The 69455-nt window shown below is 47.8% G+C and overlaps 5 protein-coding genes and 1 non-coding gene across 11 annotated transcripts; 3 read left to right on the top strand and 3 right to left on the bottom strand.

The window, feature by feature from the left end:
• Nucleotides 1–21022: 21022 nt before the first annotated feature.
• Nucleotides 21023–24668, top strand: LOC100274359 (uncharacterized). 3 transcript variants are annotated; one of them, XM_008669388.3, is made up of 3 exons: nt 21023–21200; nt 21874–22286; nt 23962–24668. In XM_008669388.3, the coding sequence occupies exons 1-3, from the start codon at nt 21194–21196 to the stop codon at nt 24274–24276; spliced, it is 735 nt and encodes a 244-aa protein (XP_008667610.1). In that variant the 5' UTR covers nt 21023–21193; the 3' UTR covers nt 24277–24668.
• A 304-nt stretch (nt 24669–24972) lies between these two features.
• LOC100273655 (protein SUR2) lies at nt 24973–28221 on the bottom strand. The gene is made up of 2 exons (NM_001148069.1): nt 27581–28221; nt 24973–25738 (listed from the first exon to the last, which is right to left on the bottom strand). The coding sequence occupies exons 1-2, from the start codon at nt 27818–27820 to the stop codon at nt 25202–25204; spliced, it is 777 nt and encodes a 258-aa protein (NP_001141541.1). The 5' UTR covers nt 27821–28221; the 3' UTR covers nt 24973–25201.
• A 3007-nt stretch (nt 28222–31228) lies between these two features.
• TRNAW-CCA (transfer RNA tryptophan (anticodon CCA)) lies at nt 31229–31300 on the bottom strand. Its single transcript has one exon. It is a non-coding gene; the product is annotated as a tRNA-Trp (tRNA).
• Nucleotides 31301–31872: 572 nt separating this feature from the next.
• LOC541950 (uncharacterized) lies at nt 31873–36803 on the top strand. Of its 2 annotated transcripts, XR_002267002.2 has the most exons (10): nt 31873–32269; nt 32566–32654; nt 32843–32902; nt 33067–33279; nt 33756–33824; nt 34420–34581; nt 34729–34822; nt 34942–35084; nt 35159–35227; nt 36409–36803. XR_002267002.2 is itself a non-coding variant. In NM_001111604.2 (9 exons), the coding sequence occupies exons 1-9, from the start codon at nt 31969–31971 to the stop codon at nt 36610–36612; spliced, it is 1335 nt and encodes a 444-aa protein (NP_001105074.1). In that variant the 5' UTR covers nt 31902–31968; the 3' UTR covers nt 36613–36763. The 2 variants fall into 2 exon arrangements, 1 of the variants encoding a protein (NP_001105074.1); NM_001111604.2 differs by lacking the exon at nt 35159–35227 and having other exon boundaries at nt 31902–32269; nt 36409–36763.
• Nucleotides 36804–39246: 2443 nt separating this feature from the next.
• On the top strand, nt 39247–45301 carry LOC100191746 (putative leucine-rich repeat protein kinase family protein). 2 transcript variants are annotated; one of them, XM_035964475.1, is made up of 4 exons: nt 39247–39464; nt 39558–41786; nt 42637–44307; nt 44536–45301. In XM_035964475.1, the coding sequence occupies exons 2-4, from the start codon at nt 40859–40861 to the stop codon at nt 45114–45116; spliced, it is 3180 nt and encodes a 1059-aa protein (XP_035820368.1). In that variant the 5' UTR covers nt 39247–39464; nt 39558–40858; the 3' UTR covers nt 45117–45301. The 2 variants fall into 2 exon arrangements, with proteins under 2 accessions (XP_035820368.1, NP_001347088.1); NM_001360159.1 differs by lacking the exon at nt 39247–39464 and having other exon boundaries at nt 40768–41786; nt 44536–45297.
• A 777-nt stretch (nt 45302–46078) lies between these two features.
• Nucleotides 46079–56530, bottom strand: LOC100191410 (DNA-directed RNA polymerase II protein). 2 transcript variants are annotated; one of them, XM_008668807.4, is made up of 12 exons: nt 56183–56530; nt 55983–56070; nt 55401–55500; nt 49685–49758; nt 49534–49602; nt 49326–49403; nt 48370–48494; nt 47893–47965; nt 47514–47572; nt 47045–47422; nt 46830–46932; nt 46079–46755 (listed from the first exon to the last, which is right to left on the bottom strand). In XM_008668807.4, the coding sequence occupies exons 1-12, from the start codon at nt 56266–56268 to the stop codon at nt 46552–46554; spliced, it is 1437 nt and encodes a 478-aa protein (XP_008667029.1). In that variant the 5' UTR covers nt 56269–56530; the 3' UTR covers nt 46079–46551. The 2 variants fall into 2 exon arrangements, with proteins under 2 accessions (XP_008667029.1, NP_001130316.1); NM_001136844.1 differs by having other exon boundaries at nt 46336–46750; nt 56183–56474.
• Between the last annotated feature and the right edge of the window lie 12925 nt (nt 56531–69455).

Genomic DNA, 69455 nt, shown 5'->3' with positions numbered 1-69455 from the left:
ACGTACCCAGAGTCATCCCTCACTCTGCGTGTTCTGGGGTGGCTGTCGAACCCTTCGAGAGGCCAGCCTGCGAACCCCTCATCAGTAGTGGGCGCGGAGCCCGAGTGGCCTGAGGCGGCTGTCGAACCCTTCCGAGGGGACAGCCTTCGAACCTCTAATCAGTAGGAGGGCTCGGGGCCCGAGTGCTCTGAGGCGGCTGTCGAACCCTTCCAAGGGGCCAGCCTTCGAACCTCTGATTAGTAGGAGGGCTCGGGGCCCGCTTCCTTCGCGGAGAAGGATCCCTTTCGGAGTATCCCTTTCCTGGTCCCTGTAGCAAGAGAGAGAAAGGGGAAGCGGAAAAGGATACAAAATTGAACGACGTGGCGCACCTTTTTTGACGCGGTCATTATGGCGGAGGTGAAGCGTCGCCCGCTTCGTGTGCCAAAGGTGTCGCCTGCCCTGCCGCAGAGTTAATGCGACAGGACGAGTGGTTCGCGGGGTAGTCGTTGTGGATGCGCGAGCCGTTCGAGGAACGGAACACGGGCGCGTCGTCTTCACGCCGTGGGAGAGGGCTCTCTCGCTGTTCCGGGAGAGGACGTGAGCCTGCAGACGATTTGACCGCCGCTTCCGCTCACCTGCTGCCGCCATTACTGTCGGCCCACTTCTAGCCATATCGGTCGTCACGCCTTCTCCCGCGGCTGACTGACCCGTGACCGGCGTGCTTGGTTGGCACTGCTGGGCCGTGCGCAGGGTTGCCTCGAGTCGCGGCACCGATTCCGCGGTCGAGGATGTGCGGCACTGGCGCAAGTGGCGGTGCAGTTTCTCGCACGTAGTAACTAGCGCGCCGATTACATGACATGTGGGCCTGGGCCTCCATGCTGGACGCGTCGAAGTCGAAAGGGTGCGCCCCCTTGGTGCAGTTGTATGTCGTCTGCATGGCGGTCCGCCCTTTCACCCGCTAGTTTGGGCGAAAGTGGAGGAGTGCTTGTAACCGCTGGGCAGTTACGCGCTCCGTGCGTGGCAGTTTGGCTTCTTCTGTCCTAAGCCAGCTCGCATGACACGCGGGACCCAGCCCCCGTGTCGTAGGGGGAGGACCTTGGAGCGTGTTGGTGAAGACTTAGTCCACGACGGCTAAGGACGCAAGTGGGGAGAGTCGCCTTTAAAAAGGGATCGACCTCCTGGGTGGTATCCATGCCTTCGCACTTTCCTCATGCATCGCGTCCTTCCGGCTTCCGAGCCCCCGGATGGGGAGCGCCCGCGTTGTCTTTGTCTTGTTGTGGAAGGAGCGCAACCTTGTGGAGGTTGGTACCTTTCAGCCATCGCTCGGCTTCAAGGATTTTCGTCGTGCAGCCTGGCTGCATCCCCTCGCCGATGGTCACCCAAGATGGTGACCACCAGTTTGATGGTGGGGAGAAGCAAACCGGGCTGCAGCCTCCACCCCGCCCTTAGCTTCAAGGATTTTCGTCATCCGGGCTGAGGCGGAGGAGCGCACCGAGTGGGGGTTGCCTCCACGTGGGTCGGTAACCCTTTTCTTCCCCCAGCGTTTGGGGGAGAAAGGCATCCTCCGGCCCTACGGAGGCTTCCTTCAGCCATGCGGGGGAAGGCGAACTGCTGCTTCCTAGATAGGGTGCAGCGTTCCGCCCTTCGCCCGGGCGGCGGTCGCGTCGCGTACGGGCCGGCCATGTCCAGGTCTTCCTCGCACCGACAGCCACGCCAGAGGGTTGCCCAGAACGTCGTACACCGCGAGGGCGGTGCTCATGTTCTGGGGCGGCCTCGGCGAGAGCGGGGGTGAGGACCTGCCGGTGCGCTTTGGGGCAGCCGGCGCTTGCTGATGCAGTGTTGGCGGACAGGTGGACGTCGCCGTCGGTGCTGTGGTGGCAGCAGCCGGAGAAGGTTTCTCCGCCGACGAGATCGCCGACTCCGCCCGCACCCCTGGACCTCTGTCTCCCTGGCTTGAATGGCTGGTTCTCATCCTTTGTGGGCGAGAGCTTTTCCACCGCAGCGTTTGCCCCGAAGCCGTTGCTGCAGCTGTCTTGCCGCCCAGGACGGAGGTCGTTGTTGCTGCTGCAGGAGTGGGCGGCGGTGTGCCGCTTGGAGTTCGTCGTCCCGCGGGCCTCCTGGTACGGAGGTTGTTCATACCCGCGGGAACGGAACCGGAGTCCCGTTTGTAATGGCACCTTGAGTGCTGGCGTATGTTCATTACGGCTGTCGGGGCCTGAACATCTGTGTATTTGGGCGTAAAGCAGTGTTTCTTCCCCATTTCGAGCACCAGGACTCGCCTGTCGGCTAGCTGGATCGCTTAACCAAGTGTGAGTTGCCCTGTGCGGAAGGTGACGAGTGAGGTATCCGTATCCCAGAGGCGTAGGAGTCCCTTGGCTCGGTCGGCCTTGCCGCTCAAGGCTTCTCTTGCTCAGTGAAGGAACCCTCGGCTGCTCTGCGATGAGCCGAAGCCGGAGGCAGCGGTGTCAACACGGACAGAGGCGGAGTTGGCTGGAGAAAAAACTTCGTCGGCCCAGGAGTAGGGGACTTCCCAGGCCGAGGAGGCATAGCAGCGGCGGCTGGGACCTGGCTAGGTCGTCCACTGGCGGGACCAACCCTGGAGTCAGGCTGCCGAGGCCATGAGCTGGGCTGGTGTCCTCGGGGGACAGCTGGCTGAGGCTACGGAGCGGCCGGTCCGGCCATCTGCTTGGGCCGGGTTCCTGGAGGAGACTCTAGCGGCAATGGCCCAGGTGCGGTGCTGACATCTTCCTTCGAGGTGGAGATCCTTCGATCGTGACGCCGTCCAAGGCCGGGTCGGATTCCGCCGAAGGTGGAGTCGATGCCGAGGGTGCTGCTGCTCCCCCTACTGACGTCTGAACCTGCAGGAACAGTTTGTCTGTAGTGTGCGTATGTTTTTTGTGGCCGTCAAGGCCCAAACATACCGTCGTCGTGTTGTAAAGCTGCGTTTCTTTTCCCCTTGTTTCGAGTATCAGGACTTGTTCGTCGGTAACAGAATCGTTTATCCGAGCGAGAGTTACTTATCGCAGAAGGTGATGAGTGAGGTATCCGTATCCCAGAGGCATAGGAATCCCTCGGCTCGGTCGGCCTTGCCGCTTACGTGTACTCTTACTCGTCCGTAGGATTCTGTTATCGATATAGTCGAGATGGCACGAAAAATCGTTTCAGCCGAAAAAAATCCGAGCGCTAAGACTTGTTCGAACAGCGGAATCGCTTATCCGAGCGTGAGTTACTTATCGCAGAAGGTGATGAGTGAGGTATCCATATCCCGGAGGCGTAGGAGTCCCTTGGCTCGGTCGGCCTTGCCGCTTACATGTACTCCGTCGTTTTCAGGATTCCACTATCGAAGTAGTCGAAGAGCACGAAAGATGTTTTGGCCGAAAGACTTTTTCAGAGGAAAATTTTGACGCAGAGGGGGTTCCCCCCTTCTAGCCCCCGAGGGAGGGTCGGGCTTTGCCGAGGCAAAGTTGACCCTTCCTTGATGGTTAGACTTTATTTGCGTAAGTGAACGAGGTATATGAACGACTTGAAAACATCTTAAGGGTAGAAGCGACGTAGCTGTCGGATGTTCCAAGCGTTGCTGTAGACCTCGCCTTAATTGTTGGCCAGCTTGTATGTTCCGGGCTTCAGAATCTTGGCGATGATGAACGATGAAAGGGAAATAGGCTTTAAACCTTTTCCTAAATGATTTTGGTGATTGAATGTCCAACACAAACAATTGGACTAATTAGTTTGCTCTAGATTATATGTTCTACAGGTGCCAAAGATTCAACATAAAACCAATAAAAAGAATAAGACAAGAGTCAAAATAAAGGAGCAAAGGGGCAACCGAAGGCACCCCTGGTCTGGCGCACCGGACTGTCCGGTGTGCCACCGGACAGTGAACAGTACCTGTCCGGTGCACCAGGAAACGCAGACTCAAACTCGCCACCTTCGGGAAAGTCCAGGGCCGGCGCGCTATAATTCACCAGACTGTCCGGTGTACACCGGACAGTGTCCGGTGCTCCAACGGAACGCGGCCTCAGGAACTCGGCAGCCTCGGGATTTCACGAAGACTGCTCCGCTAAAATTCACCGGACTGTCCGGTGTGCACCGGACTGTCCGGTGTGCCAGCGGAGCAACGGTCATCTTCATGCCAACGGTCGACTCTGACAGTAAACAGTGCAGAACAGTACACGCGGCAGAAGTCAGAGCAGAGGATCAGAGAGGCACCGGACTGTCCGGTGTGCACCGGACTGTCCGATGCCACATGAGGACAAAAGCCTCCAACGGTCGACCAGCTCCAACCCAACGGATAGGATGACGTGGCTGGCGCACCGGACATGTCCGGTGTGCACCGGACTGTCCGGTACGCCCATCGCCAGCAGCTTCTCCAACGGCTACAAAATTGGATGGTGGCTATAAATACCACCCCAACCGGCCACTTCAAGGGTGTGGGAGTCCAAGCAACATTCCAAGTCATCTAGTTGACATACTCAAGCCCTCCCAACCACCTATATTCATTGATCCATCCTATACACAAGATTTAGTCCACTACAACCAACACAAGTGCCACAAAAGAGAGAGCAAGCAATTGAGAGCTACTCAATTGAGTTTAGCCCTAGCGCCTTGTGAGATTCATTGAGAGATAGTGTGTGCTACATCTTTGTGTTCATTCGCGCGTGGAGTTTTTGACTCCCATTCGAACTTCCTCCAAAGTTTTGGAGGCTTGTAAAAGCTAGCAAGAGACACCAAAGATTGTGGTGGTCCTTGTGGGATCGAGAGTGATCCTTGAGAAGAAGAAGAGCTCGCCGATCCTTGTGTGATTGGGAGAGAGGGAAAGGGTTGAAAAAGACCCGTCCTTAAGTGGACTCCTCAACGGGGACTAGGCCTTCGAGGGCCGAACCTCGGTAAAACAAATCACCCGTGTTCATTGTGCTTTTGCTTGTGATTTGTTTGCTTTCCCTTACTCTAAGTTCTCTTGCACTATTCTTTGCTCATATCATTTGGTGTTGCTTCAAGTTAAAATCTCATTTAAGTGAAGCAACACTCCGCAAGAAAAGAACTTGAGTTAGCGCTCTTTTTCATCTAAGCTTTCTTGCTTTGTTATCATAAATTATTAGTTGTATTGATTTATCACTTCCGCATTATTTGAACGCTATACTCTTTACTAAGCAAGAACTTAGTTTTCATACTCCGATAATTGTTCATCTAGTTCTAACCACTAATCAAAGGATCTAGTTGGGGGATAAAGTTTTAATTTTCAGGTTTCGCCTATCCACCCCCCCCCCCCTCTAGGCGACTTTCAATTGGTATCGGAGGTAGGCACTTCATCTTGAGTCTAACAACTCGAAGTGATGGCTCATAGAAGATCCCAAAAGAACAAGAAGACTCCTCCATCGAGCACAACTCAAAAGGAGGTAACTCTTGAAATATTATCTGATGATTGTTCTAATTATGACTCATGGTCCTCTAGTGTGATAAATGCTTTTAGAACCATAGATCCACGATTAGAACAAATTATAGACAAGAGTATTTTTCCCTCTAATTTCAATGGAAAAATTAATACCGAGGACGATCAAAGATGTTATCGCTTAAACTATCTAGCTTTTGACATCTTAACTAATTCTCTTAGTAAAGAAGATTATCGTGCCTTCATATCAAATTATGACGAATCAATCCATGATGCGCATGATATTTGGACTAGAATTAGAAGCAAATTTGATGAGTCCTATTATGATAGTCCATTGTGTGCCTCTACTTCCTTTAGTATTTGTGATACTAACCCTTGCAAGGAAGAAGAAGAAAATGATCGATGGAGACCAAACGATGAATCCACCTCTCCAAAAGGTTTGTCTTCCCATTTCGATTCCCACATGTGTTGCGTGGCTAATGCAAATGATAGCGGAAGCACAAATGAGGATGAGGAGGAAGAAAGAAGCTTTGTGCAACTCTACGCTCGCCTAAGCCAAGAAGATAAGGCGGTCATGCTCAAACTTCTAGAAAGAGCGAGAGAGCAAGGCGAAGCTCGTCAAAGGCTAGAAAGTATTCTCTCCATGAAGATGCAATGCTTTGACGAGTTGACTAAAGAACATGAGGAGCTAAAGTGCTCTCATGTTGATTTGGTCCAAAGGTATGAAACTATTTCAATTGAGCAAGATAACGCTTTACATTGTATAGCTCAATTAGTAAATAAGAATACCTTGCTTAAGGACCAAGTAGAAAAGCTAAAAATTGAAAATCTAGCTTTTCAAGAAAAATATGATATGCTCCTATGCTCTCATGAAAATCTTAGAGATGATCATATCATATTAGACATTGCTCATGAGGTTGTGATAGAAAATTTAAAATCCCAACAACCTCACTCATGCACATGTATTCAAATTGATACTATATTACCATGTGCTAATGCTTGTTGTCCGTCGACAAGCAAATCTTCCTTTGAGCTAGAATTTGCAGGAACAAACGATGATTCATATCAAAAGCTCAAGGAAGAAAGCGAGAGGCTAAAAATGAGCTTGGCACAACTAAAAGGAAAGAGCATTGCTCAACCTTCTCAAGATAACCGTGATCACATGGTGAAGGAGCTTGAGACGGGAACAACCGTGGCATGCACTACATCCCTTGAAGAAAATGTCAAGGATTTGAGGATTGCCATGAGGAGGAAACAAAATATGAAATTCAACACCTCCTCCAAAAGCCTCAACCACGCCTCCACAAAAGGTAACATCCAAGGTAATGATCAAGCCACACTTCACATTAAGAGGTGTAGTGAATGCTTTAAAGAGGGGCACTTGATTAGGTCATGTCCCTACATTAAAAATGGCTTGATTATTAACAAGGATGATAGACTTTGTTTTAAATGCTCCAAGAAGGGACACTTGCTTAGATCTTGTCCCCATTTAAAACAAAAGGCATAGGGTTAGAAAAGAAAATTTTTACTAACCATGTAGCAAGCAATAAACAAGGAAAGAGGAAATCTTCAAAATTTGGAAAACGCCTATGCTACACATGCCGAAAGAAGGGACATCAATGCAAAGATTGTCCCATTGGTAAAAATCTCACTCCTAACTTGTCATTTGATTCATATATAACTAGGCAACCCAAGATTGCAACTTGTGCTAGAAAGGTAACAAGTTTACCAAGCGCTAGCACAAAGGACACTTGGGTTCCTAGATCTTTGTTTACTAACCTTAACGGACCCATCAAGCGATGGGTACCAAAATGTGCTTGACAAGATTTGTAGGAGAAGGAGATGGTATGAACCTTTGGGGTGCTTGAGGGAGTTAATTCAATTCTTATCAACTCAAGCTATCAATCTTCAAATGATCTACATATTCAAGATTGACCCAAGGTTACTTCAGTTTATTATATTCAAAACTCATATCATCTCGGGAAGATATTAATGTTGTAGGAAATAAAGAATCATCATGTGCGGAATATCAAAGCCTACAACATGGAGGAAAGTCAAGGGATGGTAACATTTATAATCTTAAGTGCAATTATCTTAATTTGTCATGTGTCTTGTGTAATCACATAGGAATAGAAAAGCACTTAAGGATGTTTTAAAATTATGTCATCATTCTTTGAAGAAATTCCTCTCATATGGTAGATTGTGTATTTATCAAATTCTATATTATGACAATCTACATGTTTTTAAATTGTTGCAAGTTCACATGGCATGTCTTTACATTAATTATTCTATTATTGCCATGTTCTAGTTATAGAGAGATATTTCATGTTCTTAAAAGAATAAGGTGTCATGTAAGAAATTCAAATACTTAGGACACTTATAAAAGGAAAATTCTCTCTATAGCTAGAAAAGTGAGACTAATGTTTTTATCTAAGTAATTTAAGTAGTCTCACTTGTAGAGAATAAGTTTCTCTATGGAAATGCGTATCTCATCATGTCTAGGAAATTCTATCCAATAATTCATGTTGTATGTTTTATTGCTTAAATTGGATATGATTCTTCTACATTTATCGCTCTCCATGTTATGAATTAGATTTATTCCCTTAAGTCTCAAGAATTTAACCATGCTTGTTTTATGAGTTTAAAACTAGGCATACTTCATGGAATAATCTAGTTCATATTATAAAGTTTCCATGTTTTAGTAATTCACCTTTTCATTCCCTATCAAAATGATTACTAAATGGAAACTAGTGCTTGTGTTGCTAACGTATCTCTTGAGCTTACTTATAAATATGCATAGAAGGGAAAGTACACAAGCCTCATGGGTTGATCTTCACCCAAAAGAAGAAAGGTAAAAGCAAAGGTATGGGAACTCATCTTCTTAATTAAGTTTAGTTCCCATCTCAATGACTATTTAATCTAAATTATCATATTCTACCCATGTGAGAAATAGATTCTTTATTGGACTCAATTCAACTAGATGTGCATTCAATCTCAAAGCTCATGTCCATTAGAATCTATTTAATGCCTTTGCGATATTTATATATATGTTATCATATTGATTTGCTTCCAAGTGATGATTAACTAACTTCAATATGATAAAGTAAAATCTCCAATGATTATTAAAATGCTTAAAAGGTGCTCACTCATTTTTCTCAAATGAAATGCACTAATGTTAAGGATTTTACTTCATGTCTGTGTGACTTGTGGATGATGAATTTTGTATGCTAATTATCTAAAGTAATCATCCTTCATCATATACTCCCTTGCGCTATTAACATGTCTCTTGAGTATTTTCAATAAGCTTGGAAGGAAAAAGAGACAAATATAAAGGGAGGACACTCAAATGAAAAAGAAAGAACATCAAGGACAACAACACCTACTTGGACAAATAAGGTTTTCACAACAATCAATGGTGTGGTTGTGAGCATTCTAAATCCTTTTTCATTATGAGGTTACCAGGCTTAAGTTATTTGTTGCAAAATTTATGAGCCTTGATCAAAATGTATAATGCTTCCCCCTTTATGTCCTTAAAATGAATGCATCGAAATCATTTCTTTAAATTACTTGATGCATATCTTTAAGGGGAGTCCATTATTATATTTTGATTATGTTGAGACTATTGCTTTATCTTAGTAATTTCATATAGTCTCTTGCATGAGAATAATGTTTCTCATATAGTATGCTACTTCACATCAATCAAACTTGTTAAAGTAATATCGCTTTTATCAAGAATTGTTGCTTTCATTTCCAAAAGTAGCATGCTTATTAGATTCTCCTATTTTTAAGCTTGATTGAAAATTTAATGCCTTTGTTGTTCTCTTGATCGCATATTGGTTGATCATTGAACAACTTCAATTATCACTTATGCTTCTTAGTGCCTCATGTAATTTGAATTTGATTTCAATTGGTATGCACTAAGGAAAAAGGAGAATTCATGATTCATTTATGCAACTTGTGATCCATTTGATATATGCTAACAATAACTTGAAAAAGATCACTAGTTGTAGAACTCTCTCTTGTGCAAAGTATTTCCATATATTGTCATTGAGTATAGGTCTTAAGCAACTAAGACTAAGGACAAAGCACAATGAAGAGAGCGTCTCTATGAGAAGGTACAAAAGGGTAAAATCACTTCCTTTCATTTAAACTTGTACCTAAATCTTCCTCTTATAAGCATTCTTTGCATATCTTATATATAAGGAAGAGAAAGCATGTCCTTTGCATTTATCCCTGCTTCATACCTAGTTTAACCTCTTAAAATTTCACTCATGCATTATTGCATCTTTGCTAAAACTAGATGAAGTGATTCTATTGTCAAAAAGCTTAAAGCTTAACCTTGTAACGAGGATAAGCTACCTTTGTTCCAAAGGTGGATGGTCCTTAAGTCTCTTTGAAATCCTTAAAGGAAAATGCTTAAAATGTTTGCAACATGCTTTCATAAGTGCATAAACTGTCTTGAGCATCACTCATATACTATGACACAATGCACTTCACTTTCTCTATGATATAGACTTGTTCTCATTAACCTAATTATGTGCACTTGGCATTTAAGGCCAAAATATGTATTCCTCTCAAGGCACATATTTAGGGGGAGAAATCTATATTATATAGAACTATGATCATGCTTAATTGACATATCTCTTGATCATATCTCTTTCATTTTGGTACAAATGCATATATCCTATTATTCCCGTACCATGACTACGACTAATATGTTTCCAAGTATATTACTATGCTAAGTCGTAGATTGAAAGGGAAATGGAGTCTTCGGCGAAAACAAAGGCTTCCACTCCGTATATCACACTTCGCCATCACTCCAAACAACTCTCTATTCTTTGGGGGAGAAATGAGCATCAAAGAAAAGGACTTCGTCTCTGGAAGAGAGTAAGAGCCCACAGCTAAAAGACCGGACTTCGCCTTTGGTATAATCTTAACTCATTTATTCATGCCCAAAGGGGAAGATAGCACTTCAAGGGCTCTAATGATTCCGTTTTTGGCGATTCATGCCAAAAAGGGGGAGAAATGAGCCCAAAGCAAAAGGACTGCACCACCACCACCAAATTCAAAAACTTAGTGCCTTCCAAAAGTATTTATCATTTGGTATCCTATTGTGTTCAAAAGGGGGAGAAAGTAGTATTTCAAAAATGGTATATCAAAACCCTCTTGAACACTAAGAGGTGGATCTCTTTTAGGGGGAGTTTTGTTAAGTCAAAAGAAAAGCATTTGAAACAGGGGGAGAAAATTTCAAATCTTGAAAATGCTTTACAAACTCTTATTCATTTACCTTTGACTATTTGCAAAAGATCTTTGAAATGGATTTACAAAAAGAATTTGCAAAAACAAAACATGTGGTGTAAGCGTGGTCCAAAATACTAAATAAAGAAAGAAAGCATCCGTGCATATTTTATGAAATGAATATTGGTTTAATTCCAAGTAATCTTTGCACCTATTCTATGCAAACTAGTTCAATTATTCTCTTATATATTTGCTTTGGTTTGTGTTGGCATCAATCACCAAAAAGGGGGAGATTGAAAGGGAAATAGGCTTTAAACCTTTTCCTAAATGATTTTGGTGATTGAATGTCCAACACAAACAATTGGACTAATTAGTTTGCTCTAGATTATATGTTCTACAGGTGCCAAAGATTCAACATAAAACCAATAAAAAGAATAAGACAAGAGTCAAAATAAAGGAGCAAAGGGGCAACCGAAGGCACCCCTGGTCTGGCGCACCGGACTGTCCGGTGTGCCACCGGACAGTGAACAGTACCTGTCCGGTGCACCAGGAAACGCAGACTCAAACTCGCCACCTTCGGGAAAGTCCAGGGCCGGCGCGCTATAATTCACCAGACTGTCCGGTGTACACCGGACAGTGTCCGGTGCTCCAACGGAACGCGGCCTCAGGAACTTGGCAGCCTCGGGATTTCACGAAGACTGCTCCGCTAAAATTCACCGGACTGTCCGGTGTGCACCGGACTGTCCGGTGTGCCAGCGGAGCAACGGTCATCTTCATGCCAACGGTCGACTCTGACAGTAAACAGTGCAGAACAGTACACGCGGCAGAAGTCAGAGCAGAGGATCAGAGAGGCACCGGACTGTCCGGTGTGCACCGGACTGTCCGATGCCACATGAGGACAAAAGCCTCCAACGGTCGACCAGCTCCAACCCAACGGATAGGATGACGTGGCTGGCGCACCGGACATGTCCGGTGTGCACCGGACTGTCCGGTGCGCCCATCGCCAGCAGCTTCTCCAACGGCTACAAAATTGGATGGTGGCTATAAATACCACCCCAACCGGCCACTTCAAGGGTGTGGGAGTCCAAGCAACATTCCAAGTCATCTAGTTGACATACTCAAGCCCTCCCAACCACCTATATTCATTGATCCATCCTATACACAAGATTTAGTCCACTACAACCAACACAAGTGCCACAAAAGAGAGAGCAAGCAATTGAGAGCTACTCAATTGAGTTTAGCCCTAGCGCCTTGTGAGATTCATTGAGAGATAGTGTGTGCTACATCTTTGTGTTCATTCGCGCGTGGAGTTTTTGACTCCCATTCGAACTTCCTCCAAAGTTTTGGAGGCTTGTAAAAGCTAGCAAGAGACACCAAAGATTGTGGTGGTCCTTGTGGGATCGAGAGTGATCCTTGAGAAGAAGAAGAGCTCGCCGATCCTTGTGTGATTGGGAGAGAGGGAAAGGGTTGAAAAAGACCCGTCCTTAAGTGGACTCCTCAACGGGGACTAGGCCTTCGAGGGCCGAACCTCGGTAAAACAAATCACCCGTGTTCATTGTGCTTTTGCTTGTGATTTGTTTGCTTTCCCTTACTCTAAGTTCTCTTGCACTATTCTTTGCTCATATCATTTGGTGTTGCTTCAAGTTAAAATCTCATTTAAGTGAAGCAACACTCCGCAAGAAAAGAACTTGAGTTAGCGCTCTTTTTCATCTAAGCTTTCTTGCTTTGTTATCATAAATTATTAGTTGTATTGATTTATCACTTCCGCATTATTTGAACGCTATACTCTTTACTAAGCAAGAACTTAGTTTTCATACTCCGATAATTGTTCATCTAGTTCTAACCACTAATCAAAGGATCTAGTTGGGGGATAAAGTTTTAATTTTCAGGTTTCGCCTATCCACCCCCCCCCCTCTAGGCGACTTTCAAACGACCCTTCCCAGGGAGGCGTGAGCTTGTGGCGCCCTCGGGCGTCTTGTCATAGCCGAAGCACCAAGTCGCCCACCTGGAGGTCTCGAGACCGAACCCTTCGGGCGTGGTAGCGTCGCAGAGACTGCTGATACCTTGTCGAGTGTAGTAGGGTCATGTCCCGAGCCTCCTCCAGCTGGTCCAGTGAGTCTTCTCGGCTGGTCCAGTTGCTCCGGTCGTCGTATGCCCTCGTCCTCGGGGAGCCGTATTCTAAGTCTGTGGGCAAGATAGCCTCGGTCCCATAGACTAGAAAAAACGGCGTGAAGCCCGTGGCTCGGCTTGGTGTCGTCCTCAGACTCCAGACCACTGAGGGGAGTTCCTTCATCCATCGCCTGCCGAACTTGTTGAGGTCGTTGTAGATCCTCGGCTTGAGTCCCTGTAGAATCATGCCGTTGGCACGCTCTAACTGCCCATTCGTCATGGGGTGAGCTACGGCGGCCCAGTCCACCCGGATGTGGTGATCCTCGCAGAAGTCCAGGAACTTTCTGCCAGTGAACTGGGTGCCGTTGTCGGTGATGATGGAGTTCGGGACCCCGAAGCGATGGATGATGTTGGTGAAGAACGCCACCGCCTGTTCGGACCTGATGTTGTTTAGGGGTCGGACCTCGATCCACTTGGAGAATTTGTCGATGGTGACCAGCAGGTGCGTGAAGCCCCCGGGTGCCTTCTGCAAGGGACCGACGAGGTCCAGACCCCACACATCAAACGGCCAGGTGATGGGTATTGTTTGCAAGGCCTGAGCGGGCAGGTGTGTCTGCCTTGCATAGAATTGACACCCTTGGCAGGTGCGTACAATCCTAGTGGCGTCGGCCACCGCGGTTGGCCAGTAGAAACCCTATCGGAAGGCGTTTCCAACGAGGGCCCAAGGTGCTACGTGGTGACTGCAAGCCCCGAGTGTATTCCTTGCAATAACTCCTGACCTTCGGCGATGGATATGCATCATTGGAGAACGCCTGAGGGGTTGCGGTGGTAGAGCTCCTTTTCGTCACCCAGCAAGACAAACGACTTGGCGCGTCGCGCCATTTGCCGAGCTTTGGCTCTGTCGAGGGGTAGCTCTCCTCGGTGGAGATATTGCAGGTATGGGGTCTGCCAGTTTCGATTAGGCGTGACACCATTCCACTCTTCCTCGACGCGCAGTGCCTCACTCTCAGGGGTCGAGGGTGCCTCGAGCGGGGCCGAGGCTGCCTCGGGCTGAGCTGAGGGCGCCTCGGGCTGAGCCGAGGCCTTCTCGGGCTCGGGCGTGTCGTCGGTCTTGACGGAGGGTTGATGTAGGTCTCGGGAGAAGACGTCCGGAGGAACCGTTGTCCGCCCCGAGGCTATCTTAGCCAGCTCGTCTGCAGTCTCATTGTATCGTCGAGCGACGTGGTTGAGCTCGAGCCCGTAGAACTTGTCCTCCAGGCGCCGAACCTCGTCGCAGTAGGCTTCCATCTTCAGGTCACGGCAATGGGAGTTCTTCATGACTTGGTCGATGACAAGCTGCGAGTCACCGCGAGCGTCGAGGCGCCAAACCCCTAGCTCGATGGCGATGCGCAACCCGTTAACCAGAGCCTCATACTCGGCCATGTTGTTGGACGTCGGGAAATGGAGGCGCAGCACGTAGCGGAGGTGCTTCCCGAGGGGTGAGATGAAGAGCAGGCCCGCGCCCGCTCTTGTTTTCATCAGCGACCCATCGAAATACATGGTCCAGAGTTCCGGTTGGATCAGAGCTGCAGGAAGCTGGGTGTCGACCCATTCAGCCATAAAGTCCACCAAGACTTGGGACTTGATGGCCTTCCGAGGGGCGAACGAGATTGTCTTGCCCATGATCTCCACTGCCCACTTTGCAATCCTACCCGAGGCCTCTCGGCACTGGATGATCTCCCCCAGGGGGAAGGATGACACCACAGTCACCGGATGAGACTCGAAGTAGTGTCGCAACTTTCGCCGCGTCAGAATTACCGCGTACAGTAGCTTCTGAATTTGCGGGTAGCAGATTTTGGTTTCGGACAGTACCTCACTGATGAAGTAGACCGGCCTCTGGACGGGCAATGCGTGCCCTTCTTCTCGTCTCTCGACCACGATCGCGGCGCTGACCACCTGAGTGGTAGTGGCGACGTAGATCAAGAGGGCTTCTCCGGCAGCGGGGGGCACCAAGATGGGCGCGCTTGTAAGGAGCGCCTTTAGGTTCCCGAGGGCTTCCTCAGCCTCGGGGGTCCAAGTGAAGCGCTCGGTCTTCCTTAAGAGGCGATACAGGGGTAGGCCTCTTTCGCCGAGGCGCGAGATGAAGCGACTCAGAGCCGCAAGGCATCCCATGACCCTCTGTACTCCTTTCAAGTCCTTGATAGGCCCCATGTTGGTGATGGCCGCGATTTTCTCCGGGTTGGCCTCGATGCCCTGCTCGGAGACGATGAACCCCCAGTAGCATGCCTCGGAGGACTCCGAAGACACACTTCTCGGGATTGAGTTTTACGCCTTTCGCCTTGAGACACTCGAATGTCGTTTCAAGGTCAGAGAGGAGGTCAGAGGCTTTCCTCGTCTTGACTACGATGTCATCAACGTAAGCCTCGACCGTTCGGCCAATGTGCTGTCCGAACACGTGGTTCATGCACCTTTGGTATGTCGCACCCGCATTCCTCAAACCAAATGGCATAGTACACGCAAAAAGGTGTGATGAAAGAAGTCGTGATCTGGTCGGACTCTTTCATCCTAATTTGGTGATACCCTGAGTAGGCATCGAGGAACGATAGGGTTTCGCACCCAGCAGTGGAATCCACAATTTGATCGATGCGAGGTAGAGGGTAGGGAACCTTCGGACATGCTTTGTTTAGACCAGTGTAGTCTACACACATCCGCCATTTCCCACCTTTCTTTTTCACAAGCACAGGGTTGGCTAGCCATTCGGGATGGAATACCTCCTTGATGAACCCTGCAGCCATCAGCTTGTGGATCTCCTCGCCTATGGCTCTGCGCTTTTCTTCGTCGAATCAACGCAAAGGCTGCTTCACGGGTCGGGCTCCAGCTCGGATATTCAGTGAGTGCTCGGCGACATCCCTCGGTATGCCAGGCATGTCCGAGGGACTCCACACAAAAACCTCGGCGTTTGCACGGAGAAAGTCAACGAGCACTGCTTCCTATTTGGGGTCGAGCTCGGAGCCGATCCGTACTTGCTTGGAGGTGTCGTTGCTGGGGTCGAGAGGGACGGACTTAACCGCCTCTGTTGGTTCGAAGTTGCCGGCATGGCGCTTCGCATCTGGCACCTCCTTGGGGAGGCTCTCCAGGTCGGTGATGAGGGCCTCGGATTCGGCGAGGGCCTCGGCGTACTCCACACACTCCACGTTGCATTCGTGCGTGTGTCGGTACGTGGGGCCGACGGTGATGACCCAGTTGGGGCCCGGCATCTTGAGCTTGAGGTAGGTGTAGTTGGGGACGGCCATGAACTTGGCATAGCATGGTCTCCCCAGCACTGCGTGGTAGGTTCCTCGGAACCCGACCACCTCGAACGTGAGGGTTTCCTTTCGGAAGTTGGAGCGAGTCCCGAAGCAGACGGGCAGATCGAGTTGTCCAAGGGGGTGGACACGCTTCTCGGGAATGATCCCGTGAAAGGGCGCCGCACCGGCCCGGATCGAGGATAGATCGATCTGCAGGAGCCCGAGGGTGTCGGCGTAGATGATGTTGAGGCTACTGCCTCCGTCCATGAGGACCTTGGTAAGCCTAACGTTGTCGATGACAGGATCAACAACGAACGGGTACTTCCCCGGGCTCGGCACGCGGTCGGGGTGGTCGTCTTGGTCGAAGGTGATGGGCTTATCGGACCAGTCTAGGTAGACTGGCGCCGCCACCTTTACCGAGCAGACCTCCCAACGCTCCTGCTTGCGGTGCCGAGCCGAAGCATTCGCCACTTGCCCACCATAGATCATGAAGCAGTCGTGGACCTCGGGGAACTCCTCTGCCTTGTGACCCTCCTTCTTGTCGTTGTCGGGGGCTCTGCCACCTTCCGCCGGTGGCCCGGCCTTGTGGAAGTAGCGCCGAAGCATGACGCACTCCTCAAGGGTGTGCTTGACGGGACCCTGATGATAGGGGCATGACTCCTTGAGCATCTTGTCGAACAAGTTGGCGCCTCCAGGAGGCTTTCGAGGGTTCTTGTGCTCGGCAGCGGCGACAAGGTCTGCGTCGGCGGCGTCGCGTTTCGCTTACGACTTCTTCTTGCCCTTCTTCTTCGTGCCGCGTTGAGCGGACGTCTCGGGGACGTCTTCCGGCTGGCGCCCCTGAGGCTGCTTGTCCTTCCGGAAGATGGCTTCGACCGCCTCCTGACCAGAGGCGAACTTGGTGGCGATGTCCATCAGCTCGCTCGCCCTGGTGGGAGTCTTGCGACCCAGCTTGCTCACCAGGTCGCGGCAAGTGGTGCCGACGAGGAACGCACCGATGACATCCGAGTCGGTGATGTTGGGCAGCTCGGTGCGCTGCTTCGAAAATCACCGGATGTAGTCCCGCAGGGATTCTCCCGGCTGCTGGCGGCAGCTTCAGAGATCCCAGGAGTTCCCAGGGCGCACGTATGTGCCCTGGAAGTTTCCGGCGAAGGCTTTGACCAGGTCGTCCCAGTTGGAGATCTGCGCAGGAGGCAGATGCTCCAGCCAGGCTCGGGCGGCGTCGGAGAGGAACAGGGGGAGGTTGTGGATGATGAGGTTATCATCGTCCGTTCCACCCAGCTGGCAGGCCAGCCGGTAGTCCGTGAGCCACAGTTCCGGCCTTGTCTCCCCCGAGTACTTGGTGATGGTAGTCGGGGCCCGGGATCGGGTCGGGAACGGTGCCCGTCGTATGGCCCGGCTGAAAGCTTGCGGACCGGGTGGTTCGGGCGAGGGGCTCCGATCCTCCTTGCTGTCGTAGCGTCCCCCACGCCTGGGGTGGTAGCCTCGGCGCACCTTCTCGTCGAGGCGGGCTCGACGGTCGCGGTGGTGGTGCTCGTTGCCGAGGCGACCCGGGGCCGCAGGCGCTGTGTCCCGCGTGCGCCCGGTGTGGACCGAGGCTTCCCGCATGAATCGGGAAGTCGCGACGCGATGCTCCGGGGGGTATCCCTGCCTTCGAGAGGCAGAGCTTTCGACTCGTCGAACCGCGACATCCTCCAAGAGATTCTTGAGCTCTCCCTGGATACGCCGCCCTCGGTGGTGGATGGCTCCGGCATCGCTCGAAGTAGTATTGCTGCTGCAGCCAGGTTCTGGCCGACCCCACTGGAAACCGGGGACAGCCTTGCCCTGTCGTTGTCGGCGATGCGGTGCTGGACGTCCTGGGGCAGATGACGCGCTTCTCCGGCTGGTGCTCGGCCTGCCCACTCCTGCCCGACATTTTGCCGGAGCTGCACAAGTTGGACTGCTTCCTCGTCGAGCCTGGCCTGCATCTCGCGGATTTGCTCGAGCTGTGTGTCCTGACCCCCCGCAGGGACTGGGACCACAGCTAGCTCCCGAAGGATGTCAACGCGAGGCGCAGGCCTAGGGGGATCGCCGTTCTCTGGCATACCAAGGTGGTTGCCTTCGTCGAGACCCCCTAGATCGACGTGGAAACATTCGCGACTTGGGCCACAGTCCTTGTCGCCGAGGCTGTGGCTATCATCGGAGCAATCAGAGAGGCAGTAGTCACATGCAGTCATGAAGTCCCGCATGGCACTAGGGTTATCGAGCTCGGAGAAATCCCAACCAGAGTTGGGCTCGTCGTCTTCCTCGGAACCCGGGGGCCCGTAGGTCGAGACGGCTGTCAATCTGTCCCAGGTTGACCACATATGGTACCCCGGAAGGTTTGGATATGCCTTTACGAAAGCGTCCACCGAAGCGGGGTTGCTTGGTGGGTCGAAGCTGAATCTAAAAGGCACAGGATGGGAAACGGACGGTACCTCTTGATCGCCGGATGGTGACGAAGTCGTGTCGGGGACGGACTGCACCGTTATCTCAGGTACGAGGCTAACGCCCAGCAAGTCCTTCGCGAGCGTGCTGGCGTCGTCCGTCTACTTGGGGTTGGCGTGTTGCAGGGAAACGACGCTCGTCTTCGTCTCAGACGCGAGGTCAACGCCCGACGTGTCCCCCGCTGGGGCGCCGGCACTGTCAACTCGCTCGACAGCCGACGAGGCGCCGCCTCCTGCTTGGCCATGGTTGCCCCGCCTCCTTCCCCGTCGACGGGGAAGGTGACGGGACAGACTCGGATGCTGTTCTTCCATCACGCAGGAAAGACGTCGTCGATTCCGCCGCCGGCGGGCGGGCTGACGGTCGCCATTGTCGTTGTCGCGCGACGGAGGAAGGAGTATCATGTCGTAGCTGCCGTCGAGGGACATGAACTCAAGACTTCCGAAACGGAGAATCGTCCCGGGTTGGAGAGGTTGCTGGAGGCTACCCATCTGGAGCTTGACGGGAAGTTGTTCGTCAACACGCAGCAGGCCCCTACCTGGCGCGCCAACTGTCGGCGTTTCGACCTCGGGGGGGGGGGGGGGTCCCTGGACCGACGAGTAAATTGTCGCTGCGTGTCCCAGCCCAGATGGGTCGGCGCGATACGGAGCACAAGGGGGGAAAACAGTGAGGGGAAACTGCGGCCTCGTGTTGTCCTGCGCCCAGGGCGGATGCGCTTGCAGTAGGGGGTTACAAGCATTCGCGAGGGAGAGAGAGATAGGGCGTGAGACTGCGCGTCAGCCCGTTCTCCCGTGCGGCCACCTTTTTCGCCCTCTCGTATGAGGGCCCTGGTCCTTCCTTTTATAGACGTAAGGAGAGGGTCCAGGTGTACAACGGGGGGTGTAGCAGTGTGCTAAAGTGTCTAGCAGAGGAGAGCCAGAGCCCTGTGTACATGCCGACGTGGCTGTCGGAGAGGTGTTGGAGCCCTGTTCATGGGGCGTCGTGGCCGTCGGAGGAGCGCTTAAGCCCTGTAGAAGCACAGCTGTCGGGGCTATCGGATCCTTGCTGACGTCTCCTTGCTTCCGTAGGGGGCTGAGAACCGCCGTCGTCATGGAGCACGCGGGGTGCCATCATTACTTGTTTTACCGGGGCGAGCCAGATGGGACGCCGGTCTTGTTCCTCGTAGCCTGGACTAGCTAGGGGTAGGGTAATGATGGCCCCCTTGTGGCGTGGTCGGTCCGAGCCCGAGGTCGGGCGAGGCGGTGATTCCTCCGAGGTCTAGGCTGAGTCCGAGCCCGAGGGTCGGGCGAGGCGGAGACCGTCGTCCGAGGTCGAGGTAGAGTCCGAGCCCTGGGGTCGGGCGAGGCGGAGACCGTCTTCCGAGATCGAGGTAGAGTCCGAGCCCGGGGGTCGGGTGAGGCAGAGACCGTCGTTCGAGGTCGAGGTAGAGTCCGAGCCCCAGGGTCGGGCGAGGCGGAGATTCCTATGGCGCCCGAGGCTGGACTTGACTGCTGTCAGCCTTACCCTGGCGGGTGGCACAGCAGTCGGAGCAGCGCAGGCGGCGCTGTTTTCCTGTCAGGTCAGTCAGTGGAGGGGCGAAGTGATTGCGGTCACTTCGGCCTTGTCGACTGGAGAATGCGCGTCAGGATAAGGTGTCAGGCGATCCTTGCATTGAATGCTCCTGCGATCCGGTCGGCTGGCGAGGCGATCTGGCCAAGGTTGCTTCTCCGCGAAGTCTGCCCGAGCTGGGTCTCGGGCGAGTCGAAGGTGCGCTCGTTGCTTGAGGAGACCCTCGGGCGAGGCGTGAATCTGCCTTGGTCTATTGTTCCTTCCCGAGGCTGGGCTCGGGCGGGGCGAGATCGTGTCCCTTGAGTGGACAGAGCCTTTACCGGAATTGCGCCCATCAGGCCTTTGCAGCTTTATGCTGATGGGGTTACCAGCTGAGATTAAGAGTCTTGGGGGTACCCCTAATTATGGTCCCCGACAGCTCTGCAACACAAACCAACTAACTACATACAATATTCGAATGTTAAATTTTTTGTCTTATTTTTTCGACCACGAATAAATATTAAGATTCATAAAAAGCAAATCTTAAATTCATTCTATATTTTTTTAAGATAATTAATATAAAATTCGGATACGGATACTATTCGGATTAAGATGTTTTTACCTTTTATGTTGTACAGAGAAAATATAAAAAAATATATAAAAATTTATTCTTATCTTCAATAATATGATTAACAACATGACTATAGATTAGTACCAAATATTTTATACACACTTATGTTAAAGTATTAGATTTGTCTGTTTTAGGAACATCCCTAAAAATAATGAAAAGCTATTAGTTAGCTTGCTTCAGTCATCAGCTAACAATTAAGAGGCTTCTCATATTGACGGTACCTTGTTCAAGGAAAAGTAACCAGATCAATGGCTGTTTCCGCCGGGATCAAGATGAACATGAACATGGAATTCAGTAATACAGCGTTACCATATTCAGGCCCAAGTGACGGCCTTTGATTTGGACTGCGTTTTTTTAGCCCATGTAAAATGAAGTGCAGGCCCAACTGTCCAAGTAAACTGCCAAGCGAAGTAAAAGGAATCCGAGGAGGAGCAGCAGGGCCACGTGTATTTGACTTGGCCTGCCTCTCCGCCTCGCTTCGTCTTCACTTCCCGCCCGGCGAAAGAGCACAAGCAGCCGCCACCAATGGCTGCCTGAGACCTTGCGGGCGAGAGCGGCGGAGAAAGCAGTTCCAGCCTTCCAAAGCTGCCGCCGATGCAAGGTGAGCGTCAGCCTCGTATCACCGTCTCAATCCCTATCATCATCATGATCTCTAGTCTGGACTTTTTTATGTGCCTTTTCATTTATTTGTTTTTCTATGCTAATAATAAAGGAACAATTCCGGAGCTAGTTTCAATCAATGCGCTCTCACCGAGGTTTTCTTGTGGGAAGATTCTGTCCATTTTTGGTTGTTTGTGCGTGAGAGATCCAGGTTGCTCTGATTTTTTTCTTGATTCTTTGCTGATTTGTTCCTGGACTCGTTGGAATCCTTTACATTAGATCTTGATCTGCCAGTTTGTGCTGCACTGTTCAAGGGTTTGGACTTCAAGAACTGTTAGTTCGTGTGCTGCAGTTTTTGGATGATCCGGTTTTGCAATCCTTGTATACAAACATTTTTTTTTTCAAAGTTTTACGTTTTTGTACGATTTTTTTTCGAATCCCTCGAGCCCCGCGAAAGGAATTTGGTCTTGCGAACGCAACCGCAGATTCATCGTGCGTCCGCAACCCTCGTAGGCCGCGTGGGCGTTTTCGGGCCGGGGGAGTTTTTTTTCCGATCCAGAGTCGAAGGAGCTCAAATTTCTTTCAAATTTCAACCCCCATCAGCGAATATCTCGCTTTCCTAGTCTCGCCCGACGCCCACTCCTCCAGGTGTTAACCCTCTACGGTGTGCGCAGCTCCGCGTGAGGGCTACGGGCTGGCCACGATGGACTTCGAGTACGTCCCCGCGTCCCCCGGCAGCAGCAGGTGGGCGGGCGAGTCAGCGGCGCGGCGGCGGCAGCGCCGACTCTCTTCGCCGTCATTGAGGACCTACCTCACGCCGGCCTTCGACGCCGTGGCCGGCGGGGAGGGCGGCGTGTCTGGGTACTCTTCATCGTCGTCCTCCGGCGGTCTGGAACTCGGGTTCGACGCCTCGCTCCTCCGCTACCGCCGCTCCTGCTTGGCGGCCTCCGCGGACCTGGATAGCCGTGTCCTCCTCTACTCCCCGCAGTCGTTGCCACCGCCGCCGCCGCAGATGAGGGCGGCGTATATGCCAGCGGATGACGAGGTTTGGGCACCTGGCGTCAGCCACTACGGCTCCAAGCATGAGGTACTTGTGCTGCTCTCCAGATCTAGTTGCATTAACAATTTTGGGTGGGGGGGGGGGGGGGTGATTAGTCACTAACTGAAGGGTAGTAATGATTTGTGATTGACCTTAGTGGTTGGATCATAGGTGGATTACTTTGACTAATGCCATGGTTACATGATTCTTATCCTTCCTGCTTCAAGGAATCTCCTGTTGAACTGAGTCTTTGGAGTTAAGGGTTCCTCAAAGTGGTTTACCGCAAAACATGGATTTCATCAAGCCAACTTATGTAGTTGTGAGCCACATTTTTGCTGGGAGAGTACACATGTTCCAATGCAACATCTCAGACGATTTGCTTTTGCTGTGGTTAGGTTAATTCTAGTTCTAGATATACAGATTGACAATTTATTAAGCTACAATGAGAATTAATTCATTCTCATTTACTAACGACTTTGGATTTTAGGGAATGCGTCACAGTGAACGTTGTTTAATTTTAGTGTGACGTACTCTTGTGAATAATTATGGATTTGCTTTAATTGAGTTTCTGAAAGTACATTGTTTGTCATTCTTTCTAGTGAAAGAGAAGTTCATGGTGTTATTCTCTTCAGAAAAGTAGGATCTGGTTCGGTTATTTGTAGTCCCGTTGTTTCCGTAGGGGAAGCCACATCCCCGAAATGTTGCTATCCACCATTTTACGACACTGGAGATCCCATTACATTTCATACATACATGACTTTTGTGTATTATTGCCATTTAATAGTACTGCACAAACTAGTTAATCCAGTCTGGAGTCAAAGCTCAATTGTAAATTTCTTCTATCATTTCCTTATCAGGCCATTCATGTTAGGTAATGTCCTTTGAGGTGCATTACCGGACAGATAGGTCCGTTACTGACTGCTTTAGTTGGAAACAATCTATGAGGGCATGTTGCTTGCTTGGGCGCTTGCAGACGGTTACCGCCTTAACGGTTTTCTGTGCCCTGGACCCCTGGTGGACAACACCTCAACTAGCTTTTGCTGTGGCATTTCCGCTTAACGGCATGTACAATGCTGCTTGCAGGCGGTTACTGCTTTGCCGGTTTTATGTGCCCTGGTGGACAATGCTGCCTCAACTAGCTTTTGCTGTGGCATTGCTGCTTAAGGGCATGTATAAGTACAACGACGATGCTTGCTTGGGCGCTTGCAGGCAGCTAATGCCTTACTGGTTTCCATCACTGCTTGTTCAAGCACCATGCCTGAGGTCATTTTTCAGCAAAACGACTAACAGTTTGAGGCTTGAAAAAGTTGGAGATTGGCGTGAAAATTTAGATGTTGCCATCGTCAAATTAGGACTCATATGCAGGTGCTTAAATGTTCTGTCTTTAAACGTCTATTTAAACATTCTTGCATTGTACATGCCCTAAGTATGCAAGTTGCAATGCAAAGAGTTATGTGGGCTAGGCATTTTATAAGACCCAGTATCAGCATTTGAACATGCCTTAACGTTCTGTGATTTTTTTTCATTGTTTTAGTGTACCAGTCAGTATTGTCCAATGGTTAGCATGCTTTTTGGAGTCAGTGGCATCACTGCCAATCAAAGCAACCATAGATAATGCACAGTGTAGTTCACTAGCACCATTCTTCTGCCCAATTACCTGAGTGGAATTTATACTAACACATGCATTTACTTGTTTTTTTATATTACAATATATGTTATATAGGCTGGCCGGCTTACTGGCGCACCAGGTTTTCAGGATTCAGAAAACCGCATTGCTTTCGTCTCCCCGTCACGGACAAGTAGCAATCTTCATACTACAGTTCTCGGCGCCTCCACACCCGTCAAGCTCCCTGCTGAACTCCAGTTGCCCGAGGGCAGTGCAGAGCTCCCAACGCCAAAGCCAGAAGCTACGCCTTCAGCTCTCAAGTTATCTGCTGATCCAGAACCAGACGTGGATGCCGATGAAATCACTGAAGCCCTGTACGGTGGCAGTGGTCATCGCAGGCTCCCCATTTTCAGGGAGATCTGTCCAGAATGAGTGTCAGCCTCAGCATTCTCCTCAACGTCGCTGATGGATGCATTTCGGCTTTAGATGTATATTCTGTTTATCTATCTCGTACCCATAGTCTTGGTAGCAGTTACTCTGGAGGGTCATTTCTAGCTTCCTAAAGGAGAATCTCTTCTATTGATGTCTTCATTAAGCGAGAAAGCTATGATATACATGACTTGATTAAGCAGGCAATTGACCCGTTTTGCTTGGCGTTGGTTGGAGGTGCACGTGCACCTTCGAATATATATGAATTTAGCCCCTCTCTTTTTTTTGGCCCTATGTAATTGAGTTGCAGTGTTTTGCATACATTCGATGACCCGTGTAATTAATCATATTGGTAATGGTAAAAACATGCAATCAAGTGGCATATCCAATCAAAATTTAACTATGACTGCTATTTATATTAAACTTCTTTCACCCGGTGAAAACCTAGTACCTATTTTACATTTAGCCTCTTTCATATAAAACCGTTGGATCTAGATTAGATGCTCTGGATTGTTATTGCCCACCGGTGAAATATATTCAAGTGAGGACATATTTCCCCTCCAGCGAACCATATATTTGTTAGAAGAAACAAAGCACTGTACAGATCGTCGAGATTATTTGAATCATCACGCAGCTGTGTTTCAAGAGGGGAAAGTGAAAGGATATATGAATATATCAAAACAAGTGAAACAAAGCACAGTCAGTAGTAGCCAAAGATTGCTCCGAAGGTGTCGATCACGACCAGAGGTTCAATCAATTACACAAATAACTGGGTACATACAGAAGTGTGGATTTTCAAATGCACTATCTGCACAGCAATGTAAATGGCAGCCCTGCACAAAATTTTTAAAAAATGAACCATGACAGCTAAAAAACCATATTCTGTCTGACTCATTCACCGGAGCCTGTACACTTCCATGACTTCAAGCTAGTCTCGCGACGGCCTTGCTTCAAATCCACCTTCTTTCCTGCTCACTAAGTCGTACGGCATGTGGGTTCCTAGCATTCTGTCCCAGATCGAGAAGAATGGCTGGGAGTAGTTGTATTTGGTTCCTTGCAGCTGGTGGTGGATGTCGTGATAGGCGGTGTTGTTCTGAAACAGGTGCTGGAAGATGTTATACGGTAGCCAAAGCCCGCAGTGATCGTCGACCGTCTTGAGGACTGCGAAGCAGAAGAAGAACATGGCGGTCCTCGGCGTCATGCCGGAGACCAAGAAGGAGATGGCGCCTCCTAAGGTGTCCAGAAGCAGGCCCTCCAGTGGGTGGTTGTACAGAGCCCCGATAGCGTAAGGGACAATCAGCCGATGGTGCTGCGAGTGGATGTGCCGATACAGGAACTTGTTTTGGTGCATGTAGCGGTGCACAAAGTACTGCCATGAGTCCATCACTAACATTGCAACTAGAAACTGGAAGATCTGGACGACGATAGGTGGCTGAACAACAGTTATTGAGCTATCAGAAGTCACCTGCAAGTTATCATGTAGAATTGGGTTACAAAGGGTCAAAGGTCAAGTCACCATAACAATTAACAAATGAGAAATTCAAGTATTGAATCTGGAACTCTTTATCCTAACAAGAGAAAAACAATAATATAAACCTAATTGCACCTTTGCCATCCTTGGTTACAAGCAAAATGCATGAGGTGCATTACGAAACTGATGCACAAGGGTAAAAAAGTAGGCTAAGGCTACACAGGCAACAAGCCAACTTCACCAAAAGATTGAAAAAAAGCTGTAATACCACAAAGAAGAACGTACAGAACGCAGTGGCTCTCTAACAATGCCAAGAACCTGTCAAAGCAGCCGATGCTCAAAACTCTATTGATCTATTCTTAAGCTATACTGTGCTTTTGGAATAGTTGGTAGTTTAGCATAGGGGCAGGATGGAGAGTACACATGCATATCAAGTCTGAGCACACATTCTTAGACCCATTTGCTATAAACATAAAAACATTAATGTGCTACCAGCTCCACAGATGAAAGGAGATCCATAATTTTTCAACAGGGTTTATAAAATCAGGACAGGGAAATCCTCTATAACTTACAGACTACTGATCTCTAAACTACAAGTCTATGATATTAAAATTATATGGACTGAAGAGGTATACAACTATACATGGACTGAAGAGATACTTTAGTGATATGAATGTCTGCAGGATGCACGAAAATACAGTGATTTGCTGATTCCTATTGAAGTCACAAGCTGCTGGCCCTTATGTGATGAGTAACATTGACTTCTATTACATGGCCACTAGTATTTTTTTTGGCTTTGTTTGCACTTTGTCGAAATTATGGGCTACCTTTTTACCGGAAAACAGAAAGATTATGGGTTGTTATTAAAGATGCAATCATGCAAGTAAATACCTAATGGTGTTTTGCAATTCAGCAAGCCTACTTCATTTCTCCCCCTAAATTAATTAGGTGGCAATGCGATTTTAGCAAGTTTTGGGTCGACCCAATGACCCCAAAAAAATGTGGGACTTGCACCCCTAGTTGTTATCCCCATCTTCAATTAGTAAACTTGTTTCGAGGAAAAAAAACAAATACCTTGATATCTGTTTGACATTATCATTATGAGATAATACATCCAAGATCCACAACCCTGATACATTGAAAACTGATGATGTTTTAAAACATTTCACATGTATGCCCCTCCTACCAATTTGTTAACGCAGGATGAACTATCCTAACAAATCAGCAGCAGCACTCAGTTCTTTTCTTTTGAAGCCTATACTACTTAGCAGTCATCGCCAAATAGACTCTACATTCTGAAAGTTTCCTAACATTCTTGGCTCGCTGACCATTCACCATTTATATTCAGATAATACTGGCAGCTTGCTGACAACTATATCCACATATACTCACTCTGGCTTAAATGGCAAAAAGGATAGTGAATAATTTTAGCAAAATCCAGCAAATACCTAACTCCAATGCTATCTTTATAACAAACCAGCAGCAGAAGTCGTTCTTTTCTTTTCATCGCCAATTATACTCTACATTCACAAAGCTTCCTAACATTCTTGAATCAGTCAGACAATAATGGTGGCACGCTGACAACTATATCCATATATGTTTCACTCTGACTTAAATGGCAAAAATACCTGATAATAGCAACAAGGACAGTGAACAATTTTAGCAAAATCCAGCAAATACCTAACACCAATGCTATCTTTGTAACGTACTGTAGTTGATATCACTGACTGATTCTTATCCCGGTAATGTTCATCTCAATGGCAGTACCACTAATCGAACCGAAACTCTGGAAATCAACTAAAAACGGCAATTAACCAGGGCTGACTGTCTCCTTACCATGAACAAAATCATCGCGACGATGGCCTGCACGAGCTGCTGCAGGAGTACGCCACGGACGACGGTGGAGAGGCTGACGAGGTTCTTCTCCTCCTCCTCGTCCCGCGTGTGGAGCCTGTACCGCTCAAGCGGCCGGCGGTGAAGGATCAGCTGGTAGCCGCCGGCGTACAGCCAGTAGAGCACGATGGGCGAGAAGGTGCCCATCGTCTCGTCGCTGACGTACCCTTCCCACGGCACCATCTCCACCGGCCTTCTCCTCTCCCTAAACACCACAGGGAGAAGACGATGGCGCACGGCAGCCCGGGCGCCAAGATTGGGTTTTGACGCCGGGCTCCTGCGCTCCTCCCAACCAAACCGCGAACCCTTTTTTGCCGGATTCAGGTGCCTCGCCGCCGCCTCTACGCAGAGATCTAGGGAACGGGAACCGGTCTTGTTTTGTGAAGCCAGATGCCAAGAATGGGGATTGAGTCGGTGCCTCGGTGGGACGAACAGAGATGGCGAAACAGCACAGCGCACAAAAAAAAGGGTTTTCTCTTTTGCTCGGGGATACTACGGCGAAAAGGATCAGCTGACGGCGTGCAGAAAAAATGGAAATCGTTTGCAGAGGAAATGAAACCACAAATGGAACAGAAGACAAGCTGGCGCCTTTAAACGATTTCGTCTCCTCGCTGGTGTCGCCTCGCCCCTATTGATCTGGGAAGAAGGTGCCAGAACAGAACAGAAGAGAAGATTTATTGCATGTGGATCCTTGTCTCCTGGTTAGGGATCTTTTTTTTCCTCTAGAACAAAGTAAGAAACACGAAGCAGACCCCGCCAACGACTACAGTGGAGAATTTACAAATGGCAGTTCATAGAGCCCCCACTCCACAGGACAACCGTGGGTGTCACAAACAGTGACAGGACCAACGTGTCACAAATAGTGATAGTTCCGTGTGAGCCAAATGTTGCATGTCAATCGGGTCATTCAAAATTCTGTCGTTGTGTATCTCTAAATTTGCCTCATCCATTTTGTATTTGCCCCCCATCCGTTCTTTGAAAACATAGTATACAGTACAGGCCCCCAAGCCAGAATTCAGAAGTTTGTTCAAATCCCGTCTTACGTGGCGTCCAATATGGTAACTGCTCGTGTAACTCACGTTCGGAGTACTATATATATATATTGTTGCTGTAGTGGACAATTTGCATACCAGGTAGGAGGACCGTAGGAGCTGGAGTACCCCCACATGTTAGCTACCCTGCCAACCAAACCGAGATCTACATACGCACCCAGTGCCACAAGACAAGCACAACCTGATCATTCATCCAAAAAAATGCTCCAACCATATTAGGCCTTGTTTGATTACAAGAGAATAAATCCCACCATGATTTAATTCGGATGTGAATTGGGTGAATCCATATATCACACCCAATCCTATAGTGAGATTAAATCCATCATTTAATCCATGAATCTCTTAAGACTAGTTATTCTTTTGATTCATGGATTCTAATATAAACTTTGCAATATCTTCATATATTTGTTCCATACCTAATGAGCTATGGATAGAATCCATGCCTTTTATAGTTTAAAAAATTTTCCAAAAAATCCTTGTGTTATAATCCATAATGGGTTTAACCGAATTAAAAATTTTTAGTAGGCTTGAATTATTTTGGGGCGTGGATTGTGGCATGGATTTAATTTCAATCCATGATAATCCAGAGCTGGATTGGTGTAAACGAACAAGACCTTAATGGTTTTGAGAGTGTTTGGTTTATAGAGACTAATTTTTAGTCTTTAAATTGTCAAATAAAAAACTAGAATAAACAAAAGTTTTAGTTTTCATATTTGTAATTTAATGACTAAAATAGAATAAGATGGGGGGGACTAAAAATTAGTTCCTACAAATTAAACACCTCTTTAACCAACCTCTATTACATGCTAAATGTCGATCGATGGATAAAAACCGTCGGAAACGGTATTCATTCGGTAATAAGTTTTTAGTCATTTTTCTTTGATTGCGAATAAATATGATATAGAATCTACAATACAAATTTGTATTCTTGTTTTTAATATTCAGCTTATAAAGACTAATAAAAGGTAAACCTCAGATTTATTATATATTTTTCTCAAATAATAGATATAAACTTTGGTATGGATTCGGAAACAAATTAGGTATTATTTTTTCTAATTTTTTATGTTTTAGGGAGCAAATAATACATGAAACAATTTATGTGATATTATTCGTATTTGTACTAATGTGTTTGATAACATAAGAAAAGATCAATATCAAATTTTATACATATCTATTTTAAAATATTAAATTTGTCCTAATAGTTTGAATTACCACTTTCATCCATCGTTTTGTTGGGTGCTTATTTTTGACAAAACAAATTATTGCTGCATGTTCGCAGTGCATCTATGTGGGTGTTTGGTTCAACTTAAATCCATATTCTAGCTGTTAATTGCTGTTGTAGACCGTCAAACGTTCAGGTTTTTAGTTTGCTTCTTAGATCTTAATCTTATAAACTTCATCTTTTTCTACACGTAATCTCCATAATATTTAAATTCTTCCTATAGCTAGATTCTCATAAAAACTTACCAGAAAAAGTTAAACCAAATAGACCCTATAATCGAGGTCAAATGATTTAACGTTTCTTTTACCACTGCCACGACAGCCACCGGTAAGCAAAGAACAGCTCTACATAAAACTGCAATTAGGATCAAATCCAAGATCGTTAAGATAAGCATGGCCAAGTTGTCCGCACGTCGTTGGTCACCACCAAAGATGGTTATGGGAATCTATAATTAGGCCACCCATGCACTAGAAAACGTACGAACACTAAACAAGGTAGAGCACTTAATACAAGAATCACCGAATCATCGTATCCTCCTCTCAAGATATGGAGAGCATCTCTCCATGTGTTCAACGGTTGGGGCAGGCAGTTGGTACATTGGTGACTCCAGGGCCCAGGCCACATGGCGCTGAGTTAGAGAGAAGAATATCACAGCTACATGACTTGTATAAGGAAATGCCAACTAACATGGTCTTTGGATCAAAGCAATTTTTTTTAAAAAAAAGAGGCACTGAAAATGTGGTTATTTCATCATTAAAAAAGGAGGCAAGTTACATCCGGTTTAATCGGCCGTAGAACAGGAATCTGATGCAGCTAATCACCTGAAGCTACACTTTTACTGTGCACTTAGCCCCGACGCTAATCGAGGAGACCATTAGGTAACATTACACATGAGCATCATCAAATCAAACAATCAAAAGTCGAGTTCAAGCCTTTCTGACGAATCTGGTACTCAAAATCCCCATTGCACCTTGCAGTTTTGCAGTGAAAACAGGTTTTTTTTCCCACCATATGATATCCCTATATTTTCTTAATGATCTGAACAGCGTCCTCATCCTCAAGCTCATCATGCTCCTGCACGAAAGCGAAATGAATCAGTGAAAGGAACCTAACACGGTGTGAGTGTGTGACGATGTAATATCATATCATGCTGGTCTAATGACCCCTGAATTCCCTTCAACTCCTTTTTTTTCCTATTCTTGCTTCCAAACAAGACTGGATAGACCGGGCCGTAGAATGTTTCAATTTTTCTGCCCAAGAAAAGAGAGAGAAAATAACGCAAAAAGGAAAAAAAAGAATCCGGTGTAATCGGGGATTTGAACCCGACGTGAATCGAACACGCAACCTTCTGATCTGGAGTCAGACGCGCTACCATTGCGCCACGGATCCGCACGATGTTTAATTATATTATTGTGTTTCTATATACAATATCGGTAATATAAGGCCATAAAGGCTGCACCACGGCCCAGTTGCGAATGGAAGTGGCGGGACCATAAAGACAGCATATGCCATACTTTCATGTTGACGCTGACGCCTCAGCCTGCAGTGCAAACAAAACGTTTGAGCAAGCTCTTCCTAGTTTGAGTTTGGTTTGTGCTGCACCGCAGACTGCAGTCGAAAGAAAATCCATCTCGCATGTCGAACAAGTTTTTTTTTTTTTGAAAGAGAGACAAGTACATGTACATCTTCGTCAACGACTATTCAGTTTGTTTTGGACTAGGAGCGTAAATAGATCTTTTTTGAACAATAATATGCCCATGACCTGAGGTCCTGAGCTGTGCCCTGTTAACGAAGAAACAAAAAGGCCACTGCTATTTCAGAATCCAGAAAAAAGGAGGAAATGTCATGGCTATAGCTGCGATCAACTGATCAATCAATCAATTAAACCGGTCCGACGTGGCGCAAGTTAGCCCACACACCTAACAGATAGAGATTCTTACGTGAGGGTCCCACAAGTCATCCGGAGTTCCCAACTCGGTAAGGTACGAAAGCCCAACGGGCCCCAAACAGTCCAGAAGGGGCTCTCACACCGGATCCGCTCTGGCTCCAACAACGTGATGGGCTCCATGGAAGCGTCGACCGCGCCGGAGAACGGCTCCTCCGCTGCCGGTGGCGGAGCCGGCGGCACGGCGTGCAACGGGGCGGGCGCCGCGTCTAACGGAGGAGGCATGGAGAGGCGGCTGAGGTCCTCGGCCGCGTCCGCGTCGTGGGCGGCGCACCTTCCCCTGGAGGTGGGCACGCGCGTGATGTGCCGGTGGCGCGACCAGAAGCTCCACCCGGTCAAGGTGATCGAGCGCCGCAAGGGCTCCGCGTGCTCTTCCCCCGCCGACTACGAGTATTACGTCCACTACACCGAGTGTAAGGAACCTCCCTGCCTCGCGTCTCGTCAGGATGCTTGTTGTCTAGGGTTAGGGGAACTTTGGCCTCGCCATCTAACTCGCTGATTGGGTGCATAAATACATTTAGCTGGAAGGTTTTTTTAGTGATGAATTGAGATTTCTGCTTCGTTCATCTGCACATTTCAGCAATGGTTGTTCTCGTGGTAGAGAATTTTAGTCTAGTCACAAACATCTTCCCACAATTTTTGTTTGTGTTAACTGCAGTCTGTTCAGATTATTGTAGACTGATATATCTTAAATGATTTGGACTCACAGTCAATAGAAGACTTGACGAGTGGGTTAAGCTTGATCAGCTTGATCTTGACACTGTCGAGACCGTTGTCGATGAGAAAGTAGAAGATAAGGTAAATGGAGATGCATGCCGTTATGCTGCTATATACCAATGATAGTTCTACCATTTTCTTCACATCTAGCCAGTGGCAGCATCATTAGACTGCCAACGTTTTGGTGAAGCAATGTCCACAACTTTTATTGAAAACACCAGTTTTGCAAGATGAGTGCTTGATATGATTATCTTTTGATATTTATCCAGGCAACAAGCTTAAAGATGACACGGCACCAGAAACGTAAAATTGATGAAACACATGTGGAGGTATGCTGCAGATTGTTATTACTCATCGTTCATTTACTATTTTCACTTAAATGTTATATGAACTTGTCAAGATTTTTTATCTGAATATTAGTTTAGGCATGAGCTCTCTGTGCATTCAGTCCGAAAAATATTTCTTCCTCATTTGGCCCCAATCATTTTGGTAGCAAGGACATGAGGAGCTTGATGCAGCCAGCTTGCGGGAACATGAAGAATTCACAAAGGTGAAAAATATCGCGAAGATCGAACTGGGGAGATATGAGATAGACACATGGTATTTCTCTCCTTTTCCACCAGAGTATAATGACTGCCCGAAGCTGTTTTTCTGTGAATTTTGCCTCAACTTCATGAAGCGCAAAGAACAGCTTCAGAGGCACATGGTGAGCTATACTTGTTTATGCTTTATACCTTACCTATTTGTTAGATACATGCTACTAATATGAGATTAAAAAAACTGGTATTAGTAAGCTCGCTTCTTGTTTATCTAAACTATCTATCATCCATTTCTGTTTAGTTTTAACCTAGGTGCTAGTGCTAGACTGGCCACCCAGAGGCTACGAAGCAGGTACTAGAGTATCAAGACTGCAACTAGAAGTTCTAGATGGTAATGCACTGTATCAGCAAACATCCATATACTGAAGTAAACAAATAACCACAAAAAATTAGTCTTACAACATGCAGTTTGGCATGTCTTGCTATTAATCGATGCTACTCAATATATAACCATACTGTACTTACTTTTAATAGCTGAGCAACTAGCCAACAACACATGACAAGGCCACACACACACAGACACCCTAAAACAGTGGATGGTTTCTTGAAGTGGTTCTTAATATCATTTTATTTGCTTTTACAGAAGAAGTGTGATCTTAAGCACCCCCCAGGTGATGAAATCTATAGAAGTGGAACTCTATCAATGTTCGAGGTAAGTTTTGTGTCCATCTTAGTTTCTTCCATAAGTATTTTCTATTCAGACATCTTAAATCTTGATCCTGTTGGTTTTATTGACTCATGTTGATCGGGTACCAAATTTTTACTTCTGCCACTTTTGAGCAACAACAAAGATTTTGAGAAGATGACTCAAGCTACAGTTATGTGAATAGTTACTTATATTATATACTGTAGCAGTAGTTAACTAGTTATACCTCATGCATTAACTAACAGCAAAGCATTTTGATCCCAAGCAAGTTTGGGTAGGCTAGAATGTCTTAAGAGTTTCTAGCAAAATGTGAAATAAGTCCATGCATTCACTTTGTTAGCAAGTACTGCTGATTCTAGAAAATTATGGTGCCAGAATGTTTTGTTCAGTTGTAGTTGGTCAATTAAAGGATCTTTTTCAAAACCATGTCTGCGATGTTTAGGAACATGATCATAGACACCTATTATTCATGAACATGTAGAAGTTAGGAGCCACACTTGCTGACATTCAGCAGTTTTTTATGAATGATGAAATTCTATTGTCAAGTTACTTGATTTTAGTCTGGAGGATAGTAATTGGAATAATGCATGTACAATGACAGGTTGATGGGAAGAAGAACAAGGTTTATGGACAGAACCTTTGTTATCTGGCTAAGCTATTTCTTGATCACAAGACATTGTACTATGATGTTGATTTGTTCTTGTTTTATGTCCTCTGCGAATGTGATGATCGGGGATGTCATATGGTGGGATATTTCTCTAAGGTAAAGTTCACAATGATATGAATCTATGGTCTATTTTGTTAAGCTGCTTCAGTAGTTTCTGTACAAGATATGTTTCGCGCCAGTGGAGTGGATCATTTAATGCTAGAGAACATCTGCATTCTGTTGAATGTGTTTTTCTCTTTTCAGGAAAAACACTCCGAAGAATCTTATAATTTGGCTTGCATTCTCACTCTCCCCCCATACCAAAGAAAAGGATATGGGAAGTTCCTGATTGCTTTCTGTAAGTATGGCTGTTGATGTTGTATGTTCCATTTTATGATCATTAAAGTTTGAATATCTTGTGGGACAAATAGTACTTTAGGCATTTTATTCACTGAAGAACTGTTTTTGCTGTTGTAGCATATGAACTTTCCAAGAAAGAAGGTAAAGTTGGGACACCGGAGCGCCCTCTCTCTGATCTTGGTCTGCTCAGCTATAGAGGTTATTGGACTAGAGTGCTTCTGGAAATTCTAAAGAAACATAAGGGAAACATATCTATAAAGGTAACACCCTTCCATCCAGATATACCTTTTTCGTTGTACAAATTTCGAAAGCTGATTGAATTATGATGCAGCAGTTCTAGAAAGAAACTTTCTATTGGCTCCTCATATTACCCTACTTAACCCTTGATCTATGACCAAAAAAGGTTAGCCCCTGTGTTTCATAGATTACACTTCAATAAACAGGTGGATTTTCTGTGCTGCAATTGCGTGTTAGTCAAACATTCCCTGAATAAGGACATTTAGTAGTCTTCTAGAACATAATGTATGGTAATGGTCTTTTTGGATGAGAAAGATCACCTCAGGAATGTTTAGGTTTAGTCCAGTTCCAACATCCTCTTTCCAAACATATCTTAAAATACCAGGTTACATGTGGAGTCAGCTTTATATTACTCGGTGCTGTTATCTGGTATAAAAACTGGCTTTTCATCTTAGTTATCCTGCTACTGCATGTCTTGCCTGGGCCCTGAAACTTTTGGGTGCATGTGAAGCGACTAGTTTGGTGGTAGATATCATCATCTGGAATTCTGGATATTTATGGGATCGTAGTTGTCAGCACAGTGTACTGTGTCGCTATTCGGGGAGGTAGTATGTACGGGTGGTAGATTGTTATACCTGGCTTCAGCTCTTCAAGCAGTAGATTTTTTTTTTTACCGAAAAACAGGTGGATGGAGCAGTTAGTCGATGTTATTCTTTTCACTCCTAGGAGAATCATGTTTGTTATCGAAAGCACTATAACATCGCAGAAGAGACAAAACATGTAAATAGTAACATATATCATATCATAGGCAGCTGTAACTTGTAACATCAGATGTGCAAGGATTGTAGCAAACAATATGCTAGACTTCAAACCGAGTAGAAGTGTACTGAATAGCTTTAATTCTATAACTGTGAAGCCCAGTGCAATGTTGACAGGGCCACGTGCACCCAGTGAAATATGCAGAAACTTCCTGCATGGAAGGACATTTGATCCATGTGCTCTGTGGGTCTTCTGTCTGTGCCCTCCTGTCCGTGTTGCTGCTGCCCTTGAAAAAATTTGGACGTAGGAAGTATGCAAAGCAGATCATCTGACGAGAGTACATGGAACAATTGTATTCTGAACGTCATTGCTGTTGCCTTCTTGTCCTTGATCTGTACCAGTGTTTGTTGGTAGAGTGCACATGCTCGTAGTAGAACCTTTTTTTTCATGAAGACATGTACATGATCATAGGGTGCCCCTCTAGCATTCATGAGTGTTTCTGAATCCAAAAGGTAGCATAACACTGTTCTAACAAGCTAGTTCGTACATGCATTTTTTTTTGTAACAAACTCTTGTGCTTGCGCGCAGGAACTAAGCGACATGACGGCAATAAAAGCAGATGACATATTGAGCACGCTACAGAGCCTGGACCTAATCCAGTACCGCAAAGGGCAGCACGTCATCTGCGCTGACCCGAAGGTCCTCGACCGCCACCTCAAGGCGGCGGGGCGGGGCGGCCTGGACGTCGACGTTAGCAAGCTCATATGGACTCCCTACAAGGAGCAAGGCTAAAAGGCGAACTGCTCCGTGTCTCAGATTTAGACTCGCTGACCGATGCGATGCAGTCCCTGTACATAGCATCTCCCCACAGCTCACTTGACTTGACTTGACTCGTGTACCGTGAAACTCTACTTGTAACTTTGAACATCCACATCGTTGTCTCCTCATTTCTCCTTGCATTAACCATGCTACCTTTTTTTTTTTCTTGGATAAGCCAGATCAGAGCGTGGAACCAGCAGCGAAGTGATGCTGGTCTCCATCCCCCATGATTGAAGGGAGACCCAGCTGTGCGTGTGATCTGCAGACTGGGCCGCCCCGAGTGAGTGAGTGGCCCTTGCCAGAGATACAGATCCTGCCCAGCCACTCGCTCGGGAAGGGTGCCTGGCCCCGCGCCATGCCATTGCCAGGTTCGTACATGCGTGCATTGGCGTCGTTGCGTTGCACGTTTGGCGTGGCCGTTGCAGCAGATTGGTCGTACCGGCATGCACCTGTGCGCCCATATGGCATATGGGAGGTGGGCCAGTCGGTAGGGGCGTGGGGCACGGCGGCACGCGTGTAGAGCCCTGTACGTGCTTGCGGCGTGCCCCATGAGCCCGGTGACCCGTGAGAGGCGGTATGAATGGGAGGGGGACAGAAACAAACTGGGGTTGCATTGCAAGGACTGGGTGGAAGACGACAGATGCGGTTGCGGGTTCAGGCGGGCGGGGCATGCCACCGGAGACGGAGACGAGATCCGTCGGCGTGGGAGGGGCCGAACGCTCTGCTCGATCTCATGCAGACCGCGGTGCTGGCGCGTGCGTTCCACCTGGCACTGCGCGATCCACGAACACGAGGGCCCTGTTAAAGATAGAGCGAGGCCATCCTACATTTTCCTACAGTCCTACTCCTGCCGCAGCGTCAACTCGCGGCTCCGTGCTTGCATGTACGCGTGACTCGCTCGTTTGGCTTTGCTGGCTGAGCGCGTCCTATGTGCTTTTGGAGGAATTTTTTTTAGCATGGTGGTGCCTGGTGGAAGAAGCCGTCGTCGTGTTTCCATCCTATGCAATGTTCCTCCTCCCCTTGAGAAAGAGGCTCCAAAGGCAGCCGAGTCTGGGATGGCGGGTGTACACGTACACCCAGGCACAGGCACGCGTGGTTGGGGACTTGGGGCCGTGCATATATTTTACCTAGAGTCCACAGCCGCTTTATTACGCTAATACCGATGCCGGCCGCTTTCCCACGAGGCCCTAATCATGCGCGCACAGCCGCTGTCTCTCCGGTCCGGTGGTTATTCTAGCCTAATCCTGGGGCAGGGCCTCCTTGAGCGGCGAGTCGGACGGCATCTTCCGCTTGCGGTTCACGCCGTATGAGCTTGAGTGTGCCGCTGCATAACCTTCTGTAAAGCACGCCGCGGCGCCGATGCCGCCACGGAATGGAACGCGCCGGGCCGGTGGTGCTCTGGCTGCGAGCGCGTCGCTTCGCTTGCTTCCAGATATTCCTGTCGCCGCGCCAACCCTCTCGCTCTCTTCTCTCCCTACGTGTGTACCTGTCGTCTGTCTGTGTGCCTCTGGAAGACTAGTAGAGTAGTACTAGGACTTGTTTGAAATGCAAATTTCGAGTAGCCAGCCCTGCCGGCAGCAGCCTCGGATGAGTCACCGTGGCGGCGGGGCCACCCTTTATCCTTGATCCTTCAGACATGCCTGGGCTGGCCCACCCACCTTTCGTTGACTGTCAGACCTTGGACCCACCCTGAGACAAAAAAAAGACAGTCCAGTGTCTCTCTTTTTTTCAAATAAAAAATATAAATATATACTATAAGATTTTGAAACAAGTAATCATTACATCTATAAATAGAGAAAGTGTTACAAAGCCTGTTAGAATTAGGCTGCTGAATACGAGTACCAACCCACTGCCTTTGTCTTTGCCTGGGTCATCAAGTTAAACCAAACGGACCGCCTGGGTTTAACTCCAACAGACGGACGCCACTGATGGAGAAAACATCATCTTGCTGGCTGATGCACTGACGAATTACTTTGCCACATGATTCAGACCGAAGCAAAGCCTCCCCCCATTCCTCTGCCCCTGACCATCGATGGCAGCTTTGCTGGTTAGGCACCGTTTGTTTTTGGCTGCTTAGTCTCGTTGAGTCTCTAAATTGTCAAATGGTGGTACTAAACTGTTTTAGTATCTAGTCCCTAAAAAAGTGATTAAAAGAGACTAAACAATATAAATTTCACTATTTATTCCCTACTTTATTTAAGTTGCACTAATAGTAGGAGAATACTAAGGGATATTTTGGTCCTCTTGTACTTTATTTAATGAGTTTTGAATATTTTTAGTTACTAGAACCAAACAGCATAGGGACTAAACTTTAGTCTACTAACTAAACTTTAGTCCCTGAATTAAAGTAACCAAACTGGCTCTTAATCCCTGCCCTTTCGCATCTGCCACAATGATCACCCTTGTCTAGCTCTTTGGTGGGCTCGAATCCCGGCAAAGGAGGGGGGAAACGCGCTGCTACGGCATTTAGAAACTTCCTCACCACTTCGCGCCGCGGAGATAATGACGAACAAACTGGACGTGTACTCCGCGTGACGTGGGAATGATATTTCTTTTTCTTTTAACGATTGGTCATATGGTGCATTATTACGATAATGGACTCCATAAAACACACACACACATGGCTCTCCTGTGCTAAACAGAACCCAATCTCGTCGGTCGGTCCTCGCACTCGCAGCAGCACCAGTAGACACCGTCCCATGCGTCCAGCTCGTCAGGTCTCTCTCGCTTGCCATGCCATTGCCATGGCTGCCGCGTCCACGAAATCAAGGGAGGAATATTTGACTTGTGCACCTCCAACTGCCAATCAATCAATCATATCGGAAGTACACACCCTCCCCTCCCCCCCGTCAATCCTGATAAAGCTCCACGTTCTTTCTCCGCGTCCCTGCTAATGATTTTTTTCCTCCCCATCCCAGGGCTGCCCACCACCGCGGCGGCGGCGCTAGCTCGTGTCCCCGTCACCGTCACCACAGCTCCCGGGCTGGCTTCCATGTGTGGAGGGGGAAGAAGACAGAAGAGGCGCGCGCGACTCGCGGTCATTTTCACCGCATACTTTTTTTCCCCCATTTATGGATCTGGATACCATCCGTCAAGCACCCACTTTTAACTCCCATTCTTGTTGATCGAGGAGACCATTCCTGTGTGCAAAATCTCAAGTTTCCTGGACAGTATTGCACAGTAGAGAAATCTCCCCTCATCTACTTCTACCTACCTGGTAGTATTGCACAGTAGAGAAATCTCCAGAACCCCTCCCCGCCCAAATGTCTCTCTCACCCTCCGGAACGACAAGCCAGTGGGCCGCTGAAATAAACGTGTCTAGTGATTCCTTCTTTTTCTATTTTATTTAAACGTTTCTTCTTTTTTTTCGAGAATCTAAAAACCGAGACGTTTATCGAGAATTTGAACAAATACCCCCTCCTCCCCGCTCTGTTTTTTTTTATTATTATCACGCCAACACGTCCTCGTCAACAAATATGTGAGTTTGATCCTCCACGGTGGCCCAGTTCGGTTCTGAATTTCTTGACGTGGGCAGCTGGCCTGTTGAAAGGGGCGACGAAAAGGAATGCAAGCTCACCCGAGCTGGACCGGAAAAGGGGAGGGGGGGTCAAAGAATGAAACAGCCTCCCTAGGGGCATGTGGACGGTGCTCTAGTCTTGCTATCCTACCGGTACCCAGTGTGCCTGCACAGATTCTTTTGTGTTTTTTTTTCTTTTGCCCTCCCCCTTTTGGTTGAGATGGATGACAGAGGATAAAGAACACAGGACCAGACAAAAGGCCACAAAGCAAGGACTTCACTAGAACCTACAACAAAAACCAAAACAAGAAAACAAATCGCTAGGGAAGAAAACGCATTACACAAACAATCTCACAGCTAATCAAGCACTCCATAATACTAAAAAAAATACCCTGCTATGCTAAGCACACCCGACCCTACTCGAGTCCTCAGCAGCACTGCCACCACTTCACACAACCACCTGTGACTTTCCAGTCTGTACCCTCTTCTCTCTCAATCCCCTCCCGTTTCCAAAAATTTGGCCCCCTCTCTCTCTATCTCTCTCTCTCGCACATCTCACATTCTCACCACCACCACCTCCTCCTCTCTCTCCCATCTCCAATGGCGGCCGCCACCCACACCTCCCCTTCCGGCTGCTCCGCCTCCGGCAAGCCCTAGCCCTAGGCAGGCTGCTCCACTCCCCCACGCACACACCACACTTCTATGGCCGCGCTACTCGCGTTCCTCCTCCTCCTGCTGCTGCTGCTCTCCGGGGGCGCCGCCGGCGACGACGTGGCGGCGCTGCTCGAGTTCAAGAAGGGCATCGCGGGGCGAGACCGGGACAGGGTGCTGGGGTCCTGGTCGCGGCCCGCGACGACCGAGGCCGGCAGCGGCGGCGGGTGCCCCGCGTCGTGGCGCGGCGTGGCGTGCGACGGCGGCGCGGTGGTCGGCGTGGCGCTCGACGGCCTCGGCCTGGGGGGCGAGCTCAAGCTCGCGACCCTCGCCGGCATGCGCGCGCTCCAGAACCTCTCCCTCGCCGGGAACGCCTTCTCCGGCCGCCTGCCGCCCGGCATCGGCTCCCTCTCCTCGCTGCGCCACCTCGACCTCTCCCGGAACCGCTTCTACGGGCCCGTCCCGGCCCGCCTCGCCAACCTCTCGGGCCTCGTCCACCTCGACCTCTCCCGCAACAACTTCACCTCCGCCTTCCCCACCGACGGGATCCAGCAGCTGCAGAACCTGCGCCGCGTCGACGTCCGCGGCAACAGCTTCTGGGGCAACGCCACCGACCTGCTCGCCAAGCTCCGCAACGCCGAGCACGTCGACCTCAGCGACAACCTCTTCACGGGGACCATCGATTTGGACCTCCGCAGCCTCTCCAGCATCGGGAACACGGTCAGGTATCTCAACCTCAGCCACAACAACCTGGACGGGGGCTTCTTCCGGAACGAGACGGTGGGCGCGTTCAAGAACTTGGCGGTCCTTGATTTGAGCAACAACGGGCTTGCTGGCACAGTGCCGAGGCTCGATGCGTGGTTCTCGCTCGAGTTTTTCAGCGTTGCCGGGAATGGGCTATTCGGGATGATGCCTGAGACACTCCTCCAGAATTCCATGCGGCTTGTCGAGGTTGATCTCAGCAGGAACGGCTTCTCAGGTAATCTTGTCGATTTTGTGATCTATCAGAGTAGGAATCCCACTACATACAAGTTCAATGGTGGTGATCTATTTAATATTTCTTATGTGTTTTTTTATATTCCCTTGGCAATGCGAGTGGCCAGTGCTTCCGCTGCCGAAGCGCTTTAGTTGCAAGCTGCGGATCATATTTTGGGCGTTGGTAAACATGCATGTCTCTCATGGCGATGAATTCATTATGATGACATTTCAAAATGATTACGGCATCTTGAATCTGGGAGACTCCATTTGTTCCCAACTTCGCAAGATTTGATGAGCGACGTGCTCTTGCATGAATATAGCATTGCATTTTGTGGTTTGGATAGTGTGCCGTTTTCTTTGGACGGATATCATCAGCAACCTTCTAGCTGCATGCATGCTGGCTTACAGTTAGTTTTGGACTATTTCTCCCCTTGTTTGAGCTGTGCTTATCTCTTTCGCATCATTTGTGATATTAGCAACAATTTGTTATGTATCTAACCAAACTATTAAGCATAAACCAGCAATTCATATTTACCCCCCCCCCCCTATTAAACCAACCATTATGTTGATTCTTAGTCTGTACGAATTAATCTAGGCTTTTTCCTGGATCTGTGTTCGCTAACCTCACTTTTTTCACATAGGATTTCTGCAGTCAAGAAATTGACATGCTATTTCAATGCTATGGCATGGGATCGACTATTGTGAATGCATATCTCGATGTTTGAACATTTAATGTTTTAGTAATATGACAACTTGCCATGTATGCTACCTTATCTACTGTCCTTCACAGATACTCTTGTCATTGACATTTGTCTTAAATTATACATGACACGTGCACCCTAATTTTTCAGGGTCATTGCCGATTGTGAATTCTACGACTTTGAAGGTGTTGAATCTCTCTTCAAATGTCTTATCAGGATCATTACCAGCCACCATGGGCAAATGTACCTCAGTTGATCTTAGTGGGAACCTGTTTTCAGGGGAATTAGCTATATTACGTTCCTGGGATGGGATTGTTGAGGTCATTGACTTGAGCTCAAACAAATTGGTGGGAAGCTACCCAAATGATGCCTCCCAGTTTCAGAACTTAGTGTCACTGAAATTACGAAACAATTCATTGTCAGGGTCTCTCCCTTCGGTGTTGGGTACCTATCAGAAGTTATCTGTCCTTGATCTGAGTCAGAACACCCTCGAGGGATCTGTGTTGCCTACTTTCTTCATGTCACCAACTTTGACTGTGTTAAATCTTTCTGGAAATAAATTTTCTGGAACTATTCCATTTGAGAGCACCCATTCAACGGAATCAATACTTCTTTCATCTCAACCAGGTCTCAGGATTGTTGATCTGTCCAGCAATTCTTTGACTGGGCCATTGCCACCAGATATCTCGAACCTGCAAAAACTTGAGTTCCTCATTCTTATGATGAATGAATTATCTGGGGAGATTCCCAGTGAGATAAGCAAGCTTCAAGCACTGGAGTATATTGACTTATCACACAACCACCTGACAGGCAGAATTCCGGATATGCCTCAAAATGGCCTGAAGGTGTTCAATGTATCTTACAACAATCTACAAGGAACTGTTCCCAAAAGTATCGAAAAGTTTCCTTTATCTTGCTTCCGACCTGGAAATGACATGTTAGTTTTCCCAGATGGCCTCCCTGCTGGAAATGATGATTACACCGGAGTTTCTCAGGGCCAAACATCTCATGTACATAAGGCTGGTGTTCGAGTTGCTCTTATTATTGGTTGCATTGGAGCTGTTTTGCTAGTTATCTTCATAGCCCTAGCATTCTATGTGGTCAGGTCTCAAGAGCTTTGCGGAAGAAATGGATTTAGAAGTCAGATCACTATCAGGGATCTGAAGGGGAGAATAAGCCCTCCAAATCTGTTCAAGCCCCCGAAAGATAATGTGATACCAAGTAAAACAAGTTTCTCAAATGATCATCTCTTAAGAGCCGCAGCTAGATCGATGTCTGCCCAGAAAGAGTTATTGGCTGAAGCCTCTGTTGAATATGGCTACACTGATCCAAAGGAAGTTGCCGAGTCCACAAGTTTAGGTGTGACCGAGACTTCTTCTGCAATCCAGGCTCAGGAGTCTTCTCCACGGTCTGCATTGCCAACATCGCCACATTTTGCTGATTCTAGATTCCTTGAGGAACCTGTTGCTTTTGAAGTATACTCTCCAGACCGGCTGGCTGGAGAATTGATCTTCATGGACAGCACTTTGGTTTTCACAGCTGAGGATCTGTCACGTGCACCGGCGGAAGTTCTTGGAAGGAGCAGCCATGGAACAACGTATAAAGCTGTTCTACAAAGCGGGCATGTCCTAACAGTGAAATGGCTGCGTGTCGGTCTTGTGAAGCATAAAAAGGAGTTCACAAAGGAGATAAAGAGGATTGGCACTATCAGGAATCCAAATATAATTTCATGGAGAGCCTTCTATTGGGGCCCTAAGGAGCAAGAGAGATTAATTATTTCTGACTATGTCAATGGTGATAGCTTGGCACTTTACCTTTATGGTAAGCATCTCTGGGATCATGGTCATCTTCATTTTAATCACCTTATTCTTTAGGCTTGTTACATTTATCACTTAGTCTGGTCCTGGAGACAAAAAATGTTTTCTGCTGTTACTACCATACTGTGCATGAATCTAAATTAGTTGCATCTAATTCTTTAGAGGATTTTATCACCAGTCTTAGTTTTTACTTCCAAGTCACTGATCATAAAATCTTTGCTGACTGATGCAGAGTCGACTCCAAGAAGATACTCCCGCCTATCGGTTCCTCAGCGTCTCAGAATCGCCATCGACCTAGCCCGCTGCCTCCAGTTCCTACACCAGGAGAAGGGCTTGCCGCACGGCAACTTGAAGCCAACTAACATATTCTTGGCTGGTCCTGACCTCTCTCCAAAGCTGGTGGACTACGGCCTGCACAGGTTCATGACTCCAAGCGGCACCGCCGAGCAGATACTGAATCTAGGAGCGCTAGGGTACCGAGCCCCGGAGCTGGCGAACGCGGCCAAGCCCGCGCCCACGTTCAAGGCGGACGTGTATGCGTTCGGGGTGATCGTCATGGAGATGCTGACACGGAGGAGCGCTGGGGACATCATCTCGGGCCAGTCCGGCGCGGTCGACCTGACCGACTGGGTCCAGATGTGCAGCAGGGAAGGGCGGGGCACTGACTGCTTCGACCGAGACATCGCCGGCCTGGAAGAGTCCCCGAGGGTCATGGACGAGCTGCTGGCGGTCTCGCTTAGGTGCGTCCTCCCTGTAAATGAGAGGCCTAGCATGAAGACGGTCTGCGATGACCTGTGCTCCATAACAGCGTGAGTGAGTTTCCCCCTCCCCCAATGTACATGTAACCGATCAATTTTCCGCCCGTTGGTCCTGATTTTTTCTCTATCCCGTGGGGGTTCCAGAGCCTTGTAGACAGGGCTTGTTTGATTTGTAACTGCTAGTGTAAAGAGGATTCGATCCACCCATTGATTGATTGATATCAGCCATTGCCGTCTTTCTTCGTGAGTTGGGGGCACCAGTGTCTTATCTGTTCACTGGTCGAGCTCTTCACGCTGGACATTTCCCCAGTGAGTTATGCAGCTGATCTGGTGCTCGTGTGAAATTACTGGCCTCACATGCGGTTCTGAAGCCCCGGTGCAGCACGTGTTTGGGGAGCAGCTGCAGCATGTGTTGGGTATCCAGTGCCCCCAGTAGCAACCATCCTGGCACAAAGGATTTTTCGGACGAGACACAGGGTTCGCGGTCCATGCTGCCGTGCCGCCCTCAATTTTCGCTGTGGAAATAGGAGATTGGCAGGGGGCACCACACCATTCATCTTCGTCTTACCGCCAGGAGGACCAGCGAATCGAGACGGGACCAGGTGGGCCTGCCGTGTTGTCATCATGGTCAGTCCCTCCTTTGGTTGCTCTATGGTCCTCGACTGCAACGGTTACTGTACGGAGAAAGAAAAAAACTATCGGATGGGCACTCCTGTCAGCAGCAGGTCATCAATTCGCAAATGCACTTGTCCTTGTGCATGATCACTGCTGATTCTGAGCGTCTTTGAATCTGCCGGACCAGTGTGATGCAGCCTTTTTTGGACGCCCTTCCAAGGGCAGCAAGTCAAGCCGATCATGATAAGCGTCCAAATCCAAGGTTCAGGTCCCGCTGACTAAAGCAATGCCTTATTAGCGTTAACAGGCATACTGAGAGTCAGCGTTAAACGTTACTGGCATCCACGCATCATCAGGTTCTGCCTCCTCTATGCCGCCGTTCTGGTACGGACCCGGCACACAGTATTCCAAGTATTTTATTTTCATTTCTAAACGGTACAGGGGTTATATTTACAAATTTACAGGGCTGCCCTCATGTACACGTACTGATGTAGAGATGGCAGCAAATCAACTCTACACTGCAATTCTCCTATGTGCATTCTTGCAGTATAGATGATTCACAGGTCAGCCCCACAGGGCGAGGTTAGGTCTGGACTGATACTGTACATGGGACCGGAGCCTGATCTTAGTAACCAGGTCCCCAGATCGAATCAATGAATGGATCGAGAAATAGGAACATTGTACACAGTACGCTATTTAAATTAGGTTTTAAAACTATGGGAACGAGATTATTCCCACGTTCCAGAAATGAGGAACGTGGCCAAGTTCCACATTCCCGGTTTCTAAGAGCCTAGTGATCAAGTACTTACATATCTAAACTGAAGCTCTTGCAGTGTCTAACAGTTTGGGCTTCACGGAGGATTTGTAAATAGAGGTCATTTCTTTTTGGTGCTGCCAGCATACATGGCCCATTCCCACTGAGCGACGTCTTCAACCCGCGAGGGTGGTGGTGGTAGAACCTCACGCTCTACTATGTCCCAGCTGTCAAATATGCTATCTGGCGCACCACCATGCTTCACCAGCTTACCAGTGTACAGGCTCTCGTCTGAGTTCATGAGGAGGTTGTCCAGAGTGCTGGGCTAAGAAGAACAGATATTCCATCAAAATGGAAATTGAAGTTCGCATGAAATGTAAGAGCAAAGTAGAAATTTACCATGATGGTTGTGTGCATGCTGTCCATAAAACTGCTGTCCGATGATATGGCAGAACTTGCCTTCCAAATCGATCTGTTCAGCTGCTGGGCTTGCTTCTCTGACCTGGAAGCAGCAAACAGGATCACTTTTTTTTTTTAAAAAAAAGAGAGAGCTTCCGACAACTAAGAATATTGGATCACAGATATGCATGTTGTAACTATGAAACAGCAGGTACCTTGAAGCAATGTCCAATTCAAAGGCAGTTCGAAGGGCCTTTGATGACGACAACATATGGAGCAACTTAGCAAACGCCTCAAAAGTAGAAAGATTGGATGGCACATCCAAGCCCAGTGAGTTGTAATAGTAGGTAGTAATGGCTGTAACACTTGTCTTTAATAGTGATATTCCTCTCTGCAAATATTGATGCCTCTCCATGGAGTGGGAAGATGCACCAGAAAAGTTAAAGCTATTGCTTCTCTTGGGATCAAAAGACGGTTTCTTGACAGAATCCACAGAGTCAACCCCAAAGTTACTCGAGCCACTTTCTGTCAATGAAGTTTCTTCACCACCTGTGCAAACATTTTTCCTAGGTATAAAAAGAGGGTAAACCTTGCTGAAAAACATGAAAAAGAGTCACGTCAGTCTATGTCTTATATGCTAAACTTCATGTGATAGAGAGCTCTTGTTTTTCTAATATACAGTACCTCTGGGACTGTCGTGTGCTCCAGTAGGAACTCCGCTGCCATATATTTGAGCATGAGCCCTAATACATTTTCAAAAAAGTTAGCCAATGAATTAACCAGGCAGCCAATTGAAAGTTCATGCTGATACTCATGCGCATCACAAATCCAAACAAGTATAGCTTGCAGAATACACTTGCACATCATTTGTGTATAAAGCAGCTTATATTACACAAAGTGCTTAATGAGTCAAAAGGATACCCTTAATCAATCAAAATAAATAAATTCACAAGACAGCCTATAATAATTCCAGGGCTAATCAATCAAAGCTGGTAATGTGGCATTGCAATTATACAACTTATATTACTCCAGTGCATGATTCGAGCAGTAGATTTTATATTACCTTACAGCCTGATACATGAAGAGCAGGTGCTGATAAGATACGAACTGCTATATTGATGAAATGTAGCATGTGCCTGTAGCAAGAAGAAACTTAAGTTTCACTAATTCAGAACCAAATTGACAAAGTATTGTTGCAATCTGTACTAGAGAACAATTTAGACAACCCAAGAACATAATACTTAAAATACTCAGGTGCATGTAGATAACAAGGAATGCTATTGCTACTGGTCTCCATATAACATTTCTCTATGGTCCAGACAACGGTTATCGATGTTTAGAAGCGCAACTCTATGAAATATTTTCAAATAATTTGACAGTGTGCTTTAGATTGATGTTCAGAAGATAGATAGGTCATAGACCATAGAGAAATGTTAAAAATATTTTAATTAAGACGATAAAATTCCAATTAAGAAAATAACTGAATGAGGGGATGTAACCATTAGAACGATAAAAAGAAATAGTTAGAGCAAAGTATAACCCCAAAGATGCCGACAGTTCTTCTGATGAAATAGAATGTGGATCAAGACCACGAGGAAGACGAACCCCACATATTGAATCATACGGACCATTGTAGCCGTCTTTCTTTTCTCCCTCTTTAATTACCTACATATTAAGAAGTGTATGATATAGATCCTTACGTCAGCATGAATGAACATGACGATCCATATAATCTTATTAAAGAATATCAAAAAGGTAATTAAAGACACACCCTCATTTTAGGCACTCCCACTGTTTGTATTTAGTAAGTGTGTTAGGATTTGAGAAAGTCTTTAGAGGGATACTTTGACCACTAAAATATCTTCAGTTGATACAAAATCAATGTCATACTAACAGTGTGAAACACAAATCTATTCATATAACTTTATACATTAAACACCCATAAGTTTTTTTGGTGAACATGCAGGAAACCCTGTATATCATTTCATTAATGAAGAAGAAAAGGGGTGTTCGTATGCATGCCCTAAGGCCTAACTGCCTTACAGTTACAACTCAGAACTCACACACCAGGAAAGATAAGACAGCCAATCCCAAGAAAAACAAATAACTCAGGAAGAAAGAGCATATGAAGATGATTCACCCCGCTGCAGAACACAAAGAACCTTCATTAAACATAGACTGCGGCACTTTACGGGGATTTGGAGAGACACCATTAATTGCAAATCGGCAAAGAGTTAAGACCTTCATTAAGCATCCCTATGGTTTGACTAATTGTTGGTCAAAATTTATGAAGTTTGACCTTTTAAAATCACGTTACGCCTGCTAAAAATAATGAGAAGGAGTAGTGATATAATACTTATGATGTTAACATGGAAAACTGTCGCAAACTATCCCAAACAACATTCTCCAAATATGATCTAAGTTGAATCTTGACAGGTGAGAACGTCAACCCTGGATCACAACTTCACAAGAGTATATATGCATGTAGAAACTTACTCGTCGCATTGGAAACAATCTGCAAAGTTGCTTTACAGATTTTGATTGCATTTTCATACAATCTGAGGTGGTTGCCATCTGCCACAAAGAACAAATATTTTCAATTGCACGAGAATACACACGAACACAGAACACAGCTGATGGTGGATGATTCAGGTTACACTACTATATGTACTAAACAAGGAAAGGGGGCCATATTAAGACTTACGAGATTCATCTGAGCAACTTTCATGGCATTGGTGTGCATGGCCACTGCATCAGCTCGTCTCTTTTTTAGCTGATAACAACAAACAAGGCATATGCAGGGTTAGCAAGATACCCATTGAATTTGCTCTAGATGAAAACTGAGATATGCTTACCGTGGCAAGAGCCAAATTCAATGGCACAATTTTTGCCTTAAGATCACTCGATGCCTGCTCGACCTCGGTCTTGTCTGCAAAAACAGCAATAAGCAGATATCAGCATCACTAACCCCACCAGCAACATGTCAAGGGCGTCGGGCCCGAGGGTAGGAGGACCGCGGCTCCGAAGGTCGTAGCCGCCGTCCGTGTTGCCGACCAGGTTATGCCCCCAGGAACGGCGGTCTTCGTCAACGGGTTATGCCCCCTGTTGCCGATTAGAGAGAGGTAGGAGACTGAGATAAAACTTTCTTCCCCTCATCATGGGTGCTTACAGGGGGTATATAAGGCCATAGGCCAGGGCTACTAAAGGAAGCCACTAATCACTCTTATTCCCTTCTAAATCTAGCCCGGATTATTAACGGAAAGCTATCAATCACTAATCACTCTTATTCCCTTCTAAATCTAGCCCGGACTAATAAAGGAAAGCCATCAATCACTAATCACTCCTATTCCTTCTAAATCTAGCCCGGACTAATAGGAAGGCCATCAATCACTTTTATTCTTTCCAGATCTAGCCGCTAGGCCTGGCTGCCTGCTGGATCAGGCGCTGCCTGCTGGATCAGGTGTCCTGCGCGCTCAGCCGCGCGCCGCACGTCGCGTGCCCTGTGACGCCGTGTGTACGTATTTCCGTACATCACATCTCTCCCCTCCTCGAGAGGCAGCTCGTCCTCGAGCTGAAAGAGTGGGTATGAAGCGCGGAACGTGTCCACATCCTCCCAGGTCGCCGATGCCGGAGAGGCTCCCCGCCAGCGAATGAGGACCTGCCGAACTCCCCTGAGCAGCCGCATCTTGACTGCTTGCTCTGGCTCTGGAATAACTGTGCCGTGGCGAACCGGAGGTAGAGCTGGAGGCTCTTGCGGAGGCGCGCCGTGGAACTTCTTGAGAAGCCCCACGTGGAAGACGTCGTGGAGGCGAGCTTGACGAGGCAGGGCCAGGCGGAAAGCCACGGCGTTGATGCGCTCGACGACGCGGTAAGGGCCGTAGAACCGCGGCTTCAGCTTGCCAGCCGACGAGTCGGGCATGGAGGCCGTCGGGCGCTGGCGTAGACGAAGCAGCACCCACTCGCCGACCTGCATGTCGATGTCACGATGTAGACGATCATAATGATGTTTCTGGACAGCCTAGGCCTGCTCCAGCCGGTGACGGATATCTGCCAGGAACTCCGCGCGCTCCTCCAAAGTCCTGGCCACCGCAGGCACCCGCGTTGCCCCCTGCTCGTAGGAGCGAAGTGAGGGAGGGTCGCGGCCATAGACGACGCGGAACGGCGTGTCGCGCAGGGACGACTGGAAAGCGGTGTTGAAGATATATTCCGCCCATGGGAGCCAGCGCAACCAGTCACGGGGTCGATCTCCCGTCAAGCACCTGAGATACATGATGATGACCTTGTTCGCCGATTCGGACTGCCCGTCTGACTGGGGATGAAATGTCGTGGTCATCTGTAGCTTGGTACCGCTCAAGCGCACCAGCTCGCTCCAGAAGTTGGAGGTGAACACCGAGTCCCGGTCAGAGACGATCGACTGGGGAATGCCGTGGAGACGGACGATGTCGGTGAAGAATGCCTGCGCCACAGACTCGGCCGTGTACGGGTGCGCCAGGGGAACGAAATGTGCATACTTGCTGAAGCGGTCTATCACCGTGAAGATGACGGTCTTGCCGCGGACGCGAGGCAGCGCTTCGACGAAATCCATGGCGATGTCCGTCCATACCCCTTGCGGCACCGGCAGGGGCAACAGCAAGCCGGTCGGGTGCTGATGGTCGGGCTTGTTGCGTTGGCAGACTGCACAGCCACGAATCAGATCCTGCACCACACGTTTCATGTGAGAAAAATGGAAGTCGCACCGGAGTCGGTGCAGGGTGCGATGTACGCCCTCATGGCCTTCCTCGTGGACCGCCACCAAGATCTCCTGGAGCAGCGGGGAGGCAGGCGAAATGTACAGTCGGCCCGCATAGTGGACGAGGCCGTCGGTTAGCGCCCAGGGCCGTGACCTGGCGCCGCTGCTGATGTCGTGCTGGAGGGCCGCGAGCGTGGGGTCGACGGTGTGTGCCTGACGGAGCCGATCTATGAAGTCGAAGCGTGGTCCGGACAAGGCCAGCACCAAGCCCTCCTCCAGTGTGTCGCGGCGTGAGAGCGCGTCCGCGACGGCACTGGTATGTCCCGGCTTGTACTCGACGGAGAAGTCGAAGCCGAGAAGTTTGCCCACCCAGTGGTGTTGTGGTATGGTGGACAGCCTCTGATCCAGCAAGTACTTGAGGCTGTAGTGATCGGTCTTGACTTCGAAACGGCGCCCCAAAGGTAGGGCCTCCAATGGCGGATTGCCTGGACTAGGCCGATCAGCTCCCGCTCATAGGCGGCCAGGGCGCGGTGACGAGGCGCCACGGGCCGACTGAAGAAGGCCACGGGGTGGCTGTCCTGGACCAGCACCGCCCCGAAGCCGTGGGACGAAGCGTCGCATTTGACGACGAACGTCTTGGAGAAGTCCGGCATGGCGAGTACCGGGGCCGACGTGACCGCCTCCTTCAGAGCGGCGAAGGCAGCCGCCGTCTCGTCCGACCACAGGAACCCGTCCTTCTTGAGCAGGGCGGTCAGCGGCGCGGCGATTGTGCCATAGTTGTGCACGAATTTCCGGTAGTACCCGGCAAGACCGAGGAAACCGCGAACCGCGCGGGCCGACCGCGGCTGCTGCCAGTCTCGCACCGCCTGCACCTTGACGGGATCCATGGCGACTCCGGCCGCCGAGACGACATGTCCCAGGTACGCGACGGAGGAGGCCGCGAAAGCGCACTTAGAGCGCTTGACGAAGAGCTGGTGCTGCTGAAGCGCGCCGAAGACAACACGCAGGTGACGAAGGTGGTCCGCCCATGTGCGGCTGTAAACCAAAATGTCGTAAAAAAATACCAGCACGAAGCGGCGGAGGAAGGGGCGCAGGACATCGTTCATCATGGCTTGGAACGTGGCGGGAGCGTTGCACAGTCCGAACGCCATGACCAGGAACTCGTAGAGGTCGTCATGTGTGCGGAACGCCGTCTTGTGCACGTCAGTCGGCCGCATGCGGACCTGGTGGTACCCGGAGCGCAAGTCGAGCTTGGTGAAGAAGCATGCCCCGTGGAGCTCGTCCAGCAGCTCGTCGACGACTGGGATAGGGAATGCGTCCTTGATCGTGAGCGCGTTAAGCGCCCGGTAGTCGACGCAGAAACGCCACGATCCGTCCGGCTTCTTGACGAGGAGGACCGGGGACGAGAACGCGGAGTCGCTGCGACGCACGATTCCTTGTGCGATCATTGCTGCACATTGTCGCTCCAACTCATCTTTGTGGGCCGCCGGGTAACGGTACGGCCGGACCGCTACCAGCAGTGTGCCCGACTTGAGTACGATGTTGTGGTCACGCGCCCGCGGCGGTGGCAGTCCCGAGGGCTCGGCGAAGAGGCCATCGAACGTGGTCAGCAGCTCCTCCAGCAAGGCTTCGGGCGCCGTGATGCTGTCGAGGCGCGGTGTGCGCCGGGCAGCCACGTCCTCCCAGCTGACGGGGCGGCCATGCCGTGTGAAGGCCACGGTGCGCGTGGTGAAGTCCCACACCATCTTGCCTAGCGTGACCATCCACTAGGTGCCGAGGACGACGTCGTAGCCGGCCAGTGGCATCACATAGAGGTCGACGCAAAAGTCCTCGCCTGCGATGGTGATCGGGGCCTGACGGAAAAGACCCGGGCAGGCGATGCGTGAGGCGTGGGCTGGTCTGGACAGCAAGCCTCGTGCGTGACGCTGCGGCCTCGGCGATGAAGTTATGCGTGGAGCCAGTGTCCAGAAGGGCGGTCAGCGTCACGGCGCCCACTTGCACGCGCACCTGCATGGAGTCACAAATGGGCATACCCGCCACAACGCGAAGGGAGAACAATGGTGCAGAGGTGTCGACGGCGTCAGCCTCCTGGGCAGCGTCCTCCAGCTCGAAGCCGTCAATGTAGAAGACGCGACGACACACCCGATTGTGCCCGCGGGAGTACGACTCATTACAGTTGTAACACAAGCCAAGACGACGTTCCGCCTGCTCCTCCGTCGTAAGGCGCTTGGCAGCCCCAGCCGTACCGCGTGGAGGAGGCGCCGGGAGGGCCAGCTGCTGTGCTGGGGGAACCGGTACGGGAAGCACCAGAGGCGCGCCGGCCGCTGGCAGCGTTGGCCGCGTAGGTAGAGCGGGCAGGGCCGCGCGCGGGGCCGCCCGACCGAGTAGGGGGCTGAGCCGGTCTAGCTCCACCAGTTCCAGCATCCTGGCCAGGCTCATGGCTGCGGCCAGGGACTCCGGCGCGTGAACGCGGACTTGATGGCTCAGCGGCGGCAGCAGCCCCCTGTGTACAGTTGTACGCGCTGGCTTTCCTGCAGCCGGCCAGCACGCGAAAGAAGGGCCTGGAAGCGGTTGGAATATTCTTCCACTGATCCCGTGTGTCGACACTCCGTCAGCTCGAACAGCGGCGCCGATCTCAGCGCTGGTCCGAACCGGAGGTTGAGGAGTTCCTTGAAGCGACCCCAGGGCGGCGTGCCCTCATCCTCCTGGAGTTGGAGGAACCACAGCTGGGCCACGTCGTCCATGTTGTAAGATGCCATCCATACCTTTTCCTCCGGCATGGTGCGTTGATGTCGAAAGTACGACTCACACTTGTTGATGAAGATCAGCGGGTCGGACTTGCCGTCATAGCGCGGGAACTCCATCCTCTGGAACTTCGGCGGGTGATCCGTGCGGGGCTGCCCATCTTGGTGGCCGCCGTAGTCGGTCGCGGAGGCGACCTTCTCCTGCGTGATAACCATGTCGGACTGCATCTTGGACATGTTGGTGGACAGGGTCTGGAGCATCTGCATGACGTCGGCCATGGAGGGTTGAGCGCCGTCACCCATGGTGATGAACCTGGACGTAGCGTTGGACGGGGAGGTGGGGGCTGGTGGTGGTGGTGCGGCTGGAGTGGCTGAAGGGCTGGGGGTGGTGGTTGGGGATCGCCGACTTCCTGATACCAGGTTGTCAAGGGCGTCGGGCCCGAGGGTAGGAGGACCGCGGCTCCGAAGGTCGTAGCCGCCATCCGTGTTGCCAACCGGGTTATGCCCCCAGGAACGGCGGTCTTCGTCAACGGGTTATGCCCCCTGTTGCCGATTAGAGAGAGGTAGGAGACTGAGATAAAACTTTCTTCCCCTCATCATGGGTGCTTACAGGGGGTATATAAGGCCATAGGCCAGGGCTACTAAAGGAAGCCACTAATCACTCTTATTCCCTTCTAAATCTAGCCCGGATTATTAACGGAAAGCTATCAATCACTAATCACTCTTATTCCCTTCTAAATCTAGCCCGGACTAATAAAGGAAAGCCATCAATCACTAATCACTCCTATTCCTTCTAAATCTAGCCCGGACTAATAGGAAGGCCATCAATCACTTTTATTCTTTCCAGATCTAGCCGCTAGGCCTGGCTGCCTGCTGGATCAGGCGCTGCCTGCTGGATCAGGCGTCCTGCGCGCTCAGCCGCGCGCCGCACGTCGCGTGCCCTGTGACGCCGTGTGTACGTATTTCCGTACATCACACAACAACTAACAGAATTTATCAGCGTGGAAGATGTTGACATATGGCATCACCAATTCACCATGACACTAACCCACCGGCAACCACACACAAAATCTATCAGTGTGAAAGGGAGTGACCTACCTACGGCAGTTTTTCTCTTCAATTCAGTGAGCCGATTCCTCAACTCCATGATATCCTGTTCTTTGCTTGTTCTCCAGATCCGCTGCTCATCTGTTTTTCTCTGTCAAGAAAATACACGAGGGGGACAACTATATTTTTTCAGAACAAATTCCCCAAAGACAGCAAAAATCGCATGACAATTTAAGGTTCAGGCATAGTTATTTCTGTCACCATCATGCCTTGTTCACGTATATTCATCTTGTATTTACCCCATGCTAAATTTTAACTCAGTAATTATAACTGGCTAATAAAGTAATATAAGCTCACTCGTTGTTGAATTCATAGACTGAAACATGTCCCGTGCAATCAATCATATTTGTGCAACCGTGCAAAAGTGATCTGCTACATCCAATAAAAATTAAAAAGATGACTGCTATTATAGGTGGAAGGGATTAAACGATGAAATAGGTTAAATATAAAATAACAGTCACCGTTAGATTTTGATTGGATGCCCTAGATTTCTTGATTGAGCGATTGCACATTGATTGCACAGTCTATGACGGAGAGAAAGAGGGGGGGGGGGGGGGGGGGGGAGACACCAACCTTGGCTTCGAGGCGTGCGGCGATTCGGCCGTGGAGGGAGTCGCGGAGGCTCCTCATCATGCGCAGCCTCGTGTGGTACTCGACCAGCCTGCGGAAGACCCAACCAAAATCCAACAGTGGAAGGATCATGAGAAATTTCGCCGGGAGGATCAAAACTTTACCCGGAATTTTGAAACGCGAACGTTGGATGCTGCTCCTACCTCGCGTTGACGCACGAGGCGCAACAAGACGGCAGGTTGGATCCCTCGCAGAGCGCGCAACTGCTGCTGCCCCGCCGGGACGCCATCCTCTCCGCGCCGATTCAGCGGAAGGGGAAGGGAGGGGATGGGAGATGAGGGGAGTGGCTGGGGATGATTATCTGATGGCGAAACTCGAAGAGGCCAGATCACTGGCGAAGGCAGCGAGCCGCGGTGGATTGCCGCCGCCGTGCCGCGATCGCGAGCGAGGTGGGGTGTTTGCTGCGCTAGTCGTTTGCGTGCGAGAGATAACAGCTTGCGGAAGAAAACCAGAGGCATAGGGATAGGAGCAACGATGACTCTTATTCTCGTTACACGATTCGGATCGGGCCGAGGCAATGAATCGAATACTTGGGCCGTGTAAGAGTTCTTTTCAGAGCCCATAACAAGTCCGAGCAGAATGCATAGTTCCCCCAAGAAAGTTATTTATTTTGTCTCAAATAGTCAAATCAGAAGATATAATGAATTATTTATTTTTTATTCCCAATGACGTACCGAGCCACTGGGGCACTGGGAACTGGGAACGCGACAACTTCTGTGCATGAGCTCAAACGGAAGCAGTGACGACGTAGACTCCTGAGTAACTACTAGAAGACATCCCTGTGGTGATTTTATAGGGACTTAATAAGAGCTTTGCAATCTGCTGACGAGAAAAATGAGAATGTTAGCAGTATTGTATTGACTATGTGTATAGAAAATATATCGGATTGCTGATATAAAGATACCAACATTGTTGAGATACGTAAGCTCACAGATTCATTTGATAAACAAAACATCAATAACACCATTCTTCTTCTCATTACACGATTCCTATCGGGCCGAGGCAACGAAACGAATACTTGGGCCCTGTATGAGTTCTTTTCAGAGCCCATAACAAGTCCGAACAGAATGCATAGCTCCCCCATTACCAGTATTTTATCTCAAATTAGAAGATATAATGAATTATTTATATTTTTTCCCCAATGACGTACCGAGCCACTGGGCACTGAGAACGCAGTAACATCTATGCATGAGATCCAAACTGAAGCAGTGACGACGTAGACTCCAGAGTAACTACTAGAAGACATCATGTTTGATCTTCCGTGTGGTGATTTTGTAGGGATTTAAGAACAACTCCAATCACAAGCCTCATAATTGAGCCCTATATTTTAATTTAGTTACTTCAGTCAATTTGATTAGGCCCAAACTGAAGGTTAGCCTCCAACCAGTGAGCCTTAAACCATGTGCAGTTTGCAACTGGTGCAGTTCAGTGATTTGCCGCCATCCCTCACCCGACGTCGCTACTTTCATGTTCGACTTGTTCTTTCCATTTTCCTATCCCGCTATCCCACCGCAATTCACTGGAGACAGAGAGCATTTTCTGATCTGCAGACTAAGCTGACAGGGAACATCTGGATCGTGCAGGAACCTGGACAGGGGCGGTAGATGCTGTAGACCTAGAGCATTTAGAGTTTCAGAATATTACACATTGGGCTTTAACCAATGAACTGCAGAGTTTCGATACCGATAGAATTATGCTAGAATGAGCTTTAACCAATTCAAATTGGAAACCTATTCAATGAACAGCAGAGTTTCTGTTTTTGAAAACCTTTTCAATTGCAAACAGAGCAAGTGCTCTAATAAAAAATATAAACAACAACACTATTTAGCCACAAAACTGACCAAAACACCCAAACTGATCTGCTACTTTGCTCCCGTCAGTCAACAATGAATTCATATAGTAATGGGGCCTTGAAGCAGCAAGTGTATTTCTACTAGAAATCTGGTAGAAGGAAAGCACCATTATGTGTGCCATAAACTAAAACTTTCTATGGATTTTAAGGTTGAACTAATTCTTGTACATAAATGACAATATATCTGCATGTTACTAGGCATACGTGTGATATTTTCAATCTGTTCAATTCATTACTCATCTAGCACAAATGCACACATATGAAGACCCCATGGACTTTTGATATTCAGCCATACCCAGCACTAAAATTTGGAATCTATAAGAACAAAAGCTAGCATATACTTGTAGGCATCCCTGATAGACGATGGGGCTTGAGGCGATGGCTGACATGCAAAACAACTGAGATGACATGTGAGACCTCAATGACGAACGTGAGGTTGGGACGACGGCCTTCAATGTTTGATCTGTCTCAGGCATGAAGTAGATCAGGAGGAGGGGAGCAAGGAGACAGGCCAGGGGAGGCAAGAGGACGAAGAAGGGCGAGGGCTTCCACGACGTCGAGATGGAAGCAAGCACGAGATGGGAACAGGTGGTCGAGTGCCGCCGAGTCGGGAGCAGATGTTTGCACTTGGCAGTGAAGAAGTCTGAAATATCCGTGGAAGTTAGAAAGGAGAGGGAACGCGATAAAGCCGCACTTCTTTGAGTCTCAAATATACTACTCTTTTAGTTGGGCCCTAAAGCGTTTTGACAAATTTTATTAAAACGAGCCTTATATTTCAACTAGCTGAGTGCCCGTACTATGCAACGGGAATATATAATATCAGTATACTATGTTAACTTATATACAAAATGTGTGTTATACCGTTATGAGAAAATGTTTTATAATCAATTTGTGATTCCGGCTATATATAAATTTTGTTATTTTAATCTATTTGTTTCACCACTACATTGCAACCATCAGTATCATGCAGACTTCGATATATGTCATGATTTGCATTGTCTTATCATTGGAGAGCACGTTCCATAAATGTTGGAAGAAACTCTGTCGTACATCGTTAGTCATTAGACACGTAACACCATACCCTTTTACTTAAACAAAAAGGCAAGTGTGTGTGTTTGCGAATAGAATTAAAGACAAACCGGCACAAAAGCTACCACAACGGTGGCGAGGATGACTAACTGGTCATTGTTGTCGGTCCTCCTCTGCGTCACCTCTAGCGCCAAGATGACGCCATAGTTCTCGATATAGTAGTCGTCGAACACGCGTGACATACCGAGTACTGATGACTTTTGGCTGCGCTGTAAAACGAAGTGCACCCCGGGCTCATCAGCAAGGTAGTACCCCAGGTCGTTGTACCACCGGATGCGCTACTCCTCTACATACATCATGTTCGAGGACACTCACACAACATCAGCAACACCCATCGTCCCAGCGCACAAGAATTCATGGCCAGTTAGTAGCGACTTATGTGGCAGGTTAGGCTTCAGGTTGACGATGAGCTGGACGACATTGATGACGTCGTCGTCGAATGCGGTGCCCAGAACAACCCGAGAGTCGCCAATGTTGGCCATGAGGTCCCCCTGCTTGACGATGGACAACGCGGAGCAACCGCTCTGCACCGCGTCCAAGCGGCGGCTGCGCTGGAGCTTGTCGTACATAGTGGCAATGCGGCCACCTATGACTGTTTCTAGAGGTCGAACTGGCAGTCGCCAAGTTTCTTCTCGTCGTCGATGAGCGACCCCAACGCGAGTGTCTCCTTCTAATGGTGTTTGTTCGGGGTTTTCAAGTAAGAAATATGGATTCATGTTTGGCGTTGGTTTATAAAAATGACTCACAAGTCAGATCCATGGAAAAAATATTACGAACAATAAATGTCATGCATGCAAAAAAAGAAATTTAAGTTGAAAACATTATTCAAACAAAAGAAATTGCATGCAAGGCCTTCTTTAAACACCACTCCCTCCATCCAAAAATATAATTCAAGAATCTCGGTGATACTTATCTACTACTACGCATTGTGCAAGGGTAGCAGGTGGGCTTGGGGAGAGATGTATTATATGTGTTTCATGATATAGATGTAGATATAAACACACATGTGGTGTAGCGGTAGCTACCGCTAGCATTTGTTTAAGAGGTCTTGGGTTCGAATCCCCTTGGAGCCATGTATATTTTTTAAATTTTAGTTAGAATAGAATGGTGGCAGAACATGGGAATGAACTGTGCGCGAGGAGGAGGGAATTGGAACAGGGAATGGAGTAGAGATTTATTTGTATGTTTAGGGCTCCTATCTGCTCTAATAAGAGCTTTGTAATATGCTAACGAGAAAAATGAGAATGTAAGAGTAGCGGTATTGTATTGGCTATGTTTATAGAAAGTATATCGGATTGCTGATACAAAGATACCAACATTGTTGAGATCCATAAGCTCACAGATTCATTTGACATACAAAACCTCGATAACATTCGCGGACTTGAGATATCGACATTAAGGGTCATAGAGGGCAAAGTCTGATCTTCCGAGAGATACAATAATTTAATCGCATGAAGATCTCGACATTGAGGCTCCGACTCAATAGATCCTCACAATCACTATACTACAACTCTATTTGTTATCACTCATTCACCCGTGACACACAAGTGACCTTGCTATTAAGGCTTATCACTACAAACACAATAAAAAATACAAGCATGAACATGAATAACGTAATCAAAATTATATTCATTATGAGTTGGGGTTTCACAAACCTATGAACGACGACACCGTTGGATGATAGAATGATGCTAAGCAAAACCAAACCCTAATGGTGGTGACGACTGCTGATTAAATAGAGGTTAGGGGCATGCAAGACCCCTGAATGCACTTCTAATGGGCTCCAACACGATACATGGACCAATAACCCAACAGGCGGTATCATAGCACTGAAACATAATTTAAACGCACGATTCCCGTTGACTCCGAACGAATTTTAGGTCGAGGCGAGTTAGGTTGAAAAAATTATCTCCTTAGCTTTCCATCTATATAAAGTCCAACCTAAGCGGAGTTCAGATGCATCTTGGGCGTCCATTTTAGTGTAGACTAGTATTGTACCTGATAGTCGCCTAGAGGGGGGGTGAATAGGGCGAAACTGAAATTTACAAATATAAACACAACTACAAGCCGGGTTAGCGTTAGTAATATAATCGAGTCCGGGAGAGAGGGTGCAAAACAAATCGCAAGCAAATAAGAGGTGTGACACGCGAATTTGTTTTACCGAGGTTCGGTTCTTGCAAACCTACTCCCTGTTGAGGTGGTCACAAAGACCGGGTCTCTTTCAACCCTTTCCCTCTCTCAAACGGTCCTTCCGACCGAGTGAGCTTCTCTTCTCAAATCAAAACCGGGAACAAAACTTCCCCGCAAGGGCCACCACACAATTGGTGCCTCTTGCCTTGATTACAATGGAGTTTTGATCACAAGAACAAGTGAGAAAGAAAAGAAGCAATCCAAGCGCAAGAGCTCAAAAGGACACGACAAATCTCTCTCGCTAATCACTAAAGCCTTGTGTGGAATTGGAGAGGATTTGATCTCTTTGGTGTGTCTAGAATTGAATGCCTAGTTCTTGTAAGTGGTTGAGAAGTGGAAAACTTGGATGTAATGAATGGTGGGTGGTTGGGGGTATTTATAGCCCCAACCACCAAACTAGTCGTTTGGTGGGGCTGACTGTCGTATGGTGCACCGGACAGTCCGGTGTACACCGGACATGTCCGGTGCGCCAACCACGTCACCAAAGCCGTTGGGATTCGACCGTTGGAGCTCTGTCTTCTGGGCCCGCCTGGATGTCCGGTGTGCCAGCGCGCGCGTGTCTGACTTCTGCGCGCTCTTGCGCGCATTTAATGCCGCTGCAGGTGACCGTTGGCGCGAACTAGCCGTTGCTCTGCTGGTTCACCGGACAGTCCGGTGTACACCGGACAGTCCGGTGAATTATAGCGGAGCAATTTCCCGAGGCTGGCGAGTTCCTGAGGCGCTCTTCCTTGGAGCACCGGACACTGTCCGGTGTACACCGGACAGTCCGGTGAATTATAGCGGAGTGCCTCTGGAAATTCCCGAAGGTGGCGAGTTGGAGTTGGAGTCCTCTGGTGCACCGGACATGTCAGGTGGTGCACCGGACAGTCCGGTGCCACAGACCAGAGGTGCCTTCGGTTGTCCCTTGCTCTCTTTGTTGAACCCAATACTTGGTCATTTTATTGGCTAAGAGTGAACCTTTTACACCTGTATAATTTATACACTAGAGCAAACTAGTTAGTCCAATTATTTGTGTTGGGCAATTCAACCACCAAAATAAATTTAGGAAAATAGGTGTAAGCCTAATTCCCTTTCAATCTCCCCCTTTTTGGTGATTGATGCCAACACAAACCGAAGCAAGTATAGAAATGCATAATTGAACTAGTTTGCATAATGTAAGTGCAAAGGTTGCTTGGAATTGAGCCAATATAAATACTTACAAGATATGCATGGATTGTTTCTTCATTTTTAACATTTTGGACCACGCTTGCACCACATGTTTTGTTTTTGCAAATTCTTTTGTAAATTCTTTTCAAAGTCCTTTTGCAAATAGTCAAAGGTAAATGAATAAGATTTTGCAAAGCATTTTCAAGATTTGAAATTTTCTCCCCCTGTTTCAAATGCTTTTCCTTTGACTAAACAAAACTCCCCCTAAATGAGATCCTCCTCTTAGTGTTCAAGAGAGTTTTGATATATCATTTTTGAAATACTACTTTCTCCTCCTTTTGAACACAATAAGATACCAATTTGAAAATACTCTTTGAAAAGCTAAATTTTTGAAATTGGTGGTGGTGCGGTCCTTTTGCTTTGGGCTCATACTTTCTCCCCCTTTGGCATGAATCACCAAAAACGGAGTCATTAGAGCCCTTGAAGTACTTTCTTCCCCTTTGGTCATAAATAAATGAGTGAAGATTGTACCAAAAACGAAGTCCTTTTGCTTTGAACTCTCCCCAAAAAGATGGAGAGAAGCGCGGAGCGACGGCGAAGAATGAGTTATGGAGTGGAAGCCTTTGTCTTCGCCGAAGACTCCAATTTCCTTTCAATATACCTATGACTTGGTTTGAAATTCACTTTGAAAACACATTAGTCATAGCACATGAAAGAGACATGATCAAAGGTATACAAATGAGCTATGTGTGCAATTTAGCAAAAGAAATTGCGCGAATCAAGAATATTGAGCTCATGCCTAAGTTTGTTAAAAGTTTGTTCATCAAGAGGCTTGGTAAAGATATCGGCTAATTGATCTTTAGTGTTAATGTAAGAAATCTCGATATCTCCCTTTTGTTGGTGATCCCTAAGAAAATGATACTGAATGACTATGTGTTTAGTGCGGCTATGCTCGACGGGATTATCGGCCATCTTGATTGCACTCTCATTATCACATAGCAAAGGGACTTTGGTTAATTTGTAACCGTAGTCCCGCAGGGTTTGCCTCATCCAAAGCAATTGCGCGCAACAATGGCCTGCGGCAATATACTCGGCTTCGTCGGTAGAAAGAGCGACCGAATTTTGCTTCTTTGAAGCCCAAGACACCAAGGATCTTCCCAAGAACTGGCAAGTCCCCGATGTGCTCTTTCTATTGATTTTACACCCCGCCCGATCGGCATCCGAATAACCAATCAAATCAAAAGTGGATCCCCTAGGATACCAAAGCCCAAACTTAGGAGTATAAACTAAATATCTCAAGATTCGTTTTACGGCCGTAAGGTGAGCTTCCTTAGGGTCGGCTTGGAATCTTGCACACATGCATACGGAAAACATAATATCCGGTCGAGATGCACATAAATAGAGTAAAGAACCTATCATCGACCGGTATACCTTTTGATCCACGGACTTACCTCCCGTGTCGAGGTCGAGATGCCCATTAGTTCCCATGGGTGTCTTGATGGGCTTGGCATCCTTCATCCCAAACTTGTTTAGAATGTCTTGAGTATACTTCGTTTGGCTAATGAAGGTGCCCTCTTGGAGTTGCTTCACTTGAAATCCCAAGAAGTACTTCAACTCCCCCATCATAGACATCTCGAACTTTTGTGTCATGATCCTACTAAATTCTTCACATGTAGACTTGTTAGTAGACCCAAATATAATATCATCAACATAAATTTGGCATACAAACAAGTCATTTTCAAGAGTTTTAGTAAATAAAGTAGGATCGGCCTTTCCGACTTTGAATCCATTAGTGATAAGAAAATCCCTAAGGCATTCATACCATGCTCTTGGGGCTTGCTTGAGCCTATAAAGCGCCTTAGAGAGTTTATAAACATGGTTAGGGTACTCACTATCTTCAAAGCCGGGAGGTTGCTCAACATAGACCTCTTCCTTGATTGGTCCATTAAGGAAGGCACTTTTCACGTCCATTTGATAAAGCTTAAAGCCATGGTAAGTAGCATAGGCCAATAATATACGAATTGACTCAAGCCTAGCTACGGGTGCATAGGTTTCACCGAAATCCAAACCTTCGACTTGGGAGTATCCCTTGGCCACAAGTCGAGCTTTGTTCCTTGTCACCACACCATGCTCATCTTGCTTGTTGCGGAAGACCCATTTTGTTCCTACAACATTTTGATTAGGACGTGGAACTAAATGTCATACCTCATTCCTAGTGAAGTTGTTGAGCTCCTCTTGCATCGCCACCACCCAATCCGAATCTTGGAGTGCTTCTTCTACCCTGTGTGGCTCAATAGAGGAAACAAAAGAGTAATGCTCACAAAAATGTGCAACACGAGATCTAGTAGTTACCCCCTTATGAATGTCGCCGAGGATGGTGTCGACGGGGTGATCTCGTTGGATTGCTTGGTGGACTCTTGGGTGTGGCGGCCTTTGCTCTTCATCCTCCTTGTCTTGATCATTTGTATCTCCCCCTTGATCATTGCCATCATCTTGAGGTGGCTCTTTTGCTTGATCTTCTACTTCATCAACTTGAGCTTCATCCTCATTTTGAGTTGGTGGAGATGCTTGCGTGGAGGAGGACGGTTGATCTTGTGCATTTGGAGGCTCTTCGGATTCCTTAGGACACACATCCCCAATGGACATGTTCCTTAGCGCGATGCATGGAGCCTCTTCATTACCTATCTCATCAAGATCAACTTGCTCTACTTGAGAGCCGTTAGTCTCATCAAACACAACGTCACAAGAAACTTCAACTTGTCCAGTGGACTTGTTAAAGACTCTATATGCTCTTGTGTTTGAATCATATCCTAGTAAAAAGCCTTCTACAGTCTTAGGAGCAAATTTAGATTTTCTACCTCTCTTAACAAGAATAAAACATTTGCTACCAAAGACTCTAAAATATGAAATATTGGGCTTTTTACCGGTTAGGAGTTCATAAGATGTCTTCTTGAGGATTCGGTGTAGATATAACCGGTTGATGGCGTAGCAGGCGGTGTTGACCGCCTCGACCCAAAACCGATCCGAAGTCTTGTACTCATCAAGCATGGTCCTTGCCATGTCCAATAGAGTTCGATTCTTCCTCTCCACTACACCATTTTGTTGTGGCGTGTAGGGAGAAGAGAACTCATGCTTGATGCCCTCCTCCTCAAGGAAGCCTTCGATTTGAGAGTTCTTGAACTCCGTCCCGTTGTCGCTTCTAATTTTCTTGATCCTTAAGCCGAACTCGTTTTGAGCTCGTCTCAAGAATCCCTTCAAGGTTTCTTGGGTTTGAGATTTTTCCTGCAAAAAGAACACCCAAGTGAAGCGAGAATAATCATCCACTATTACAAGACAATACTTACTCCCGCCGATGCTTATGTAAGCAATCGGGCCGAATAGATCCATGTGGAGTAGCTCAAGCGGTCTGTCGGTCGTCATGATGTTCTTGTGTGGATGATGGGCTCCAACTTGCTTTCCTGCCTGGCATGCGCTACAAACCCTGTCTTTCTCAAAATGAACATTGGTTAATCCTAAAATGTGCTCTCCCTTTAGAAGCTTATGAAGATTCTTCATCCCAACATGTGCTAGTCGGCGATGCCAGAGCCAGCCCATGTTAGTTTTAGCAATTAAGCATGTGTCGAGTTCAGCTCTATCAAAATCTACCAAGTATAGCTGACCCTCTAGCACACCCTTAAATGCTATTGAATCATCACTTCTTCTAAAGACAGTGACACCTACATCAGTAAAGAGACAGTTGTAGCCCATTTTGCATAATTGAGATACGGAAAGCAAATTGTAATCTAATGAATCAACAAGAAAAACATTGGAAATGGAATGGTCAGGGGATATAGCTATTTTACCCAAACCTTTGACCAAACCTTGATTTCCATCCCCGAATGTGATAGCTTGTTGGGGATCCTGGTTTTTCTCATAGGAGGAGAACATCTTCTTCTCCCCTGTCATATGGTTTGTGCACCCGCTGTCGAGTATCCAACTTGAGCCCCCGGATGCATAAACCTACAAAACAATTTTAGTTCTTGACTTTAGGTACCGAAACGGTTTTGGGTCCTTTGGCATTAGAAACAAGAACTTTGGGTACCCAAACACAAGTCTTGGAGCCCTTGTGTTTGCCCCCAACAAACTTGGCAACTACCTTGCTGGATTTGTTAGTTAAAACATATGATGCATCAAAAGTTTTAAATGAAAAGCTATGTTCATTTGATGCACTAGGAGTTTTCTTCTTAGGCAACTTAGCACGGGTTGGTTGCCTAGAGCTAGATGTCTCACCCTTATACATAAATGCATGATTAGGGCCAGAGTGAGACTTCCTAGAATGAATTCTCCTAATTTTGCTCTCGGGATAACCGGCAGGGTATAAAATGTAACCCTCGTTATCCTGAGGCATGGGAGTCTTGCCCTTAACAAAGTTTGACAATTTCTTAGGAGGGGCACTAATTTTGACATTGTCTCTGATAGTCGCCTAGAGGGGGGGGGGTGAATAGGGCGAAACTGAAATTTACAAATATAAACACAACTACAAGCCGGGTTAGCGTTAGTAATAAAGAAATGAGTCCGCGAGAGAGGGCGCAAAACAAATCCCAAGCGAATAAGCAAGTGAGACACGGAGATTTGTTTTACCGAGGTTCGGTTCTTGCAAACCTACTCCCCGTTGAGGAGGCCACAAAGGCCGGGTCTCTTTCAACCCTTCCCTCTCTCAAACGATCCACGGATCGAGTGAGCTTTCTCTTCTCAATCACTTGGAACACAAAGTTCCCACAAGGACCACCACACGTTTGGTGTCTCTTGCCTCAATTACAAGTGAGTTTGATTGCAAAGAAAGGATCAAGAAAGAAGAAAGCAATCCAAGCGCAAGAGCTCGAAAGAACACAAGCAAATCACTCTCTCTAGTCACTATGGAGTTGTGTGGAATTTGGAGAGGATTTGATCTCTTTGGCGTGTCTAGAATTGAATGCTAGAGCTCTTGTAGTAGTTGGGAAGTGGAAAACTTGGATGCAATGAATGGTGGGGTGGTTGGGTTATTTATAGCCCCAACCACCAAATGTGGCCGTTGGGAGGCTGTCTGCCCGATGGCGCACCGGACAGTCCGGTGCACACCGGACAGTCCGGTGCCCCTGCCACGTCATCATTGCCGTTGGATTCTAGCCGTTGGAGCTGCTGACTTGTGGGCCCGCCTGGGTGTCCGGTGCACACCGGACATCTACTGTTCCTTGTCCGGTGTGCCGGAATGGGCGCGCCTGACATCTGCGCGCGCTGCGCGCGCATTTAATGCGCCGCAGGTAGCCGTTGGCGCGGAGATAGCCGTTGCACCGGAGTCGCACCGGACAGTCCGGTGCACACCGGACAGTCCGGTGAATTTTAGCGGACTAGCCGTTTGAGTTTTCCCGAAGCTGGCGAGTTCCTGAGGCCGACCTCCCTTGGCGCACCGGACACTGTCCGGTGTACACCGGACAGTCCGGTGAATTATGGCGGAGTCGCCTCTGGAAATTCCCGAAGGTGGCAAGTTGGCGTTGGAGTCCTCTGGTGCACCGGACACTGTCCGGTGTACACCGGACAGTTCGGTGCTCCCAGACCAGAGGGCCTTCGGTTCCCACTTTGCTCCTTTGTTGAATCCAAAACTTGATCTTTCTATTGGCTGAGTGTGAACCTTTTATACCTGTATAATCTATACACTTAGGCAAACTAGTTAGTCCAATAAATTTGTGTTGGGCAATTCAACCACCAAAATTAATTAGGGACTAGGTGTAAGCCTAATTCCCTTTCAATCTCCCCCTTTTTGGTGATTGATGCCAACACAAACCAAAGCAAATAGAGAGGTGCATAATTGAACAAGTTTGCATAATGTAAGTGTAAAGGTTGCTTGGAATTGAGCCAATATTAAATACTTACAAGATATGCATGGATTGTTTCTTTCTTATATAACATTTTGGACCACGTTTGCACCACATGTTTTTTTTAAACTCTTTTGTAAATCCTTTTCAAAGTTCTTTTGCAAATAGTCAAAGGTGAATGAATAAGATTTTGCAAAGCATTTTCAAGATTTGAAATTTTCTCCCCCTGTTTCAAATGCTTCTCTTTTGACTAAACAAAACTCCCCCTAAAAGAGATCCTCCTCTTAGTGTTCAAGAGGGTTTTGATATACCATTTTTGAAATACTACTTTCTCCCCCTTTTGAACACAATAGGATACCAATGAAAATATTCAACACTGAGTTTTTGAAATTGGTGGTGGTGGTGCGGTCCTTTTGCTTTGGGCTCATTTCTCCCCCTTTTTGGCATGAATCGCCAAAAACGGAATCATTAGAGCCCTTGAAGTGCTATCTTCCCCTTTGGTCATATTTGAGTTAAGATTTTACCAAAGACGAAGTCTGGTCCTTTTGCCTTGGGCTCATTTCTCCCCAAAGAATAGAGAGTTGCTTGGAGTGATGGCGAAGTATGAGTTACGGAGTGGAAGCCTTTGTCTTTGCCGAAGACTCCAATTCCCTTTCAATATACCTATGACTTGGTTTGAAATAGACTTGAAAACACTTTAGTCATAGCATATAAAAGAGACATGATCAAAGGTATATAAAAGAGCAATGTGTGCAAGTTTAACAAAAGAAGTTCCTAGAATCAAGAATATTGAGCTCATGCCTAAGTTTGTTAAAAGATTGTTCATCAAGAGGCTTGGTAAAGATATCGGCTAATTGATCTTTAGTATTAATGTAAGAAATCTCGATATCTCCCTTTTGTTGGTGATCTCTAAGAAAGTGATACCGAATGGCTATGTGTTTAGTGCGGCTATGCTCGACGGGATTGTCGGCCATTTTGATTGCACTCTCATTATCACATAGTAAAGGGACTTTGGTTAGTTTGTAACCGTAGTCCCGCAGGGTTTGCCTCATCCAAAGCAATTGCGCGCAACAATGGCCTGCGGCAATGTACTCGGCTTCGGCGGTGGAAAGAGCGACCGAATTTTGCTTCTTTGAAGCCCAAGACACCAAGGATCTTCCCAAGAACTGGCAAGTCCCCGATGTGCTCTTCCTATTGATTTTGCACCCTGCCCAATCAGCATCCGAATAACCAATCAAATCAAATGTGGATCCCCTAGGATACCAAAGCCCAAACTTAGGAGTATAAGCCAAATATCTCAAGATTCGT

Source organism: Zea mays, chromosome 2 (assembly GCF_902167145.1).
Source record: "Zea mays cultivar B73 chromosome 2, Zm-B73-REFERENCE-NAM-5.0, whole genome shotgun sequence".
In the NCBI taxonomy this organism is placed as follows: Eukaryota; Viridiplantae; Streptophyta; class Magnoliopsida; order Poales; family Poaceae; genus Zea; species Zea mays.
Note: the sequence above shows the minus strand (reverse complement) of the source record. Positions and strands in the feature narration are given on the sequence as shown.

Coding starts and splice junctions, on each gene's coding strand:
- LOC541950 (NM_001111604.2), top strand. CDS start 31,969: ATGGGCTCCATGGAAGCGTCGACCGCGCCGGAGAACGGCTCCTCCGCT. Junction 32,903..33,066: donor TTGATGAAACACATGTGGAG/GTATGCTGCAGA, acceptor TCATTTTGGTAG/CAAGGACATGAGGAGCTTGA. Junction 33,280..33,755: donor AACAGCTTCAGAGGCACATG/GTGAGCTATACT, acceptor TTGCTTTTACAG/AAGAAGTGTGATCTTAAGCA.
- LOC100274359 (XM_008669387.3), top strand. CDS start 23,113: ATGTCCTTTGAGGTGCATTACCGGACAGATAGGTCCGTTACTGACTGC. Junction 23,604..23,961: donor AAATTAGGACTCATATGCAG/GTGCTTAAATGT, acceptor TATGTTATATAG/GCTGGCCGGCTTACTGGCGC.
- LOC100191410 (XM_008668807.4), bottom strand. CDS start 56,268: ATGGCGTCCCGGCGGGGCAGCAGCAGTTGCGCGCTCTGCGAGGGATCC. Junction 47,423..47,513: donor AGCACACGACAGTCCCAGAG/GTACTGTATATT, acceptor CATGTTTTTCAG/CAAGGTTTACCCTCTTTTTA. Junction 46,933..47,044: donor GAATTGGACATTGCTTCAAG/GTACCTGCTGTT, acceptor TGCTGCTTCCAG/GTCAGAGAAGCAAGCCCAGC.
- LOC100273655 (NM_001148069.1), bottom strand. CDS start 27,820: ATGGTGCCGTGGGAAGGGTACGTCAGCGACGAGACGATGGGCACCTTC. Junction 25,739..27,580: donor TCGCGATGATTTTGTTCATG/GTAAGGAGACAG, acceptor GATAACTTGCAG/GTGACTTCTGATAGCTCAAT.
- LOC100191746 (XM_035964475.1), top strand. CDS start 40,859: ATGGCCGCGCTACTCGCGTTCCTCCTCCTCCTGCTGCTGCTGCTCTCC. Junction 41,787..42,636: donor CAGCAGGAACGGCTTCTCAG/GTAATCTTGTCG, acceptor CTAATTTTTCAG/GGTCATTGCCGATTGTGAAT. Junction 44,308..44,535: donor CTTGGCACTTTACCTTTATG/GTAAGCATCTCT, acceptor TGACTGATGCAG/AGTCGACTCCAAGAAGATAC.